General features: G+C 41.8%; 1 protein-coding gene across 2 annotated transcripts; it reads right to left on the bottom strand.

Moving 5' to 3' along the window:
• Positions 1-3,980: 3,980 nt before the first annotated feature.
• Positions 3,981-39,724, bottom strand: LOC125466153 (uncharacterized). 2 transcript variants are annotated; one of them, XR_009442735.1, is made up of 5 exons: positions 39,591-39,724; positions 31,235-31,327; positions 11,587-11,666; positions 9,796-10,326; positions 3,981-4,447 (listed from the first exon to the last, which is right to left on the bottom strand). XR_009442735.1 is itself a non-coding variant. In XM_059638049.1 (4 exons), exons 1-4 carry the CDS (start codon positions 39,613-39,615, stop codon positions 4,394-4,396), a joined length of 690 nt encoding a protein of 229 aa, XP_059494032.1. In that variant the 5' UTR covers positions 39,616-39,720; the 3' UTR covers positions 3,981-4,393. The 2 variants fall into 2 exon arrangements, 1 of the variants encoding a protein (XP_059494032.1); XM_059638049.1 differs by lacking the exon at positions 31,235-31,327 and having other exon boundaries at positions 39,591-39,720.
• Between the last annotated feature and the right edge of the window lie 32,365 nt (positions 39,725-72,089).

Here is a 72,089-nt window from a genome sequence, read left to right on the forward strand (position 1 = left end):
GTTGAACTCAAGAAACCGGGACTGTTCGTAAATATATCCTTTCCAAATAAACAAAACATGTTGTGGTCAAACAAAGGAAGGACAAAGAGTGGACCTATTCAACCCTTGATCAGAACAAGGACATAGTCTGGGATGGTGATGGTGAAGACTAGAACATTGGCTGAGTGATAACATTCTGTAAATATGAATAGGTCAGGCTGTTGTCTGACTCATTTGAGGCACCCCTCTCCCAATTTTAACACTAGCCCCCCACGAGGCCTTTGCATATTTGAAGCTGGCTGTGGCTTTGTCATAAGCAGTGCCCTGTTCAATGGCTGTGCCTGGGTTTCATTCTTATTTGTCTTTCCTAAATGTTTAATACAACTGAAGAACTGGCTAGCCATTTTGGAGGGCAATTAAAAGTCAATTACATTGAGTCTCAGCCAAAATTAACCAAAAGTTACGAGGTTCTTGACAGCTGTGTGGATGGGTATAGGGAGTACAGGGAGGATGAGCAAACTGACCATGGCACTTTGCTACAGGGAGCCATTCAAGTGGGCAGGTGGGGGAGGATATAGGCATGTAGTAGTGGTAGGGGACAAAATAACTGGGAAATAGATACTGATCTCTGCAGTTGTGATATGGAGATCCAAAGATGGTGTTGCCTACCGTATGCCAAGATTAAGGACTATCTCACTGGGGCTGGAGAAGAACTTGGAGAAGGAGGGGGCGCTAGGAGTCATCATCCACATTAGTTGCCCCAATGACATTGGCAGAATTATAAAAAAAGGTCCTGCTAAACACGTTTGAACAGTTGGGAGCCACATTATAAAGTAGAACCTCCAACGTAATCATATCTGGATTATGACCTGAGTCATAGGAAAATGACATAGGGTAAATAAAGTCAAAGAATTAAACGCATGACTCAAAGATTGCTGTGGGTGAAATGGCATTGTTGGTACAGGGTGGAATAAATACGATAGCAAGAAGTGATCTTGGATTGGAAAATGTAGAATCTATATGGGTGAAGGCAAGAAACAACAACAAAGTAGGAGACACTGGTGGGAATAATCTATAGGCCCCCAAACAGTAGCTGTGCAAAGGATACATCAGGAGATAAGAAGAGCATGTAATGAGGGTAGTGCATTAATGATGGGGGATTTTAATCTTCACATAGGTTGAGATAATCAGATCACAGAGGAAGAATTCATAGACTGTATTTGGGACACTTTCCTAAAAGAAACGTGAATCCAACTAGCTTAAATTGACTGAACATAATTTAAGAGATAATGGGAACTGCAGATGCTGGAGATTCCAAGATAATAAAATGTGAGGCTGGATGAACACAGCAGGCCAAGCAGCATCTCAGGAGCACAAAAGCTGACGTTTCGGGCCTAGACCCTTCATCAGAGAGGGGGATGGGGGGAGGGAACTGGAATAAATAGGGAGAGAGGGGGAGGCGGACCGAAGATGGAGAGTAAAGAAGATAGGTGGAGAGGGTGTAGGTGGGGAGGTAGGGAGGGGATAGGTCAGTCCAGGGAAGACGGACAGGTCAAGGAGGTGGGATGAGGTTAGTAGGTAGCTGGGGGTGCGGCTTGGGGTGGGAGGAAGGGATGGGTGAGAGGAAGAACCGGTTAGGGAGGCAGAGACAGGTTGGACTGGTTTTGGGATGCAGTGGGTGGGGGGGAAGAGCTGGGCTGGTTGTGTGGTGCAGTGGGGGGAGGGGATGAACTGGGCTGGTTGAGGGATGCAGTGGGGGAAGGGGAGATTTTGAAACTGGTGAAGTCCACATTGATACCATATGGCTGCAGGGTTCCCAGGCGGAATATGAGTTGCTGTTCCTGCAACCTTCGGGTGGCATCATTGTGGCAGTGCAGGAGGCCCATGATGGACATATCATCAAGAGAATGGGAGGGGGAGTGGAAATGGTTTGCGACTGGGAGGTGCAGTTGTTTGTTGCGAACTGAGCGGAGGTGTTCTGCAAAGCGGTCCCCAAGCCTCCGCTTGGTTTCCCCAATGTAGAGAAAGCCGCACCGGGTACAGTGGATGCAGTATACCACATTGGCAGATGTGCAGGTGAACCTCTGCTTAATGTGGAATGTCATCTTGGGGCCTGGGATGGGGGTGAGGGAGGAGGTGTGGGGACAAGTGTAGCATTTCCTGCGGTTGCAGGGGAAGGTGCCGGGTGTGGTGGGGTTGGAGGGCAGTGTGGAGCGAACAAGGGAGTCACGGAGAGAGTGGTCTCTCCGGAAAGCAGACAGGGGTGGGGATGGAAAAATGTCTTGGGTGGTGGGGTCGGATTGTAAATGGCGGAAGTGTCGGAGGATAATGCGTTGTATCCGGAGGTTGGTGGGGTGGTCCCCACTTGTCCCCACACCTCCTCCCTCACCCCCATCCCAGGCCCCAAGATGACATTCCACATTAAGCAGAGGTTCACCTGCACATCTGCCAATGTGGTATACTGCATCCACTGTACCCGGTGCGGCTTTCTCTACATTGGGGAAACCAAGCGGAGGCTTGGGGACCGCTTTGCAGAACACCTCCGCTCAGTTCGCAACAAACAACTGCACCTCCCAGTCGCAAACCATTTCCACTCCCCCTCCCATTCTCTTGATGACATGTCCATCATGGGCCTCCTGCACTGCCACAATGATGCCACCCGAAGGTTGCAGGAACAGCAACTCATATTCCGCCTGGGAACCCTGCAGCCATATGGTATCAATGTGGACTTCACCAGTTTCAAAATCTCCCCTTCCCCCACTGCATCCCTCAACCAGCCCAGTTCATCCCCTCCCCCCACTGCACCACACAACCAGCCCAGCTCTTCCCCCCCACCCACTGCATCCCAAAACCAGTCCAACCTGTCTCTGCCTCCCTAACCGGTTCTTCCTCTCACCCATCCCTTCCTCCCACCCCAAGCCGCACCCCCAGCTACCTACTAACCTCATCCCACCTCCTTGACCTGTCCGTCTTCCCTGGACTGACCTATCCCCTCCCTACCTCCCCACCTACACCCTCTCCACCTATCTTCTTTACTCTCCATCTTCGGTCCGCCTCCCCCTCTCTCCCTATTTATTCCAGTTCCCTCCCCCCATCCCCCTCTCTGATGAAGGGTCTAGGCCCGAAACGTCAGCTTTTGTGCTCCTGAGATGCTGCTTGGCCTGCTGTGTTCATCCAGCCTCACATTTTATGAACATAATTTAACATGTTTTTAATATAAAATGGGCTGACATTAGTTGAATGAAAGTTCCAAACAGTGCAGTAAAAGCACACTTTTCTAAAGTCTCAACAGCACTGTTGTATATCAATGAATGTGCATGTTAATGAATCCTAGGATAAGCACACAGCTTAATATACTGCTCCAAAATGCAAAGCAAAATTAGAATACAAATTGGCTATACTAATGTGTCTCCTCATTTTATTTGTCCAACCGCAGCCTACATCTTGACTTTGAATTAATGATTCTGTTTTTCTTCGTTTATTAGAAATTGCAATTATATTAACTGCGCTAAAACTTCTAAAAACTATGATTGTTCCCTTGAGTTCGGAGCAACATAATTCTTCTATTAAATGCCTGTACATGTTCAAATTCACCTTAATATTTTAAGCAATAATGTTAGGGCATTGCCTGGTTTGATGTGTCAACATGTTGGTTTTGTTGTTTGCAAATTTCCCTAACATTTGATTCAGTGTTTCTTTCTAGTTTTGGATTCAAAACAAGTAAGATGAATAATTTTTGGACAGAAATTAAATACACTAGATTTTTAAATTCAGTGAACAGAGGCAAATGCTCCATGAGTTGTTAAATTTGGCTACTCACCTGAGCATATAACAACACTTTAATTGCTCTTTGAAAAACAAAGTGCTGGAGAGATGGTGGATACTTAGAACATTGACTAGTGAATCATGTATTTTGTGCTATTTTCTACTTTAACCACTTTTATCTCAACATTTTGCTAAGTTGCAGTCTTAGCCACAGTAGGCAATTATGAATAGTTTAAGACAGGTTTCTTTATTTCTTCATAATAAAAACAATTCAATATTTTTATTGAAGATTTTGGATTTTAAGCTGCTTTATGATATTGATGCCCATATGTATTTTTAAAAACTTTATGATCTTTCAAATTATCTGTACAGTATAGTTCCTCAGATAACTTGTCGCAAAAATAGTTCTACAATTTGCATCTATTGATCGAAGTTACATAGTACTACAAAAGTAATCTCAAAAATTTTACATAAGCTTTTCATATTTCATGCTTTAGATTAAATTGAAGAAAGTCTTCCATTTTAAGCTATGAATTTGTTGACTAATGCAACTACAGGAGTTTACAATTATGCATGTCGTATATGGTACAAAACAGGCAATATTCTTTGAAGACCTGTCTGCACACACTGCAGTTAATTCCATTTTCATCTACTTGTATATGATCGTGTGACTTCCTCCAGTCATAACAGTTACTTGCTTCCCCTGAAATAGGGCAGAGATAGTGTTAACATGATAAAGTTGTCCATTCAGGAAATCACAAGGCAACGGCAACCCATCCCCCACTTCCTTCATCATACATCTTTTACCAATCAACAGAACGAGTTATTAACTTCTCTCTACTCTCAGCTAGTCATTAACTGATAGCGAGTAACCCAAGGTGGCCAATTTGTTTTCCATTGCTACAGAGATGTGCTTAATTTCAAGTCTTCTGTACACCTGCACCTCCAAACACGTATACCTCACCCATTTACCCCCCAAAAAAAATCCCCATGCCACCTGCAAGATTAGGGTGAGAGATTTAAACCACAGACAAATTCGTATTCTACTGTTTGCAGTACTAAATGTTAGTAATGTGCAAGAGAATCAATGTTCAGTCTTATGCAGGAATGCTGCTTATTGAGCATTCAGCCTATGCGCACACATTTGTATGGATGTTCAGCTAATATTAACATTTAGGTCCAATTAAACATTTGGGACGTCTGCAGGAAATGACTGCTCATACAGTAAAACAGAGTGACATCATTCCTGCCACAACAGTAACACACTATCAGCGCATGGAGGCAGTCTGAAAGCAATCCTGGTTAGAGAGGAGTGAGAAAGCCTATGGAAGAGGATGCCCAAGGTTCATGAGTGATCTCAAAGGAATACTCCTTCTCTGAAGTAGAGCTTGAAACCACAACCATGTGTCTGAGACATGCATCATTATCACTGCATCAAACCAGTCATCCTAGATTTGGACTTTCAAATGGGTTTGGGAAATCCAATAGTCTTAAAATGTTGTTAATGCCCTCAGTGGACTGGAGGTGAGCTTGGAGCTCAATTAATAACTTCTAGTTTTGCAAGAAGGTGGAAACTACCTGTTGGAACAGCAGTATCAAAAGGTCGATGGCTGTATGAAGGGGCTTGCATCTACCTTCCACAAAAGAGGCAGGTGGATTTCTACAGACCAGAATGATCAGTGTCCAGAAAACTGAGCTAAGCCATTAGTTGGCAAAAACCAACTCTGCAGCTCCAAGCATTAAACCCAATAGCTATTCTTTAGTGTGCACAAATTATTCTAATTTGGCTAATGAAATTCACCTTCTGGCTCTCCCCTGCCCAATTACAAGCTACTCAAGGAGCTTAATGGAACTGTTACCTCTCTGCTTTGAAAACTTGCAATTCTGAAGGCAACAAGTTCCAATGATGCCCATCAGAAATGAAATTTTCCATGTGCACCCACACCCTAATACATATGAAATATCTCAAGGACTTTTATTTAGCTCCTCACCTTCCTATTCACATGGTGCTTCTTGGCGATATCACCTGCACACATAAGGTTAGCTTTTACATGCATATTTAAATCCTGAAACCACAATATTGATTTGCAGCTGTTTAAGGTTCAGATTGTTTCTAACTAAATGTCCTTTGAGGACGTGACAAAGTTGAGTGATGAGGGAAAGGATGTAGATGTCATATACATTGACTTTAGTAAGGCGTTTGATAAGGTTCCCCATGGCAGGCTGATGGAGAAAGTGAAGTCACATGGGGTCCAGGATGTGCTAGCTAGATGGATAAAAAAACTGGCTAGGCAACAGGAGACAGGGTAGTAGTGGAAGGGGGTTTCTCAAATTGGAGACCTGTGACCAGTGGTGTTCCACAGGGATCTGTGCTGGGAGCACTGTTGTTTGTGATATATGTAAATGATCTGGAGGAAGGTGTAGGTAGTCTGATCAGCAAGTTTGCTGATGACACTAAGATTGGTGGAGTAGCTGATAGTGAAGGGGACTGTCAGAGATTACAGCAGAATATAGATAGACTGGAGAGTTTGGCAGATAAATGGCAGATGGAGTTCAATCTGGGCAAATGCGAGGTGATGCATTTTGGAAGATCAAATTCAAGGGCGAACTATACAGTAAATGGAAAAGTCCTAGGGAAAATTGATGTACAGAGAGATCTGGGTGTTCAGGTCCATTGTTCCCTGAAGGTGGCAACACAGGTCAGTAGGGTGGTCAAAAAGGCATATGGCATGCTTTCCTTCATTGGGCGGGGTACTGAGTACAAGAGTTGGCAGGTCATGTTGCAGTTGTGTAGGACTTTGGTTCGGCCACATTTGGAGTGCTGTGTACAGTTCTGGTCGCCACATTACCAAAAGGATGTGGATGCTTTGAGGGTGCAGAGGAGGTTCACCAGGATGTTGCCTGGTATGGAGGGTGCTAGCTATGAAGAGAGGTTGAATAGATTAGGATTATTTTCATCAGAAAGATGGAGATTGAGGGGGTCCTGATTGAGGTCTACAAAATCATGAGGGGTATAGACAGGGTGGATAGCAAAAAGCGTTTTCCCAGAGTGGGGGACTCAATTACTACGGGTCATGAGTTCAAAGTGAGAGGAGGAAAGTTTTTAAGGGAGATATGCGTGGAAAGTTCTTTACACAGAGGGTGGTGGGTGCCTGGAACGCGTTGCCAGCGAGGTGGTCGATGCAGACACGTTAGTGTCTTTTAAGATATATTTGGCCAGGTACATGGATGGGCAGGGAGCAAATGGACACAGACCGTTAGAAAATAGATGACAGGTTAGACAGAGGATCTTGATCGACGCAGGCTTGGAGGGCTGAAGGGCCTGTTCCTGTGCTGTAGGTTTCCTTGTTCTTTTGTCCTGTGCATACCATGCTTTTGAATCCAACTTCTCTTTACCACCAATAATTCTGACTTGATATCATTACCCATCTCTGTTCCTACATCAGCCAATTATTGTTACTTCTAACTTGCCCATGCCAGTAAGAGGTCAACTAGAGGATGGCCATGTGCTGTGAACATCAGCTCAGCCAAAATTAAGGGGTGGATTTTTGCAGAGCTTCAAAAATGACATACAGTACCCAGTTATGGAAACCTATCCCATTTACAACAGATTCAATTTTTGCCAGTGAGAGGAGATTAGGCATGATTTGAGAAAGCTAAACTCAGCAAAGCCTTTGAGCTCAGTGCTGTATTCAAACAGGCCTCATTTTGACTGTGGCAGCAGCCTTAATCAGTAATGTTTCAGTCACACATTACATGGAGAAGACGCAAATACTCCTGAGGGTGCTGGCTAGAGTGCATAAGGTCTGTATAACAGTCACAATCTGAAGTTTTGTTTAAAATGCTTTGCACTTTAAACAAAACAGGCTGCAACAGTCAGTAAGAGGGAAAAAAAACTTTGCTGGTCTTTTGATTGGCACGGGCTAGAAAAGAAAGGAACATCAAATCATGCGGTTACAATAGAGTTTTTTGTTGACATTTCCCTGAAAGCTGCAATAATAATGTCATTATCAAAGGATTTGCAGTTCTTAAAATGTGTGGCCTGAACAGAAGGGATGAGATTAGGTTTAAAATGATTAAACATTTGAGACTGAAACATTTTGAATGGGTTCTATGCATTTATGGTTTCTTTCTACTGTTACGTTTGTATGAGTTACAATTATTATTAGGTTGTATTTTTCTTTCAACATGTCTCCTGGTGTCTTTCCATGCTGGATACTGGATTAGTATCTATGGAAGATCCTCCCCCATCTGTGCAATCTCCTTTAGCTTCCACTTCTACTCTGACTTTGGCATCTTCTCCACATTTCCTTTGTCCACGCATTTGTTGTTAATTGTGCATAAAACAGTTAAAATCCATGCACTGGAATACCCTCCCATGAACACGGCTGTCATCATTATCTCTTCCTTCATCAAGGCCCTCTTTAAAGTCATCCCTTTGATCCAATATTTTTATATACCTCAATATCTGCTTCTTTGACTCAATTTCTATTGTCTCTGTAAAGAAACTTAAGACTTTAAGTTGATGACATTGTTCTGCCAGAGGAAGTGATGAATGCTGTTAGAATTTCATAGAACTGTACTGCACAGTGTAGGCCCTTTGGCCCACAAAGTTGTGTTGAACTTTTACCCAAATACTGAAGTCTATCTAACCTCCACCTCTACGTTATACAATCATCCATATGCCTATCTAATAGCTGCGTAAATGCCCCTAAGGAGGCCGACTCCACTACCCTCTTCGGCAATGCCTTCCATGCCCCACTCTGAGTACAGAACCTACCTCTGACGTCTCCCCTATATATACCTCCACTCAATTTAAAACTATGCCCCCTTGGAATAGCTACCTCCACCCCAGGTAAGTGTGTCTGGCTGTCTACTCTATTTATACCTCTGATCATTTTGTACACCTCTATCAAGTCACCTCTCATTCTTCATCATTCGCAAGAAAAAAGCCCTAGCGCTCTCAACCTTTCCTCGTAAGACCTTCCCTCCATTCCAGGCAACATCACGGATAATCTTCTCTGCACCTTTTCCAACACTTCCACATCTTTCCTGTAATGAGGCAACCAGAACTGGACACAATACTTCAGATGTGGCCGAACCAAGCTTTTGTATAGCTGGAGCATAATTCCATGGCTCTTGAATTCAATCCCTCTGTTAATGAAAGCTAACACATCATATGCCTTCTTAACAACTCTATCCGCCTGGGTGGCAGTTTCAGGGAACTGTAAACATGAACCCCAAGATTCCTCTGTTCCTCCACACTGCCAAGAATCTTTCCATTAACCCTGTATTCTGCTTTCAAGTTTGTCCTTCCAAAATGAATCACCTCACACTTTTCAGGGTTAAACTCCATCTGCAGCTTCTCAGCCCTGTTCTGCATCCTATCAATGTCCCTTTGTAACCTAGAACAGCCCTTCGCACTGTCCACAACATGACCCACCTTTGTATTGTCCGTGAACTTACGAATCCACCCTTTCACTACTTCATCCAAATCATTTACAAAAATCACAAATAGAAGAGGACCAAGAACAGATCCTTGTGGTAGACCACTCGTGACTGAGCACCGTGCTGAATAACTTCCATACACCACAGTTTGTCTTCTAAGGGTCAGTCAATTCTGAATCCAATATGCCACATTTCCCCCTATCCTATGCCTCCTTACCTTCTGCATGAGCTTACTATGGGGAGCCTTATCAAACGCCTTACTTAAATTACGACATTTAAGAGGCAACCTGGATGACTATATGAATAGTAAGGGTTTAAGAGGGATATGGGCCAAATGCTGGCAAATGGGACTAGATTAATTTAGCATATCTGGTCAGCATGGACAAGTTGGGCTGAAGGATCTGTTTCCATGCTGTACAGCTCTATGACTGTAAATAAGACTGGATCTTCAACAACAACAATAAAGCAATATCAACAAGGTTAAAAAAAACCTTCCTTTTAAAATGCCAATAAATTTGAACTTAAATTGTGTTTCTGAAACATAAGATTGAAATCAAGAAATGTCTGATGAGTAAATAATAAACGCAATAGAACGTTTTGTACCTTATTTCTTGATTGAGAGTCAATTGCACATTCTACATTAGACAAGACAATATTTGTTAAATCTTTGGAGAGATTTTTTGCAGATTGGTGGAGGGTCATTGCTGTTGGATAACCATTGGTTATATGATTTCCTGTTGCAACCTTGCTAGACTGAATCAGAACCACGGGCGGTGCAGGATGTTGCTGGTTAACAACAAATGCTGGTGCAATTTGCTGCTGGTTTACAACGTATGTTGATGCAGGACTTTGTGTGTTGAAAACATAAACGGAATTAGGATGCTGCTGGATGACAGAGTAGGGCAAAATTGGAGGAGGCCTTGCAGCACCAGTATTCTGTGCAGCAAAAGCCACTGATGATGCAGCAACTGACTTCTGGTAGCCGGCATTTTGTGGAAGAGCATTTGAGGGTTGTGATGCTGCTGGGTATGTTGGATATGCTGGATATGGCGGAAATGCAGGGTAGTTGGATTGATATCCAGGAGAAGCATTTATTTCATTTCTCTGAAGTACAGTGCCAATGGGTGATGAAATCTAGAAGAAATCAAAAAATGTAATAAACAATCTTCTGTAACTGGAAACCACATGCTTTGTCATGTAAAATTATTTTGCTGTTCGTCATGCATGGAAATAATTAACATTATTGACATCAGAGTGAGAGTCATACAAATACAAAACAGGACCTTTAGCCCATTGAGTCTGTGCCTACGTATCTACATCAACCTCACTTTCCAATAATTGCCTCATAGCCTTGAATGTAATAACATTTCAAGTGGTCGTCCATGTACTTTGTAAACATTTGAGATGTTTCCCACCAGTACTATGCTCCCGGGCAGTGAAATCTAGAACGCTACAAACGTTAGGTGAAAATTGTTTTTCTCAAATCCCCTTCAAACTCCTGCCCTTCACCTTAAAAATGATGACCCCTTGTAACTGACCATTCTAAGGGGAACAATTACTGCATAATCACTTTGTCCATGCCTCTCAATCTTATACAACTCAAATCAGTTCGTGTTTCAGGCTTGTCAGCTCTAAAGAAAACAACAAGTTTATCTATCCTCTCTTCACAGCTGAGGTATACCAACCCAGAAAACATCCGGTGAATCTCATGTGCACCCCCTCCAGTGCAATCACATTCTTCTTACAGTGTGGCAAACAGACCTGCACACTCCAACTGTGGCCAAACCAAAGTTTTGTACAGTTCCAACATAACCTCCCTAACCTTATAATCTACGTTACAACTGTTGAAGGCAAGTGTCCCACATGCCTTCTTAATCATTAATTCTGTTAAGCTATCCTGCCACCTTCAGGTCTACGGACAAGCATGCCAATACTGCTCTGCTTCTGTTAATCAGGTGAGTCTTTACTTTGTAAAATTGGTTATCAATATAGTTGCAGTTGTAGCTATGTCTTTACACCTGTATCTAAGATTAGAAGAATGCATGGAGCACGTTAGAGATTATTCTATTATCTCTACATAATTTCACTTTTTAAAAAAAAATTCTGGAAGGTCACGTATGTAAAAATGAGAGGAAAAAAGAATTTACTGTACAATTATACATCTTAAACATTAGATTGAAATTGAATGGGAATCCCCAAGAGAGCTCCTTCTTAAATTATTTAATAGAATAAGTGGTATCTGAAAAATTGTATCCTTATTTTAATGACAGCAAATTTTTGATCTATTTTAATTGCTATCAATGGTTCTGCAAAAAAAAAAGCTGGATTTCATTTCTATTCCTTCAAAGTATAACAATAAAATTGATACCGTAGAAATAGATTTTTGATGCATACCGCAGAGTAGCGTGGTGCGTGCAAATCATACAGGGGTGGTTGAGGAGTCCCTTGAAAAGCATCTGCTCTTGTTCTCACACCTAAGTAGTAAGATCAATTAGAAACATTCAGTCGAACATAAAAATAACATTCCATTTAAAATACACATGTTACAAGTCTAAAAATCATAGGAGTGTAGTCATTTTGTAGGAGGTATCCTATAACTATCATGAAGTGGCAGATTGAAGGTTGAACCCACAATTCCAATATAGAGTATTGCCAGTTTCAGAACAAAACAAAAGTGATAATTAGAAACAAATTAATATACACAAAGAAAGGCTAAATAAGTGAAAATAATTAAAGCTCAAGTTTGCCAGTGACGTTTTTTGCAACTCCAAAGCTGACTTGTTTCACTGTAGAAAGAGCGGAATTTAGGAGTAGTTGCATGCCTTCCTAGTTAGAAATTAATAACTGACCTTCCTTGACACTGAATACAGAAGCCAAGATCAAGTTCAATAAAGTAATGCATCATGAGATAATGATTCCTTCCGAGTAGTCAGTTGAATTTGACCATTTGCTCAGTACATTCTGGAGACATACACAGAAACAATCTGCTGTGTCCAAAAGCTAATACAATGTACACAGCGATAAGTTATTTAAAGAGTCATGGTTATTCATGTTATTTACATTCAAGTCACTTAGAGATGCCAATAATCACTTGCAGGAACACATTTTTAAAAACAAAAAGCATTAACTAAAGAAATCATGTCATTCATAGTTTTGCACAATTGAAGTATACAACTATGTTAATTTTTGTGCTCCATTATGGCCAGAAAGGAGCCCTCGTAAATCAGAAAGACACAACACAGTTAAAAGCAGGATAATGCTCTTTCACAAAAGCAATCCACATTCCACAGCACAATTTGTTTTATAAAGTTTTGGCAAAGATCTGTAGCTCAAGTTGTGGATGAGGTTGTTGACTTGCTCACTGATCTGGCTTGTTTTTGTTCAGACGTTTCCTCACTATGTGGGGTGAAATCATCAGTGGAGCCTCTAATGAAGCGATGTTATTCTACTCCGCTTGGAATTTATACTGTCTGGTCTGTTATGGTGGGTACTGTCATTTCCAGTTTTGATCTGTATGGGTTTGTATATTGGGTCCAATTCTACATGTTTATTGATTGAAGTATGGGTGGAGAACCAGGCCTCTAGGAATTCCCATGTGTATCTATGCTTGGCTTGGGCTACTATGGTTACTTTGTCCCAGTTAAACTGTTGGCCTTCATTGTCTGAATGTACTGACATTAAGGAGAACTCATCATGCCGTTTTGCTGCTAGTTGATGTTCATGTATTCTGATGGCTTATCTCCTTCCTGTCTGTCCGATGTAATGTTTGTGGCAGTTGTTGCATGGCATTTTGTAAACTGTATGTTGTGGGAATGGGGTCTTTAATCCTTGAGAGTGTTTGTCATAGAGTGACTCTGAGCTTGAGGGCAACCATGATTCCTAGTGGTCTTAGGAGTCTTGTTGTCAGTTCCAATATGTTCTTGATGTAGGGCATTGTGGTCAGTGTGTTAGGGAGTACTGTGTCTTCCTGTTGTCTGTTTTTTTTTAGGCATCTGTGGATGAAGTTGTGGGGATATCTGTTTAAAGTGGAGAACTTGTACAAGCGTTCTTCCTCTTTCCTATGTAGTTCTGGAGTATTACAGTGTGTCCTAGCCTGAATTCCTACAGGCATGGTTCTCCACCCATACTTCAATCAACAAACATATAGAATTGTATCCCATATACAAACCCAAACAGAACAAAACCAGAAGTGACAGTATTCACATAAGGGACTGGACAGCATAAATTCCAAGTAGAGTAGAATAACTTCGCATCATCGGAAGCTCCACTGATGATGTCACCTAGCATGGTGACAAAATGTCTGAACAAAAACGAGCCAGTTTGGCAAGCAAGTCAACAACTCCACAATTTGCTATGGTTTCTATGCTGGTATCCGATACCCTTAATGTGATGTTCCTATTTTAGAGCCAGTCAGCAATAAATGAAGGAATTTTCTACAATGGATTGTAACTGAAACATGTTTCACACTGGATGCTTTCTGCATTAAATATCAAACTCCAATTTCAGCTTAGTATTTACTCTCACCCCAGTGCCAATTTGTGTTGGATCCACATCCTTAGTGCTTTATATTTAAAATAGACAATTATATAAGTCTAACTATTATCTATTTGCAGTAACACCAATTTAATTATAGCATTTTAAAATGCTCAGCTTATTACAGGCAGAAATAATAATGCTTACTTCTTTAAGGAGCAATGAATGAAAGAACAAACATATGCATTCATTTAACACCTTATTAATGTTCCACTACCTTTGGTACTTTTAAGAACTTTCAACCAACTCTAATTGGCATCGGGTTACAATTTGTGCTTTAAATAAAAACAACTCTGATCAGCAGCTTTAATTAAAGCATTGTTTGGGTTGGATACTAGGCCTGTGATAATTGTGCATCCATTGATCACAAATAAACTGATACTCTTTGAATAGCTTGTTCGTTACATTAAAACTGGGATTTTCCTTACTGTTCTGAACCCCTGGGTGACTTAACAGCAGCAGAAACACACACAAGGTTAAGATTAATCCAGCTGAAGAAGTATAACAAAAAAAAACCTGAAAGAACTGTGGATGCTGGAAATCAGAAGTAAAAAGAGAAATTTCTGGAAAATCTCAGCAGGTCTGGCAGCATCTGTGAAGTGAAAGCACAGTTAATGTTTCAGGTCCAGTGACCTTTCTTCAGAACTCTGCTCTCTCTCCACAGATGCTGCCAAACCCCCTGAGTTTTTTTCAGCAATTTCTTGTTTTGTTTCTGAAAATGCCTAAGCCTAGGGAACAATTACATCTGGGGGGAGAAATAAAAGTCATTTGGCTTGAAATGTTAACTCTGTTCTTCTTTCCACAGATGTTGCCAAACTTTGTCTCTGAGTGTACAGTAAGGACTGTTTCTAATTTGCATGTGTCAGTGCGGCTAGTAACTTTTACATGTTTACGAAACATCCTTATCTAAAAAGTCATAGTAGAATTAGTAAGAATCCTTGAATTAGAGGGGGCACACTAACAAGCATGTGAGCTGGACAGCAGAAAACAAACATGCAACTAACCCAGAGTGAGCTGAAAAATGCACTGCAAGCTACTCAATGAATTAAATTTTCCTCCTCCTTGCAGATAGTAGTAATCACAGTTCCTAATGGTTGTCCAATTACTTCTTGACCAAGTTACCTACTGGCTGTGTATGTTTCCTGCAGTACCAGTTTTGTAAGTTGGGCAGGACTGTACCCTGAGATAGAGATCACTGTTAGCAATCACGCTGCCTAATTCTGCCACCCTCTATTGCTGCTTAGTTTCTCTCCAAAGTTTATTTAAACAGCCCTACAATAACAATCCCATAGAAAAAAAATGAGCGTTGGACTCTTATCACTCAATTCCCAAGGATTATTTTTAATTAGCTGTTAAGTTATCTGATCTCTGTGCAATATTACAGATGCATTTTGTTTCCAAGCAAAGGACAAGGAAAGCAAAACCACGTTATTGTTGTCATAGAGATAGTAGGAACTGCAGATGCTGGAGAATTTGAGATAACAAAGTGTGGAGCTGGGTGAACACAGCAGGCCAAGCAGCATCAGAGGAGCAGGAAGGTTGACATTTCGGGCCTAGAACCACCTTCAGGAAATCATTTTCTGAAGGGTCTAGGCCTGAAATGTCAGCCTTCCTGCTCCTCTGATGCTCCTTGGCCTGTTGTGTTCATGAAGCTCCACACTTTGTTATTGCTGTCATAGCCAGAGTTGGTTCAGCATCATGCAATCCCTTGCCTTAATATTAAATTGATCATAATGTACAAGAACATGCCTCCTGTTGGTCCATATACATATCATCAATAGGCATTTTTTTTAAAAAAAGAACAAGTTTGTCAAGTATGATCTTTCTCTTATTTGATGAATTTGGGAAAGGTAAGAACTGTAGTGTTTTGAAATAAAAACAAAGTACTTGAGAAACTCAGCAGATCTGGCAGCATCTTTGGAGGGAGAAACAGTTAGCATGGAGTTGTATTGATTCAAAACATTAATTCTGTCTCTCTTCAAATGTGCCAGACTGGCAGAGTTTCTCCAAGAACTTTTTTTATTTTATAAACTCTTGCTGGTTGGTTATGATGAGCTGAAAATCTAAGGTATTCAGAAATTCTATATTTAATGATATACAATAATAATTTTCTGACAACAAATATTTGGCCAAAATTGTTTCCTGACAACAGATATCAAGTTGACTGATTTATAAAATTTACTGGCTTCCACCTTTTCGCCTTTCTTAAAAAGCGGTGAGATGTCCACTATTTTCCAATCTGAAAAAGGTACTGTTCTGGAATTGACTGAACTTTGGAGGATCATAGTTAGTACCTCACCTGGGATGGAACGCATCTGATCCTGGGGAGCTATGATTTGTTAGCATTGTTATCATCTTCATTGTTACTTTTCTCATGTTAATGTTCTCCCTGATTCAATTAGAATTTTTTAAAATGTCCTGCATTCTAAATTTTTACTCTGCTGCACATGCTGATGCAAAGTAATTCTTCCTTACTTATTGACAATAATAACATTAGTAGTTTAAGGGATTCACGTGACCATCCTCTTTCCACAGAATAAAAAAAATGATTTTTGATGTCCCTTGCATGTTTTCCCCATAAGCTTATTGGTAACTTTTGCCTATTTTATCATCCTTTCCACCTTTTCACTCACTGCCAGCTTTTACATTTTAGTAAATTTTTAATCTTTTCATTGTTGTCTCTTATTACTTTACATAACTCTCCATTGCTGTTCTTTGACCAATCAAGCTCTTATCTCACACTTTATTCTGCCTCATATTAAGTATTTTTAAAATGCCACTCATCGATATACTGTGACTCCAATCAGAAAGTACTGAGACATTGCTTGTTTGCATTCTGGGAGCAGACTACACAGTCAGCGTGGGTGTGAAGGGTATAGTGGAAGATTCTGTTACTGAGGAATGGTAAGTCCCGCACATTACACTATTATAGTGTTTTAATCCTTCCTTCTTCCTCAATGAGAGGCAAGATCCATAGAAGACAGAATATTGTGTGAAGAAGGTTGGTGGTGAGAGTCCCTGTAGGTAAAGGAGTATGAATCTAAACAGTTTCTGGAAACTGTTGTTGGTGAGTGACATGTCAGTTTTCAGAAATTGTTTTTGGAGCAGAGAGCATCAGAAGTGGAGGAAGTAAGTATTTGATGTTGTATGGATTAATTAAGTTAAATGGGTAAGACATGGCAAGACAGCTCCAAATCGTAGTCTGCTCAAATAGCTTGATGTGGGAAGCTGGACACACTGCCAGTGCCTGGGACCTGCATGTGTGCAAGCAAAGTCTCCAGTTGCAGCTACTGGAAGCCCAAGTTTCGGAGTCGGAGCAGCATCTGGGGACACTGTCGAGCATTTGTGAGGTGGTGAGTATCGTGGATAGTATGTATAAAGAGATAGTCACACTGCAGGTTCAAACTCCACAGGCAGGAAGGTGACCATCAGGCAGAATTATTCCCCTGCAAACGAGATATACTGTTTTGGACATTGTTGAGGGGAATGGCCTCTCAGGAGATAACAGCAACAGCCAAATTCATGGCCCCATCATTGGCTCTGCTGTAGAGGAAGGGAGAAATAGGCATGGAAATACTAATGGTTATACGGATTCCATTATAAGAGGAATAGATAGGCATTTCTGTGGATGCAAGCCAGAATCCAAGGATGGTGTGCTGTCTCCCTGGTGCCAGGGTCCTGGATGTCTTGGAGCAGTTGCAGGACGTTCTGGAGGGGAAGAGTGAACAGCTAGTGGTCGGGGACACATCAGTACTAATGACATTGTTGAAAGAAAAGGATGAGGTCCTAAAAGCAGAATATAGTGAATTAGGATGAAAGGTGGAAAGTGGGACTTCAAAGGCAGTTATCTCAGGATTACTACCAATGCCACAAGCTAGTCAGCATCTATTAGATGAACACATGGCTGAAAAGATGGTGTGACAGAGAGGGTTTCAGATTTGTGGGGCATTGGGACCGGTTCAGACCTGGGCAGGACCAAGACTGATGTCCTTAGGGAGGGCACTTAGTAGAGTGGTTGGGTAGTAGGGGGATGGGAACCAGAAGTGTAGAGCAGTAAATGCAGAAATTGAGGGAGAGGTAGAAACCAGGGCAAACCTGACTAAGAACAGGTAGGGAAATGCTGTTGAAAAGTGAAGGGGAGGTGGTCTGAAATGCATGTGTTTCAAAGCAAGAAGTATAATTAGCAAGTTAGATGAACTCAGTGCACTGGTTAGTATTTGGAACAAAGACATTATTGTGGTTATGGAGACTTGACTGAAAAAGGGACAGGACTGGCATGTTTCAGGTGTGATAGAAAGGGTTGTAAAGGGTGAGAGGGGAGGGGTTGTACTACCAATAAAGGAGTATCTCATAGTTATACTGAGGGAGGATACATTAGAGGACCTGAGCAGTGGGGCAATATGGGTGGAACTCATGAATAGGAAAGATGAAATCACAGTGCTGGGCATATTCTACAGGCCTCCTAACAGCTAGGGGGAGATAAAGGAGAGAGTATGTAAACAGATTTTGGAAACACGTAAAAACAGCATGGTCGTTGTGTTGGGTAATTTTAACTTGTTGTGTAGTGACAGAGACTCACTTTGTGCAAGGGGCTTGGATGAGACAGAATTTGTAAGGACCATTCAGGAGGGGTTTCTTGAAAAATATGTAAACAACCCAACCAGGGAAGGGGCTATACTGGATCTAGTTAAGGGAAATGGCCAGGTGAGTGAAGTTTGAGTGGAGGAGCATTTTGGGAATAATGACCATAGTACTGTGAGTTTTAAATTACTCATAGGTTGGGATAACAGCCGTTCTCCGGTGAAAGTGTTAAATTGGGGGATGAAGAACTACAACAATATTAAGCAGGAATTCGAGAATTTTGATTGCAGGCAACTGTTTGAGGGTAAATCCACATTAGGTATGTGGGAGTATTTCAAATGGCAGTTGATAAGAGTTCAGGAGTGGCATGTTCCTTTTGAGGGTGAAGGTTAGGTATAACAAGTTATGTGAACCTTGGATGACCAGACATGTTATGACCTTGGTCAAAAAGCTGAAGGAAGCATCTGTAAGGTCTAGAAGGATGGGAACTGACAAAGCCCGTGAAGTGTAAGGAAAATAGGAAATAACTTACAAGGAATTAGAAGGGCTAAAAAGGGTCATGAAAATGATTAAGGAGAATCCCACATGTATAAAAAGCAAGAAGATAGCTAGGAAAGGGTTGGCTCACTCAAAGACAAAGGATGGAATGTTCATGTGGAGCCATAAGAAGTACGTGAGGTCTTAAACAAATAATTTGTATTGTATTGGTATTTGCCAAACAGAAGGAATTAGTGGAGGATGATCTCTGGGAAGGTAGTGTCAAATTTCTCAGCCAAGTTGCTATTAAAAAGGAAGAAGTGTTTTGTGTCTTATAAAGTATTAAGATAATTTAATCCTGAGGTCCTGATGGGATCTATCCCAGAAGGAGGCAAATGGACAAATTACTGCAGCGTTGATGGACATCTTTGTATCCTCTTTGGCCACAGGTGAGGCCCCAGAGGGCATAGTTAATGTTGTCCCATTGTTTAAAAAGGGTAGCAAGGATAATCCAGGAAATTACAGGCCTGTGAGCCATAATGTATGTGGTAGACAAATTATTGGAAAAGACTCTCGTGGACAAGATTGATAAGTATTTGGAAGAAAGTGGACTGACTAGCAATAAACAGTATGATTTTGTGCGAGGGAGTTCATGCCTCACTAACTTGATTGAGTTTTTTGAGGAGGTGAAGAAGAGAATTGATGAGGGAATAGCAGTTGATGTTGTCTACATGGACTTCAGTACAGCCTCTGACAAGGTCCCTCATGGCAGACTGGTATGAAATGTGAAGTCACAGCATATCAGGTGTGAGCTCCCAAGACGGATGCTGAACTGGCTTACCACACGACAGAGGGTAGCGGTGGAAGGATGCTTTTTTGAATGGAGGACTGTGACTAGTGGTGTTCCACAGGGATCAGTCCTGGGACCTCTGCTGTTAGTGATCTACATAAATGATTTGGAGGAAAATGTAGCTGGTCTAATTTGTAAGTTTGCAGATGATACAAAGATTGGTGTGTTGCAGATAGTGAGGAGGATTGTCAGAGGATACAACAGGATATAGATCAGTTGCAGGCATGGGCAGAAAAATGGCTGATGGAGGTTAACCTAGATAAATGTAAGGTGATGCATTTTGGAAGGTCAAGTACAGCTCGAAATTATACACAATGGCAGAACCCTTAGGAGTGCTGATATGCGGAGGAGTCTGAGGGTGCAGGTCCATGGATCACTGAAGATGGCAGCACAGGTAAATAAGGTAGTAAAAAAGGCCTATGGCACATTTGCTGTCATTAGAAGGGACATTGAGTACAATGACTGACAAGTTGTGCTGCAGCTTTACAGAACTTTAGTCAGGCAACCCTTGGAATAATGTGTACAGTTCTGGTCATCACACAATGGATGCTTTGGAGAGGGTACAGAAAAGCTTTACCAGGATGTTGCCTGGTATGGGGGATTTTAGCCATGAAGAAAGGTTGGATAGACGGGGCTTGTTTTCATTGGAATGCAGGAGGTTGACTGATGACCTAGTGGAAGTTTCCAAGATTGTGAATGGCATGGATAGAGTGGAAACTATGCGTTTTTTTTTCCCCAGGGTGGAGGGGTCAATACTAGGGGACACATGTTCAAGGTGCAGGGCAGGGGACGGGGGAGTGGATTTAAAAGAGACGTGCATGGCAGACTTTTCACACAAAGGGTGATGTGTGTCTGGAATGCACTGCCCGAGGTGGTAGTGGAAGCATACAGAATAGCAGCATTCACACCTGGATGAATGCATGAATAGGAAGGGAAGAGAGGGATATGGATGCTGTAAGTGAAGACAGTTTTAATATGGAAGGACAAAATGTGTCAGCACAGGCTTGGAGGGCCAAAGGGCCTATTCCTGTGCTGTATTGTTCTTCATAATTTTAACCATTACAAATTGTCCAGTTTCCTGTGGACATACAAAATGGAGGAGGAATTTCTTGTTTCAAAGGGTGGTGTTTTGGGGGATTCTTTACTGAAGATGGCTGTTGAGGCTGCGTCATTAAGTATATTCAAGGCAGACACCAAGGGCACAGGAAAAAGGCAGGAAAATGGAGTTGAGGATCATCAGATCAGCTTTGAATTCATTTTGTTCCCAGTCCTGAGTGTCTTGCAATCATGCCTCTGCAATGGCTACCATTATCATGCCTTCTCGGTTGACTTTATGCCAACAATTCAGTCAGTTTGTTCTTCATATATATTTCTGTCTAGAACACAATAAACATTTTGATCTGAGGAAGGGTTACCGGACCTGTAACTGATTTCTCTCCACAGGTTTGGTAACACCTGTGGAGCTTTTCAGGCAATTTCTGTTTTTGTTTAACATTCTAACCTGTCCTTCTGTTGTCTGGGCGATGGATCAGAGCCTCAAAAATAATTATAGACGTTCTCACTTAAAATTCCAAAGTGTGATGTTTTTAGCAGGGAGGTCTACTCCAGAAAACAAATATGCTGTAGATTTAAGTATAGTGACTGACGAAGTCCTGTGTGAAACCCATGGAATACTGCATACATAAATTATGAAGGAAACATCAAACAGGGAGAGATTTGACAAGAACAGATAACAAGGGGGCTAACTATTTCTCCCCCCTCGGCAGAAAACCATTTCTTCCAAACATGTCCGTGTTAGCCTCCAGGAATGTAGAAGAAAGGAAGCTTAATTTTTACAAAAGTTATAATCTACTCGAGCAGAGTAATGAGGCTGGATGTGCTTCCCTGGATTCGAGTGTGAAGGTCTCAGTCAAAGAACTTCCATTATCAACATGTTGTGGGTAAAGACCCTCTCTAACTCAAGCATTACAAACCAGTTAAAATGGAAACAATACATCAATGGACACTCTCTCACCCTGAATGCTGGAATTCAATGATGGGCAAAACGCATCAGAACTATAGAACCTTAACTGATCTGCAAAACTAAGGATTAGCAAGCTGATTGCAGTTGTTTCTGAGCATTGTTCACCTACTAATGTCAATGTTCAAGTATTTGCTCTTTATGAACTATTCAGAGATTGATCTGTGTATGTTTTCTTTTGTTAAAACTTGGCTAATTATTCCTTATCTATGTTCATAGAATGACAGAGGGAGAGAGTCTGTGTTTTAAAAATTTGTTTGTGGGATATAGGTGGCACTAGCTAGGTCAACATTTATTGCCCATTCCTAATTGTCCAGAGGGCAGGTAAGAGTCAACAACAGTTATGGGTCTGGAGTCACATATAGGCCAGATAAGGAAAAGATGGCAGTTATCCTTCTCGGAAAAACATTAGTGAACCAGATGGATTTTTACAAAAGTGGCCTGTCGATATGTGATCACCATCTGGGGGTCATGAATTCTAAACCCACCATAAAAATTGCTGAAACTCTGAAATTAAAAATACAGTTGGTCTAATAGTGATCTAGTAATGATTGTTATAAAAACCTATAATTTGGAGCACAAATTGCACCATCTACTGTTGTGGGATTCAAACCCTTATCCCCAAAACATTAGCCTGTGGTTCTGGATCACTAGTCCAGTAGACATGACCACCCAATCCCCAGAGTTTGAATGAACATGCAAGTGGGAAAAATGGTGCCGGAGGGAGATTCTATCAATTTTTTTGTGGATTTGGAAATCATTCCAGGGCAGGTTGGATCTGCACAAGCAGGATAGGCTAGCAGGATCCGGATGAACATTCTCATGGGTAGAAACCAAAACATAAATAGCTAGAGAAACTCAGAAGGTCTGGCAGCATCCATGGACCGAAAGCAGAGTTAAATTTCAGGTTCATTAACCCTTCTTGACAGATTATGTCAGATCTGCTGAGTTTCACCAGCAATTTGTTTTTGTTTCAGACTTCCAGCATCCACAGATCTCTTTTATCCTCATGGACAGAATTGCTTGTGCTGCTGGGAATGTTTAAACTAATTTGTCAGGAGGATCGGAATCTGATAGGGAGTTCTGAAAGAAGAAGAATGCTTGTTATGGGTGGTAGAAAAGCTGTAAGTGAAGATGGAAAGCTACAGAAACACATGCTAGAATAGAATCAGGATAATGTTAAAAAAGGCACAATTAAAAGCATTATCAGAATGCACATAACATTCACAATAAAATAAGTGATTTAATTCTATAAGAAGAACTAAAGAAAGGATATTTTAATTGCTATGATGGAGACATGGCTGCAGGATGAAGAAGACTGGAAACTGAATATTAAAAGGATATTTGACATTCTGGAAAAATATGCAAAAAGATAAAAGGAGGTGGGGTGGTGCTAATAGTAAGGAGATTTTCAATGCATCGACTGGAGAGGATTTCTGACTGGAAGAACAGAATGCAGAATCCATTGAACGAAGCTAAGAAACAGCAAAGAATAGCAATCAAAGGTAGAGGTGGTTTATAGGCTGCCAAACAGTACGGCTAATATAAGGCACAGTTCAAATCAGGAAGTTGAGGTGCATGTAGCAAGGGATATGTGGTAATCAATGGTGACTTCAATCTACACGTAGGCTGTGTGGGCCTAGGGGTCTATCCATGGCAGCAACTCTGATTGCAGCATTGGCTTCTAGTTTCAATGTGCTGACATCAATCACTAAGCGGGTGGTTAGGGGAAACCACTTAGAACATTGCATGTAGACTGGGTAAATCTAATGAGCACTGGGGCTCTGAAAGAAGAATTTCTGGAATTTGTTTGAGAGTTTTCTGCAGCAATACGTTGAGGAACCAATTAGGACATAGACAATTTTTGATCTGACATTGTGCAATGTGAAAGAGTTAATTAATAATCTTGCTTTTTTAAAAAAAAAGTCATTTGGGCAACAAGAGCCATAGTATGGCTGAACTATATCTTTTTCAAACAGGATGGAAAATTCTACTTGAAACCTAAAGTTCAAATAAGGGAAATTGTGAAGGTATGAGGAGAAAGTTGGCTGTAGTGGATTGGAAAAATACATTAAAATGTTTAGTAGATTGACCATGACTAGCATTTAAATAATTTGATGCTTACGTTTCAAAAACATACATTCTCATAAAAGGCAAAAATATCCGAGAGAAAATGCAAATGAGCCATGGCTAACAAGGTAAGTTCAACATTATATTACAGCAAAAGAGGAGGTTGCTTATAAATGTTGCCAAAAAGAGTTGTAAGCTTGATGGCTGGGAGAATTGCAGAATTGTAGGCCAGTGACCAGCAGCGTTCCACAGGCATCGGTGCTGGGTCCACTTTTGTTTGTCAATTATATAAATGATTTTAGATGAATATATCAAAAGCACAGTGAATTAGTCTGTAGATAAAACAAAGATTGGTGGTACATTGGATAGTTAACAAGGTTACCCAAGATTACAAAAAGTGATCTTAATCAAATGGGTCAATGGGCTGAAGAGCGGCAGATGGAGTTTAATTTGGATAAATGTGAGGTATTACTTGTTTTACCAAAATGCAAAGGCAAGATGACTACAATTAAAAGTAGGGCCTTGAGTTGTGTTTGTAGAACAGAGAGACCTGGGGGTTTGGGTACATAATTCTTTGAAGTTTGTTAAGAAGGGGATTTAGTATGCTTACTTTCATTGCTAGACCTTTGACTTTGGGTGTTGGGAAGTTATGCTGACGTTGTATAGGATGTTGGTGCGGCCTCTTCTGGAGCACTCTGTCGAGTTCTGGCCACCCTGTTATAGGAAGAATATTATTAAGATGGAAATGGTTAAGAACAGATTTATCAGGATGTTGCTAGGAATGAAAGGGTTGGGTTATAAGAAGAAGCTGATTAGGCTGGGACTTTTTTCACTGGAGTATAGAGGATTGAGTTGACATAATAGAGGTTTATAAAATAATGAGGGGTATAGAAAAGGTGAATGGCAGGTATCTTTTCTCTAGGGTGGGGGTATCAAGACTTTGGGTATATTTTTAAAGGTGAGAGGAGAAAGATTTAAAAAATCAATTTTCTTCAAAACAGAGTGATTTGTGTGTGGAATGCACTTCCGAAGGAAGTGGTGGATAAGGGTATAGTTACAATGTTTAAAAGATATTTAGATAAATATATGAATTAAAAAATGTTTGGAGGGATATAGGCCAAGGGCAGGCAGATGTGACTAGTTTAGTTTGTGATTATGGCCGACATGGACTGGTTGATTCAAAAGGTCTGTTTCCATGACTCTAATTCAGCAAAGGAGGACAAAGAAACTGATAAGGAAAATTAATAGGCAAGAAACATAAAAACTGATTTTAGAACTTTCTACACATAGTTATGTTGAAAAGGAAAGGATTAGCAAAGACAATATGGGTCCATTATAAATTGAGATAGGTTAATAAGAAGAAATACAGAAATGGCAAAGGAGCTGAATAAATAAACAGACACAAGAGCTCTCCCTGAAAAAAAGTTAAGATCCAAGAGTGTGGAATTGAAAGAAATTAGTGAAATTAGTATCAGCAAAATTTGAAGAGTGAATGGGACTGAATGTTGACAAAACTCCAGAAACATGACAATGTTCACCCTAGACTGTTAGAAGAGATGGCTGGAGGGAGAAGAGAATTAACATATTATCTTTCAAAATTTTATTAATTCTGCAATCGATGATACCTGGAGATTGAAAGGTAAAGTAACCTCACTGTTTAATAAAAGGAGGAGGAGAAAGAAAGCAAGGAATGAGAGACCTATTATCATGACATTAGTGGTTGGGAAAAATACTAGAACTTACTGTAAAGAATGTAATTACCCAATACTTAGAAAATAATTGCCTGTTTGGAACAGAGACTACATGTACCTGTGAAGAGGAAAGTCATGTTTTCATAAACTTGATAGGGCTTTTTTAACATTGTTACTAGAACAGTCCATTACAATCCGTTTGTGGATGTGGTGCATCTAGATTTTTTGACATACGAGGTTCGTAAACACCATTAGCACACTTGAGATCAGGGACATTTTAGTGTGGATTGAGATGTCCTAATGACAGAAAACAGAATAGGCATAAAATAAGTCATTCTCACATTAGCAGGCAGTGAGCAGTGAGATAGCATAAGGATCAGTGCTTGAACCTCAGCTATTCACAATCAAATCAATGATTGGGATTTTGGATCTATTGTTATACTTTCAAGTTTGCAGATGATACAGTTTTCAACCCAATGTTTGTAAGGAACATGTAAAGAGGTTTAAGGACGATTTTAGGCAGACAAAGTGAATGGGCAAGTGTATCATAAAATATATATGAAGAGGTGCGAGGCTATCCACTTTGGTAGGAGGAATGGAGGTACAAAGTATTTAATGGCAAGAGTTTGGACAATGTTGATATCGAAAGAGAACTGGGCTGTTCTTCTCCATTAGTCACTGAAAGCTAGCATGCAGGCAGGCAGCCATAAGTATGACACCAGTTGCAGAGGCTGGCTCAGCCTCAGGTCATCAAGATGAGGGTGGGGCCAAAGAGATTGGTTAAATTGAAATTAATAGTATCTGGAATCACGCCAGAGAGCAATACAGTGAATACAACCAGGAATCAGTGAAACCAGCAGGGAGTTAGATTGTTTCAGAGATAGTTAGATTGGGAGGAGATGTCAGATGGCCTCAGTAACTGCTTGCCACAAATAAGATACAGCAATGAGCAGGAACAGTAGGAGGAAGATGCCACATTGTACATATTACACTTGATTATAGATAGAAAACATCCTTGAAAATATGCATGCTTCTCAGCTGGAGCTTGAAGCAGACAAACAACATTAAGCTCTGAATCATCTGAAGCGCCATGTAAAATTAGACTGGTTTTAAAGTGATACTAATCTACGTTTGCAATTAAATATGATTGGCCTTGCATCATATTACACTCCTGGATCTGATGACACCGAATATCACATGACTTACCAGAAGCAACAGGTGTATATTAAACTGTCTTGTGCAAAGGTACTCTGTTGATGGGCTCAAAGGAAAGCAACAGAAAATATACGAATCAAAGGTAAGCAGCAAGTTGAACTTCCAAAGGGATACTCCTACAAGTCCACTGCAAACTTGGCTGAAGAGCTGCAGAGCCTTTGATAAGTAGCTTATATTTTGGAAATATTGTTTTCTGCTACTTTTCTACTGAATTTCATGAACAGGTGGGAGAAATGCTGCAGAAATTCATTCCCCACTAATCCTGAGTGGCCACCAGAAAATGCATCTCCAAAACTACTGAAAATTTTATCTGAAAATACTTTATGAATAATGTCCAGTTTGTGTTTTCCACATTTCTACTTCATTTCCCCTCCACCCTAGATTAGATGACCATCTGTGATTCAAATTTGGACCTAGAAAATTGGTCGAATTCTTCACCAGTGATAATTAAGTGGAAGCCAAACTGGGCCCGTAGTTGCTGAAACTTAATCTCAAACTCGCCTGTTGCCTTGTGGAACATATCAAAGTTGTATCATGTAACAAGCTTTTCTATTGGTCAGCAAAAATCAAAATGCAGCGTTCACTCAAGTCGTTTTATAGAATGAAATTGGCCATTGTAACTAATCTGGCCTATCTACAATGCAGACCCATGATGATGTGTGGTTGGCTCTCAAATGTCCTCTGGGCTATTAGATATGGGCAATAAATGCCAGACGGCAACACCCATATTCCAAAAACAACTTCGGTTAAAAAAAAAATGCTCTCCCTTCAACATTCTCTTGAATGCGATTATCCTGGTTGCTCTGGAGTTTATTCCCATCACACTCCACAATGTTACTGGTGCCTGCACTGAAAGATATGGAAATTGGATGGGAAGCAGCCCCACAACTCCATCCTCAGACACAGCTAGGTGATTGTACCACAGGCAAGGGCGGAGGGAAATCCACAGTGCTGATGGGGATGTGGTCAACTTAATTTACTTTCATTACGACAATACTTGATGTAGGTGAAATATAACAGATGAAACTGCATCCTAATGTCTCTTGCATTTATGTAAAATGACATGGTCCTGCATATCAACTGACCGCCATCTACCGCAGCATCATGAATATCCCATGTTTTGTAAACCTCAAACACACACAGAAGACCAGAACAATATGTGGAGATTTTGTATTAGCAAAGATATGCAAGTTGAACATTCAGCACAGACAAAATGTACATTTTGTCACAGTGCAAAATAATTAAATAATCTAAACTCTCAGATTTTTGATGGTGCATTGATACTTCTGTTTATATGTAGTGCCTTTCACAACATCAGGATGTACTGAATCATTTTGATAGGCAACAAAGTACTTTAAGTGTAGTCACTGAGATAACAAAGTGTGGGGCTGGATGAGCACAGCAGGCCAAGCAGCATCTGAGGAACACAAAAGCTGACGTTTCGGGCCTAGACCCTTCATCAGAGAGGGGGATGGGGAGAGGGTTCTGAAATAAATAGGGAGAGAGGGGGGAGGTGGACCGAAGACAGGTGGAGAGGAGCGTATAGGTGGGGAGGGGATAGGTCAGTCCGGGGACGACGGATAGGTCAACGAGGCAGGATGAGGTTAGTAGGTAGGAAATGGAGGTGTGGGTTGAGGTGGGAGGAAGGCATAGGTGAGAGGAAGAACAGGTTAGGGAGGCGGGGATGAGCTGAGCTGGTTTTGGGATGCAGTGGGGGAAGGAGAGATATTGAAGCTTGTGAAGTCCACATTGATACCACTGGGCTGCAGGGTTCCCAAGCAGAATAGGAGTTGCTGTTCCTGCAACCTTCGGGTGGCATAATTGTGGCACTGCAGGAGGCCAAGGAATGGGAAGGGAGTTGAAATGGCTCGCAACTGGGAGGTGCAGCTGTTTGGGGAAACCAAGTAGAGGCTCGGTTCGCAATAACGTAGAGGAAGCCACAACAGGTACAGTGGATGCAGTATACCACATTGGCAGATGTGCAGGTGAAAATCTGCTTGATATGGAAAGTCATCTTGGGGCCTGGGATGGGGGTGAGGGAGGTGGTGTGGGGGCAAGTGTAGCACTTCCTGCGGTTGCAGGGGAAGGTGCCGGGTGTGGTGGGGTTGGAGAGCAGTGTGGAGCGGACAAGGGAGTCCCAGAGACAGTGGTCTCTCCAGAAGGCTGACAAGGGTGGGGATGGAAAAATATCTTGGGTGGTGGGGTCAGACTGTAGATGGCAGAAGTGTCGGAGGATGATCTCTGATCACAATTTTAACTGTAGTCACTGTTGGAATGAAAGGAAACATGGCACCCAAGTTCTTCAGCAAATTCGCACAGATACCATGAGACAAAACAAGATCATCAGATTTTTCTGAGCAACGTTAATCGAGGGGTAATTGCTTGGGACACGAAACTCCCATAATTCTTTTTCAAATACTGAGGAGGGATCTTTTGTTTCCACAAGAGAAGTAATTTAATATTCTTGCATTTCATGATTTAAAAAAGGTCACATACATAATGTTAGAAGCCATTCTTATGGCTATTGCGGCTTGCTAAGTGATGTGGACAATTATATTAAGATGTTAAATGGCTTTAGGATTATGTTTCTGTTGCATGTAAGACGAGGTACTTATTTCAGAAAAATGCTTGACACCATTAAATAGCTCACCTCAAATGTACACTTAGGGCAGACATTGTGGAAAGTTAAATGAATCTTCAAAGGCACAATTCCAGGAAAGTCATTCTGCAAAAATCTGCCTCCGCATATTATGCGGTCATTGAGCAACTTAGCTTCCAAGTTTGAGCACATTGTAATGAACCCAAGAGAACTTATTGGTTCAGGCTTGTTTGAGAATCAGGTGTAACTGACAAATCACTGTCAGGAGGTGATTTGTAGAGGTACTTTCGACAAGAGTAGTGTGCAAATCAGTTCTCGTGCCTCTCCTCGAATTTTCACTGTCACAACTACCTCGTGTGAAGTGGAAGTTGACTAATCACATATGACAGAATCTGAGAATTTTTACAGCGCAAAAGGATTCCATTCAGTCCATCATATGTCAGCTCTCAGAATGAGCAATTCACATAGCATATTTTTGCACAATCCCAGGTGAGGTTCCCCAATTTTTAACGGTTTCAGATGGCACGGTGGCTCAGTGGTTAGCACCGCAGCCTCACAGCACCAGGGACCTGGGTTCGATTACAGCCTCGGATGACTGTCAGTGTGGAGTTTGCACATTCTCCCCGTGTCTGCGTGGGTTTCCTCCGGGTGCTCCGGTTTCCTCCCACAGTCCAAAGATGTGCAGGTTAGGTGGATTGGCCATGCTAAATTGCCCGTAGTGTTCAGGGGTGTGTAGAATGCTTCAAGGGGCGGTGTGGACTTGTTGGGCCGAAGGGCCTGTTTCCACACTGTAGGTAATCTAATCCAGGATACCCCAAATTGTTAAGCTCCAAGGTGAAGATGGATGAACTGGCTCCTTTCTTTATTCACCTACCCCCTAGTGATGCCCTTTAATTGAAACGATCATTTTCTAATATTGGAGTCAAACTTAATCTGTCACAGGTTCGCTTCAGGAATTTTTCTGCTTGATGTGCAAAGGAAAAAAAGCAATATCATGTCCTGCTGGTAGCTGCAAGCTGTATGCAGTCCAAACAAAAAAGAAAAATACCAAATCATCTCCCGGTTGCTACTTTTTGGCTTTGCCGTACGCAGTCATTTGACCTTAATGTAAAACAATCACAAATCAGCTATTACTATTTATATGATTGGCTGGAGAAAAATAAGGTAGCAGGCCAGCAAACTGTATTTTCTCATCTTTTACATATTGTAAAACCACTATCAATAGAACTGGCATAAGAACAGTAACATCATACATAAGAACATCAGATTAATAGAACTGAATGCAGAATATAGCATGTTAGCTACAGAGAAGGTGCAGAGAAAGATCAACTCTAATGTATGAGAGGACCGTTCGTAAGTCTGATAATAGTGTGAGAGAAGCTGTTCTTAAATCTCATGGGAGAGAGTATTTGCTATCTTTAATCACCAGTAACACCACAACCCCACTCGCCCTTCAGAAATTCCAGACTTGGTACTCATGGCACATCATGACCCACATGCAGCAAACTATTCAAATCGACTAACCTTGTCTTATCAAGTCTGAGACAATTCTTCCTGCATCAGCATGATTTTTGTCTGAATGACACCAATTCGGCTGATTTGCTGCCCTGGGGCTATGTTATTACCTGTCCCGTCCACACTGCACAAACACTTCCACTTACCCTATTACCAGGCACGTGATATTGGACTCAAGAACATTGATGACCCACTGTAGAGCTATTTGTGCCTAGAGGTTGGAGGAGAATGGATACAATATTGGCAATTTTCAGGTAGTGCCTGATCGACGCGAGTTGAAAGGTCCAAGCAACTTTCAAATATGATCCTTTAACCTTTTATTTTAAAATGGGGTGCAAACATCATATGGTGATCGTACTGCAGTTCACAGTTCAAAAGCAACAGCACACAGAAGTTAATAATTAACAACTGATGCGAGAAGGGTGGATTGGGGGTAGAAGGAGCAGGGGTGGGTGTCAGTGAATTTGATTCTGACAACTGAAGGCACTTACCTATGTTTTTGCCTCTTAGTGCCAAATCAGTCAAATCTGGATGTTAACATTTCTGTCCAATAATTTTGGCCTATTTCCACCACGGATTGTCCCCTGGACAAAACATCAAGCATACCATGAATCTTCAGCTACAGCACACATGGAATGGAAATGTTTAACTACAGGTTAATGGCAAATTCCTGCAATATTTTTATTTAATTGAAAATTGATTCACTTACAAAACCAACAACAGCTCCATTTAGCTATTCTGCGATTTTTTTTCTGGAAAATTAAGTGGGTTGTAAATAGGGTTATGCAACTACTTGGATAAAACCTGTCATAAAGATACCAAATTCCATATTTCAGTACGACTGGTGATGATGCAATGGCATTAAGTGGTGTATTTTGTCTTTTTTTGATGAAGAAAGGTTGAGAGAGAAGATACTGAGGAATCTGCGCAAGGTCAATAAACAGTTTGTGAGGCCTTGAGGTTTTTTTAGAAGTTGGAACAATACAAGCAGCCTGAAGAGGTGGAGTCAAGTTCCCGCAGAACCAGGATTTTTAGTTTTAGCCTTCAGTGGCAGTTGGTGGGATCTTGAAGCTGGATGTTGAAGCTCTTATTCCACGTTCTGTTCCATTTAAAAGCTGGGATTGTCTTCCTGCTACTAGAATTGCATGTGAGGCAATCTATTTTACTGAATTTGCCTTGTCCATAGGATGTTACTATATTGGAACATCATTTGTTAAGCATTTCAATAGTTACAATTCGGCCAATGTTTTTTTATTTTCTGTATTTAAACTGTACTGTAAAATAAAGTGTGTTTTGCTTAAAGTTGAATAGTTTGACCAAACAAATTGCATCTGGAATGCAATACCTTACATTTATTTTAAAAATAAGAAAAAGTTAGCGTCTACGCTATCTTAACATATTTTGAGGGGATTTGATCTGATCCATAACAAACTGGGGGCTGTTGTTGGGATGAAAATCTCTAATTCCGGGCTAAGTTTAAGATTATTGAACTCAATAATTCAGTGAGTAGTGAGCGTTGATGTTCTTTTTTTAGGTGTTGAATTCGGCTGGTTTAAATACAGTGGAACTTACATACTAATAGCTCTTTCAGTCACTAAGAGTTTCCTGCGGTTGGAAGAAGTCACTTCGGGAGCTTTATAGAAAGCGAATAAGGCAAAGCTTTTGGACTTGCCAGACAAGCTGGAGTTGGGTTGCCTTTGTCCATGCAAAAAGGGGAGGTAATTGCAGTAATACCTTGTCATTTATGACTGCCATATTGCTATGAGAATCTTTGGAAATAGCTAAAATTCAACTGCAAATGAAGCAGCTTGAACACGAAAAGGAAATGAAACCATGTGAATTACAAGTAAAAGCAACAGAAAGTGAAAATAGCTCCAGCAGAACAAAAAGAATAGCTCTGGAGGAACAAAAAGAAAAGGATAGCCCTAGCAGAAGAAATGGAGAAAGAGAGAGAGAAGGAAGGAAGAAAGAGAGTTTTTGAACTTTGAAGGTTGGAACTGAAAACTTAAAGTCGACTTAATAGAGGACATAGAGGTGAAAAGAAGGAGGAGTGATAAGAACAATGATGGAGACCAATCCCACATATAAGCTGCCAGGGATCTGTTTAAATATGTCCAAGCATTGCCAAAGTTTGATGAGAAGGATGTAAAAACATTTTCATTTCATCTGAGGGAGTAGCTAAACAAATGAAATGGCCAGTGACCACGTGGATACTCTTTATCCAAACAAAGTTGGTAGATAGAACTAGTGAAGTATTTGCATCACTATCAGGTGAGGTGTCTGGAGCGTATGATGAGATGAAAATAGCCATAAGTACATATGAGTTAGTGCCAGAGCCTACAGGCAACATTTTAGGAATCTCAGGAGGGAACCTGTTGAAATGTACATCAAGTTTGAAAGGATCAAAGTAATTTTGATAGACAAGTAAGGACAATGAAAATCAAACATACAAAGCTCTTTGAGAGGCAATTATTTTGAGGGAGTTTAAAAAAATCACATGGGCAGGGGAAGAGAAATAAAAAAGCTCAGGTATTTTCACTGTAATAAAGTAGGCCACATGAAGTTGCAGTATTAGTAGTTTAGAAAAAGTACAGGAAAGACAGATGTGGGAGAACAGGATAAGCCAGTGAGTTTTCTTGAGATGGTGAAGGAAAGCACAACAGAAGCTAAAAGCTGCAAACAACTGTACAGTCTGGTCAGGGGTTGTTTGAGAAGAAAGTGCCAGGTCTCTTTAAAGAATTTATTGTAGGGGTAAGGTTTACTCACGTATGCCAGGAGAAGCAGGGAAAGAAATTAAGAGATATGGGACCAAGTCAATCTTTGGTGAGAGATGAGGAGATATGTAGTTCAGAAGGAGTACTGGCAGGAAAAGTGGTGAGCAGAGCAGTGTTCCATTATGTAATGGGAGGATGGAGAGTCTGGTGAAAAGTGGTGAAGTGGTGGTAGGAGTAACGGAGAAATTCTCGGTTCCAGAAATACAGTTTATCCTTGGTAATAATATAGCTGGGTCACAAGTGATAGTAATGCCTACTGTGATTAAGAAGTTACTTCCTGTATTACTTCCAGTAATAACTCAGTTACCTGATTTTCCATTAAGTGTATCCTGGGATTTTGAGAGACTGTGTGGCAACAAGGTCCCAAAGCCACAGCTTCAAACAGGAGGAGAAATCAAGGAATAAAGATGAGGATGTTGAAGTTCAATTATCACAAATATGTTTGATCGAATAGTTGAGGAAAATAACGTGAACAAGTGGGGGAAAAGTGGATTTTTTAGTTTGGAGAAATTAGTTGAATTACAAAAGAAAGAGAAGAAAACTAGAGTAGCTGTATCAAAAAGAAGAAGAACCTGAATATATCCAAGAATGTTACTATCTTAGAAATGAAGTCTTGATGAGGAAATGGAGTCCATCACATATTCAGGTGGATGAGATTAAATAGAGCAGGTGAGTTGGCTACACAGCATTAGAAGTAGCACAGTGATGAAACAGGAAGCAGACGAGAGACCAAAAATTCCTAGTTGTGCTAGTGGAGATAAAGTGTTGGTGTTACTCCCAGTGGGAGGTGAAACATTAAAGGCAAGGTTTAGTTAGCCTTGTCAAATCGAAAGGAAATTGAGGGAGGTGAATTATTTGATAAGAACACCAGATAGAAAGAAGTCTCATAAAGTGTGTCATGCAAATATGCTCAAAAGGTATTTTGATTGGGCAGGAAAGCAAAAGGAAAATGAGCTTCTAGTTACAACACAGACTGAAGAACCACATTCAGAGGATTCTGGTTTGGACATTCCTCAAATTGAACTGGACAATGAGGAAGTTCTCAAAAATTGGGATACAATGAGTAGAGAGAAATCAGAGTTAACATTTCGGGTCCAGTGACCCTTCCTCCGAATTGATGGTAGCTAGGAGAACGTTGTTTTTTATCCAAAAGATAGATTGGGGAGAGGGCATAAGGAGTGAATGATAGGTGGAGCCACAGCCCAAAAGAGAGACGACAGACAAAGGAGTGGATAACGATCAGCCTGGGAGAATGATTAGCCACTAATTGTCCCCATTAGTAGCTAACAATGTGTTTTAGAATCCCTACAGTGAGGAAGCAGGCCCTTCAGCCCAACAAGTCCACACCACCCCTCAGAACATCCCATCCAGACCCATCCCTCATAACCCACCTAATCAAGACATCCCTGAACACTATCGGCAATTTAGAATAGTCAATCTACCTAGCTTGAAGATCTTTGCACTGTGGAAGGAAACCGGAGCACCCGGAGGAATCCTATGTAGATGCGGGGAGAATGTGCAAACTCCACACAGACAGTCAGCCAAGGACGAAATTGAACACGGGTCCCGGCACTGTGAGGCAGCAGTGCTAACCACTGATCCACTGTGCCACGCTACGTTTTGTGTAAATAGTAGACCATGTTATAACAAGGCCTGGTGTGTGGGAGTTGAGGTAAGGACATGGGAGAAGTTTCCTCAAGCCCTAAAATTGTTGAACTCAATGGTGAGTCCAGAAGGCTGTAGAGTTCCCAAACATAAAATCAAGTACTGTTCTTTCAGCTTGTGCTAAACTGCACTGGAGCAGCAAGCCTGAGACAGAGATGCTGGCCAGGGAACAAGGTGGTGTGTTCAAGTGGCAGACAACTGGAAGCTGAGGGTCTACATTGGAGAAATGAAGCATAGACTGGGTGACGGCCTCACAGAACACCTACATTTTGTCTGCCAAAAAGAATTGCATCTGGAATACAACACCTTAGAGAAAGTTAGGGCCTAGGCTATTTTCTTAATATATTTTGAGGGGGTTTGTCTGGTCCATAGCAATGCTTTTACTGAATAATTCAATCCCACAGAGTAAATATTTCTACCAATATTTTCTTCAGTTTCAGTAAATTCATACAGGTTTACAAACATCACATTTATGACATGATTAAACCTACTGCATAGAGGAAAGTATTGTTGTTGTGTACTATGAACTAAAAATGTTAACGATTTGCATCTTTTACTTCAGGCACAAATTTCATGGTATCAATACTATTCTAAAAGATGAAGTTCGTCCATATAAGAAGCAAAAGGACTGTTGGTATTAGCCATTCAACAATGATAGATTCTAACCTTTTATAAATCAAATATATAAAGCAGTGATTCCCCATTGAGGTCATAAAAGCTACACTTCCCCAAAATCAGTTACCTACTGCCTGCTGCTGACATTCCTATTTTCATCAATTTCAAAAATATTACACTTCCCCTATGAATATAGATAATTTCAATTCCCTTTGTTTCCTAACCACCTTGCTTTATTATTTTCATCCCATCAGTTACTTGTACCCTTACTCCCTACAATTGTCTCTGCTATTTGTGTTTTTTTTTCAGTTCTTATGTTTATGTTGTCCAATACTTGTTCTATTTTTGCTTCAATTAAATTTGTTTGCTGTATTACTTCAGGGATCTCACATAATTGTATTATCTTTTTCCAGCTGCTGTTTGTCACGTCATCTTTCTTGAACTCCTGTTAAGGACACATATGGGTGAATTTTCAAAGACTATACATGTTGTGAGGAAAACATTGAAAGACCATATGCTTAATAATGAAAACCACTGGTCCAAACAGGATGATATCCAGACCTGAATGCATGGATACAATTGTTCAAGTGAGAATCATGATCGCATATTATGTAGTTGCATGATTAAAACAATAAATTAGAGCTGTTGAAGGCTTATGAACATCAGTATAAAATAGTTATCATATCCATCCAGGGCCATAGACATCACAAGTTTTTTTTTTAAATATATATTAGCTGGTTCAGAGAAAGTTTCCTTAGGCTCATATCTGTAATGCAGCGTGAAGATGTGCAGAGACAGTACATTTGAACATCCGAAGGAGGGCAAGAGGTGACATTTAGATCAAACAAGCTAATCCCACTTAACTGGCAATGGAACCTTGCACACAGTTCCACCCCCTGTCCAAAATATGACAGCAATTAGATTTTAAGTACACTTTGAAATGCCATTCATTTACTCTTCTCCAATACGTGGGGTTAGGGGAGAGTGACTGCCCTTATCATCAAGACTGAGTACTGAATCAAGGAGCCCCTGCAAAACTGGAGTAATCAGAATAAGGGATATAACTCTTATCATTGGACTCCTATCTAGCACAAACTAGGATAGTAGCTGTTGGAGGTCAATCATCTCATCGTCCCCAAAAAAAATCACTGCAGACATTCCTCAGGTTTTTTTTCCCTTCAAGTCAACCTGTTCAGAAAAGCTATTCCACACATCTGGAGCAGGTGGGATGTGAACCCGGGTACTACGAACATTATCACTGCGCCACAAGGACCATTGTCCCTCAGGACAGTGTCCTAGGGCTAACCATTTTTAGCTGCTTCGTCAATGACATTCCTCTGTCATAAGCTTAGAAATGGAAATGTTCACTGATGATTTTATCACGTTCAACACTAAGATACTGAAGCAGTCCACTTACATATGCAGCAAGATCTGGACAGTAGCCAGGCTTAGAGTAGGAAGGGATTGGTAGTATTTGCACTACACTATGTTTCAAGCAATGACGATCTCCAAGAGAGAATTTAACTGTCATCTTTTAATGTCGAATGGTATTATCACCATTGAGTCTCCCACTCTCAAATTGCTGAGGATTATCATTGACGGAAACTGTACTTGGAGCAGCTATATAAATACTGTGGCTACAAGAACAGGTAAAAAGTTAGGAATTCTGCATTGAGTAACCTACCTCCTGTCTTCTGAGTGCATGTCTACCATCTACCATCTACAAGGCATAAGTCAGGAGTGTGATGTAGCACTCTCCATGCCTGCGTAGGTATATTTCCAACAACACTCAGAAGCTTGATTTCATGGAGAAGAAAGCAACACGTTTAACTGGTACTCCATCCATCCATAATCTTCAACATTCAATATTCAGTCATTTCACAGTGGCATCTACTATCTACAGGATATACAATAAAAACTCACAAAGGCACTTTCAACAGAACAATTCAAATTTGTGACTTCTGCCACTTAAAGAACAACAGCAGGAGATGTAAAGGGACATCAGCACCTGCTGGTTCCCCTCTAAGTCACACACCAACATAACTTGGAACTGTATCACTGTTCTTTCTTGCAAAATCAAAATCAGCATTGTGGGTGTCCTTACACCTCAAGGACTGCAGTGGTTCAAGGCAGTACATATGGCTTCTTCATCTCCACATTCTCCAGGGAAAAGCATTCTCTAAAGCATTAAACGCAGGCCTAGCTAGTGACACTGACTGGAATTAGATTCCCTACAGTGTGGAAACAGGCCCTTTGGCCCAATAAGTCCACGCTGACCCTTGGCACATCCCACCCAGACCCACCCCATCTATAGACCCCTGAACGCTATGGGCAATTTAGCTTAGCCAATCCACCTAACCTGCATGTCTTTGGACTGTGGGAGGAAACCGGAGCACCTGGATGAAACCCACGCAGGCATGGAGAGAATGTGCAAACACCGCACAGACAGTCGCCCGAGGGTGGAATTGAACCTGGGTCCCTGGCGCTGTGAGGCTGCAGTGATAACCACTGAGCCACCGTGCCACTCATTGCCAGAATAAAAAACATGTTTCTGTTATATCACTTCATATGAAGAAATAAAAATGACCTAAGTCACACTGTCTCCCCTCTTGTGAGCTGTAATAATGGCAAAGTTCCATACCCAGAATTAACACTCGAGCAAGATTCACTCGAGCAGATTTTCGATGCGTTTGATATTATTTACCTATTTAAGTACACTGAAGCACACTGTAATATCCACCATGTCAACAATTATTTAGGCTTATCAATGCCCTTAACATCCCGAGGTAATAACTTGAACATTATAAAATAAAACATGTCGCCACACGAGAGGTTCAGGAAATCAGTCAAAAGCTTTGTTGAAGTCAAACTTTAAGAAATGTCTTGGCTGCACTAAGAAAGATGCAAAAGCAGTCAGGCTTGGGTAGAGAGTTGAAGACCTCAGATCGAGGTACCAAAGGCATGCTCACAGTTGGTGGGATCAATTCAATTATGGAAGCTTAAAGAGGCCGGAATTACAGAAGCACATATCTCAGTATAGTAGTTCTAAAACAGATTACAGCGGCAGGGAGATGTTTTGAAAATAAGGAAGTGAATTTTAAAAATGGAGGCACAGGTTTTTTTAAAAAGCTAAGATCACTGAATGCCAATGAAACTGTGATCGTAAGTGAATGGGACCAAGAACAGCAGAAACAAAAACAAAGATGCTGGAAAAGCTCAGACAACACGGTGTGAAGCTGGATGAACACAGCAGGCCAAGCAGCATCAGAGGAGCAGAAAGGCTGTTTCGGGTTGAGACCCTTCTTCTAGGCCCGAAACGTCAGCCTTCCGGCTCCTAAGATGCTGCTTGGCCTGCTGTGTTCATCCAGCTCGACATCCTGGTATCTCAGATTCTCCAGCATCTGCAGTTCCTATTATCTCTGCTGGAAAAGCTCAGCAGGTCTGGCAGCATCCGTGGAGGAGAAAACAGAGTTAACGTTTCAATTGGGAAAACCTCAAGTTTGGTACGAAGTTTTTCTACATTCAGATTATCCATAAGCGACAGAAGTACAGATTTTCTAAACAATCTAACAACGAAATTATTCCTTTAAAAATCGTAATGTTAAACATGCAGTGACAACACTGAGATTTCAGAACTCATAAGCCACGTTCCCCACAACAAGCATTTCATACCACCAACTTAATTAGAAGCCTACGTCTTACAAGGAAGTTCAAGTCTATTTCGTTTCGGAAATAAGTAATTTCCAGGAAATGGCAGCAAAAAGACCAAGACGCTCCCCTCTTGTTCCCATACCTGTCGTTTTCCCGAATTCTGCCATTGCGGACGAACTGATCGCTCGCTGGAAACTGCAGGCAAAACTTGATCAGCACAACACAGCCCCAGTTTCCGGATTAGAATGGACGGAAACAGGACAACAACAGTTCGTCATGTAAAAGTGGGAGGGATAGAAAATTGTCCGAAATAAATTTGTAAAACGCCCAATTAGAATTCAGTGTGTCTCTTGGTGTTTTTAATTATTATTATAACTAAGATAAATAATATTTAATGGACCATATTGTTTCTCATTTTCGTGACGTAGCTGTGCAATCTTAGATTTATTTTGTTCACGGCAAACAAGTTTTATGCTTGCGCTTTTTTTAAAAACAAATCGTTGCGGTCACGTGTATTTTATGCATTTTCGGACTGCAGAAATGCAATACACCTGCGATGGGTCTTGGAATTGAAAATAAATTTATTTCGAAGATTCAAACGCCTGATAAGTAACTGTATTAGAAAGATTCATTACTCTAAGTCGTTATCAACATCCTTTCTTTCTAATGGATTCCTCTCATTTACCAGCTGTCGTGAACAACTACATGTCTTAAATAATGGTCAGGAAGTTGAGACCCCACTCTTCAGAGGAAGGCATGGGTGGGCAATTGTCCCGCTGAAGCAAGCGTTTCAGTAATGAAACTTACCTGTATGGCTCTGTTCATGGCAGTGAAAATGACCTGCTTGTTTTTTTGCCATTGCCTTCCTTTCTGGAAACGTGTGCAATATTACTTCAGGGAGAAGTTAATACACTGATATTGTCACTAAGTCAGCAATGCAGGGGCTGACGCTAATGGTTTGGGTTATGGATTGGCATTCCACCTTGGCAAATGATAAAACATGAAATCAGTAAAAGCTTGATTTAAAAGTCTAGCCTCGTAGAGAATGAGTTGACCGAGTAAAAACTCTCCTGTTTCACTGAAGGCTATTAGGGAAGGAAATCTGCTGCCTGTACCTGATCTGCCCTATATTCACTTCAGGTCCCCAGCATTCTCTACACTCTTAAATGCCATCTGAAATTATCTGGAGTCAATCAGTGCAAGGAGATCTGGGGATGTGTAACAAATAGCAGCCTTCCCAATGATGCCCACATCTCATGGATTCCAATGATTAAAATAACTCACTTTGTTCTTGCCAGGTCATAGATGATAGAACATAGAACATAGAACAGTAGAGCACAGTATCGGCCCTTCAGCCCGTGACGTTGTGCTGAACTTCTACCCGAAACCTAAGGTCTATCTAACCTCCGCTGCTACCTTATACTATCATCTATATGTCTATTTAATAGCTGCTTAAATGCCCCTAATGAGGCCAACTCCATCACCCTCTCCAACAATGCATTCCACGCCCCTACCACTCTCTGAGTGAAGAACTTACATCTGACATCTCCCCAATATCTACGTCCTTTCACTTTAAAACTGTGTCCCCTCATAAAAGCTACCTCCACCCTAGAAAAAAATCTCTGGCTGTCTACTCTACCTATACTACTGGTCATTTGTATACGTCTATCAAGTTACATCATGTTTCGTCGTTCTAAAGAGAAAAGCCCTAGCTCTCTCAACCTTAACTCATAAGACCTTCCCTCCATTCCAAGCAACATCCTGGTAAATCTCCTCTGCATCTTTTCCAACGCTTCCACATCTTTCCTGTAATGAGGTGACCAGAACTGGACACATACTCCAGATGTGGACGAACCAGGCTTTTGTATAGCTGCAGCTATCAGGCCCGGGGGACTTATCTATCTTCAACTACCTCAAAATTCCTAGCACATCTTCTTTATTAACATCAACCTCCTGTAGCCTACCAGCTTGTTTCTCAACGTCCTCCTCTACAACTAAGTCCCTCTCAGTTGTGAATACTAAAGAAAAGTATTCATTAAGGACCTCTCCTATCTCTTTAGGCTCTGTGCTCAAATTCCCTTTACAATCCTTGATCGGCTCTACCCTTTCTCTGGTCATTCTCTTGTTCTGCACATATGTGTAAAAAGCCTTGGAGTTTTCCTTGATCCTATCTGCCAAGGTTTTCTCATGCCCTCTTATAGCCTCTCCTATGACCTTTCTTCAGCTCCTTCCTGGCTAACTTGTATCTCTCGAGAGCCCTTTCCATCCCGCTTTTCCTAAACCTTACATAAGCCTCCTTCTTCCTCTTGACCAGTTGTTCGACCTCTCTCGAGAACCATGGCTCCCTCACTCGACTGCATCTTCTCAGCCTGCTCGGGACAAACATATCGAGCACACACAGTATGCATTCCTTAAACATTCTCCACATTTCTGTGGTGCTCATCCTTGACAGCATCTGTTCCCAATTTATGTTACCCAGTGCTTGCCTTATTGAACTGTAATTACCCTTCACCCAATTATAAACCTTACCCTGCCTTATGTACCTAATCCATGACTAGTGAAAGAAACAGAGTTATGATCACTACCACCAAAATGCTGTCCTGCCAACAGGTCTAACACTTTGTCCGGTTCATTGCCAAGCACCAATCCAAAGTGGTCTCTCCTCGTGTTGGTCTGTCTACACACTGTGTCAGGAATCGTTCCTGAACACATTGGACAAAATCTGCTCCATCTAAACTATTACAATTAAAATGTTTCCAATCTATGGAAAGTTAAAGTCACCCATGACTACAACCCTGTGACTTCTGCACCTTTCCAGCACTTGCCTCCCAATCCGCTCCACCATGTCACTGCAACTATTAGGGGGTCTGTAAAAAAAAACCCCAACAAAGTGACTGCGCAATAAACTGAATACCTTTTCCATATCTACACTCCAGCAACATGAAAGATTGATAAAGCAGAACTGAATAGAATCAGGGAGTTGAAGCTGGGAATGCATTGCCTCATGGTCATCATATATAAAATCCATGAACAATTTTGGTGAAGCAATTCTTGTTCATCAGTGTCCTGTTAGATGTAATCGGCAACGATGGAGCTTTCATGCCAACTTGCTATTTGCTGTTATCATGCCTTTGATATGCCGCAGCCCTGACTGGTGACAAATTTTATGTTCAGCTGATTGGGCCAGCACTTACTGTCCATCCATAGTTGCCCATGAGAAGGTGACGGTGAGCCGTCCTCTTGACTCACTGCTGCCCATGTACAATAGGTAGACCCACAATACTGTTAGGGAGTGATTTGTCCCAAAGACACTGAAGGCAAAGTGATATTTCTAAGTCAGGATGGTGACCGGCCCGCAGGGAACTTGAAAGTGGTGGTGTTCCTATGTATCTGCTGCCCTTGTCCTTCTAAATGGGCATGGTTGTGGGTTTGGAAGGTGCTGTCTAAGGATTTTTGGTGAATTTCTATGGTGCATCTTGCAGATGGTACACACTGCTGCTTCTGACCGTTAATGGCAGAGGAAATGGATGCTTGTGAATATGGTGCAATTAAGCAGGCTGTTTTGTCCTAGATGATGTCAATCTTCCTTTGATTTGCTGGAGTGACAATCACCCCGGCAAGTGGGATCTGCTCCATCACAGTCATGACTTGTGCCTTGTAGAGAGTGGTCAGGTACTGGGGAGTCAGGAGGTGGGTGATTTGCTGCAGGATTTCTAGCCTCTGAACTGCTCATGTAGCCACTGTAATAATCTGGCATGTCCAGTTTAGTCTTGGTTGAATGGTAGTCCCATGGTTGTTGCTAGTGGGGAAATTCAGTGATGGTGACATCCTTGAATGTTAAAGGGCACTGGTTAGATTAACTCCAATTGAAGATGGTCTTTGAATGGTCTGTGTGTGATATGAATGTTACTTGACACTTGCGGCCCAAGCCTGGATATTGTCCAGGTTTTACTGCGTTTGGAGATGGACTAGAATCAGAGTACCAGAGCAATTGTGAATTGTGCTGAACATTGTGTAATTATCACTGAACATCGCCACTTCTGACCTTATGATAGGGGAAAGTTCTTTAATGAAGCTGCCTAGGACAGTACCCTGAGCAAATCCTGCAAGGTACCCTGGAACCGAGATGACTGGCCTTCAACAAACACAAGGATTTTCCTAAGTGCCAGGAAGTCTTTCAACCAGTAAAGAATTTGCCTCCTGGCTCCCATTAATTCCAGTTTTGCTAGGATTCCTTGATGTCACACTCAGTAAAATATGGCCGTGATGTCAAGGGCTGTCACTCTCGTCTCGCCTCTGGAATTCAGCTCTTTTGTCAATGTTTAAACCAAGGCTTTAATGAGGTCAGCAGCTGAGTGGCCTTGGCAGAACCCCATCTGTGCATCACTGAGCAGGTTATTGCTAAGCAGGTGCTGCTTGATAATGCTGCTGATGACACCTTCCATTAGTTTACTGATGATTGAGAGTGACACCGCATTTTTAGGTATGCCTGGTGCTGCTTCTGGCATGCCATTTTGCACTCTTCAGTGAACCAGAGTGCATCCCTGATTGTAGTAATGGTACTGCAGGGAATGTGCCAGGCAATGAGACTGTAGATTCTTTTGGAATATGATTCTGTTACTGCTGACGGCTCACAGCACTTCACGAATGCCCAGTCTTTGTTAGACCTGTTTGAAGTCTGCCCCATTTAGCATGGTGAGTTTGCCACACAGTACAGTGTAATGTATGATCGATGTGAATGTGGGACTTCACCTCCACAATGATTGGGCAGTGGCCACTTTTCTCTATATTGTGATGGACAGGTGCATCTGTGGCAGGCAAGTTGGTGAAGATGAGATCAAGTGAGTTTTTCCCTCTTGTTGGTTACCTCACCATCTACTGCAGACCCAGTCCAGCAGCTGTGTCCTTTAGGACTAGTCCAGCCCCATCAGTCGAGCTGCTGTTGAGCTAGTCTTGGTGCTGGGCATTGAAATGCTCCACTCAGAGTACATTCTGTGCCCTTGCCAATGTTGGTGCTCCCTTCAAGTGTTGTTGAACATGTGTGTTCTTGAAGCTCACCAGTGAAATTCAGATGAGAATACAACTGTAAAATTCAAACTGTAGGAAATAGTCAGTACTCAATCCTTTACCTTGTGTTTAAGCCAGTACAGCTGCCTGCATATTGAGATGCTACCTGAGAGTATTTCAGACTGTGGGTGTCTGCACAGGCACTGTCCCTGAGGCTTTTTGCCCCCATCGCTAAATAAGGCTTTCCCACTTTGGCTGCACTATTGTACTCCTTTGTACACAGCATTTATTACAACTCTCTTGTGTAGTGTCTAAGACTGTCTCTCTGCATGCTTCTTCTATGACGGGAATCGGTTAGCTAAGTTGGCTGGTGTGTGATGCAGAGTGATGACAATGGTGCAGGTTCAATTCCTGTACTGACTGACATCATGAAGGACGGGCCTTTTCCTTGCCTGAGGCATGGTGACCCTCAGGTTAAACCACTGCAGTTGTCTCCCTCTCTCCAATGAGAGAGAGCCACTCCATAGTGATTTCAGTTTGATGTCTTCATTCCTATTGATTGCAGTCATGTGGTCAACATCTGTTGTTTCATATCTCAGTACAGTGCACTCACAACTGATTTCTAAAAGTTGGAAAGGATTTATTCGGAAATATGTTGCTGTGAGATTTTTATAATTCATTCATTACATATGGGTGTTACTGGCTTATGCCCATCCCTAATTGCCTTGAAGAAGGTAGTGCTCAGCTACATTCTTGAATTGTTGCAGTCCTTGGGTAGAGGGACACAGTGCTGTTATAGAAAGAGTTCTAGTATCTTGACCCAGTGACTGTAAAGGAATGACAATATAGTTCCTAGTCAAAATGGTGTGTGACATAAAGGAAACCTGCAGGATACGCTTTGCCATTCTTGGTGGTAGAGATAGCAGGTTTGGATGGTGCTGTTGAGGGAGATTTGGTGAGTAAATTTTTACACTTGAGGTTTTCTGAATACAGTTAAAGATAGGTGTCTGGCTGGCATCATTTGGACCTCAAGGAGAAGCAAAATGGCAAGACACAGCAGCAGTGGTGACCTGGTGTTGTGAGACCTCTGGCTGGGAAACAGTATGACCAGCATCTGCGACGAACACAACAGAGTGGGCTTAGCTTAAAATGGAACAGCAAAGGGTGTAGGAGCAAAGAAAAAGCTCTCAGGAGGCAGTGTACACAGCACAGGGTGCACAGAGACAGGCCAAAATTCCTTGACATGTCCTCACATCAATGTTTCAGGATGGTTAGGTCATAACAAGCAGAGGCAAATATTTGTGGCCATCTACAAGATCTGTTGCCTGTTGGATCTTGTTTCTATGTATTGCTGCTAACTCAATATTACCGCTTCCCAATACTCAATGCGATGCTCTTAACCATAATCTCTAGATCTTGGAGTGTGTAAAGGCCCTCTTGAAGATTCCCCCCTGCCCACCTGTGGTGGTGCAAACTTAATCTTTAGGAGACAAGGAGGCTTGTGAAACACTGACTGAGGAGAGGAGCAGTGGGTGAGAAATGATTGGAATTCCATCATCATCATTCATTACCCAACACACCTCACTGCCAGCAATGTGTTGGAGCAAAGTTGGCATAGATTTGCTTAGCACTTTAAAGCTAAATCTTAAGTTGCTCTGATAGAGATTTAATATGATTCTTGTTTCAATATACTTTACGTTAACACTGTTGCTTACCTGCTATCTCTATTATCTCTGAACACTGAGATCTACACTTACATTCTTTGAGGAGGCTCCCTTTTTACTTAAGATGTCATTCTTCTTGGTTTCTAGCATCTCTAAATTATTCTTATCTTAGACAAAGATTCCCTCATTCCCTTCAGGACTGTAGGATTCTTTATTGAAACTTTCATGTGACTGAATAGAACTCTCTAGAGCAGTACTTAATCCTAATCTTTACAAGCTTCGTTTTCATCTGTTCTGTTTGCTCTGCTCTGCTCTGCCACAGTTATCTTGTTATTCTTTGAATTGTCTGTCACACTATATCCGTCAGCTTATTTCAAGTGGCAGATACGTTGTTATCCTGAGTCAGCATGGCTGTGCTCAAATCATGCATTGTCTTATTTGGTGTGTTTGATTATCATAGACCTTGTCATTCTATCCATGAAAGAACATATCTTTGCAATACACTGTTGTTCAACTTGCTCATGTCTGAGTTGGAATCATCCGTTCTCTTTGTAATCAGGGTTCGTGTGCCTGGAAGAGCTGTCAGTGCATCACCCGGTGTCTGCTGATACTCGGTGATTCTCCTCTCTGTTGTCTGAGCCGAGGGTAATAAGTGCATACAGCTGAACAAAGGTTGGAGAAGGTTTTGCCATCAGCATGGATTCTCCATGCCTATGCTTACTACTGCAATCTGCTCTGGCTTATCTATTTATGACAAATAAGTCCCCAGCTGAAAACATAACTATCCACTTTACTGGTCCAACCAAAGTGCAAGCATCTGAGCTGTTGCACGGTCTGTGTAAACCATGTGATGCTGCAACTTCTGAAGCACTCAGTTCATCTGTGGAATCATTATCATTGAAAACCATCAAAAAATCGCAGCAAAACTCTTCTGAATAAATCCTTTCCAATTATCATGCAAGAAATCCATTCTGAGTGCACTGTACTGAGATATGTAACAAAAGATGCATGTAAAGGGAGTAAGGGAGATACAACATTTGGCATAGCACCAGCAAGTTAAGAATGTTGAAAGTTATCATTATGAAGATGCCTGAGTGTCATATGATATGTTGGTTACAAGGCTTTAAATGTGTCACCAGGTAGCTGGGAGATCCTGGGAGTTAATTTAATGATGGAGACTATAATGTGTTTATCTGATGGCTAGAGTGATATTAATGTAGATAATTGTCAGGGAGAGACATAAAAATGTGCTGAGATGATGGAGAATGGAGAAGTGTGTCTGGAAGAATACAAACTTGAGCAAGTACAAAGAAGGAGAAGGATGGGCAGACATGTAAGGCAAGAGGGTGTGGAATAATGTGACGGTGTAAATTTACGAAGGCAAAATGCGAGAACAGTGTGATAGGCGGATAAATGTGCCAATGTACTAATCTTTCCCAGTCTGGCTGTCAGGTGATTTAAGTATAGAATTCCTGCAGCGTGGAAACAGGCCATTCAGTCCACACTGACCCTCCAAAAAGCATCACAACTGGATCCACACTTTACCCCATCCTGTAACCCTAGGTTTCCCAAGGCTAATCCACCTAACCTACATATGCCTGAACACTATGGGCTATTTAGCATGGCTAATCCACCTAACCCCCACATCTTTGGAGTATGGGAGGAAACCAGCGCACCCAGGGGAAACCCACAAAGACACAGGGAGAGTGTGTAAACTCCACACAGACAGTTACCTAATGGTGGAATTGAAATTGTGTCCCTGGCTCTGTGAGGTGCCTGTGCTAGCCACCATGCCATTCCAGATCATGCTAATGAGAGCTTTCAAACAAGAAATGTTGGAGCATGTTCAGAATGAGATGTGAACATTGAATAACAAAATGAATAAATGTACTGGAGTTGAGAATTAACATTGAAGGTAGAAAAATGACACCCATCTTTTATTTTGCAGGGGAGGTTCATCTTTCTCTGACTGAGTTGGACAGAATATGATTGACAAGGCTATCCAGGTTTATTAGGAGTTAGTGGGGAGAGACAACAAATTAGAGTGAAAGCCATAATCAGATCAGCCACGATAGTGTTGAATGGTGTAGCAGACTCAATGGACTGACTAACCTACTCCTGCTTGTATTTTTTGTTTCCTCACCAACTTGGGAGCACGCTTAGGGAGGAATCAATGAACCATGTGAGTCTTCTTTCGAACTCCATGACCTCCTCCAAATTCCAACTTTCAATACTATAATTCAAATCAGACCTTGCAAGTTCTTATCTACTGCTGTGCACAGAATGACATTACTGGAAATAAAATGTTTCGACTGCATTAAAGTGTCACCAGTCCTGAAATTTCTGCTGGGTTTCCCATCTAATTTCAGATCACCCCCATTTCCCATTGCTCCATCTATAGGGCAGAAGAAGTTCATTTAACTCACTGTATTTTTGGATTTTTGAAAGTGCTGTTCTATTTCCATGTTGCTGCAATTTCCTCCCCTTCATGTACTATATTTATGCAATTTCCTTTCGAAAGAAACAAACTTATTTTTAGCAACATTGCAGGTAGTGCAAAGCTTAGTGTACTTTAACTCACTGCATGAAAATTACCTCTAGCTGTTCGCTATTTACTCTAAATCTATACCCCCTGGCCACGGATTCCTGCCAGTGGGATCAATTTCTTGTAATTTACTCTCTCAAAACGCTTAATTGTTTAAACAGTTCAATTAACTTTCTTGCTTTAAGGAAAACAATCACAGCTTCTCCAGACTTTCCATGTACCTGAAGTCTCTCATATCTGATGCCATTATGGCAAATTTCTGTACTGCCTCCATGGTTTATGCATCTTTCCTGGTGCCCTGATCTGAACACAATAGCTTGCATTTTATGTGCCCCTACTGTATGTTTATTTCAAAGGGGCAGGTCTCATCAACCTCATCATACTCTGAATGGGGGAGTGCCTCAAATCTGCAGCCCACTTGTTCCAGGATCAAATCTTCTCCATTCCCCCCACTCTCTCAACTGTTTCCCTCCCCTTCCCCTCTTCCTCTCTCCTTTCCCATCCTCCAGTTTCTCACTTCCTCTATCCTCTCCTATCTCTACCCCTTTCTAAGCCTCCATCTCTCCCCATTTTACAGACCCCTCCTTTAGCCCCTTCACAGCACCCAGCCATCCCCTTTTGCAGCATCTATCACCTCTGCCTGCAGCTCCCATTTGTTACACCCCCCCCCAACTATTCATTTAAATGTGCAGGTATGAGTTTAAGTACATTGTGGGTATTGATGTGGTGTCAATTGAAATGGCTGTACCTTTATGGGAAAAAGAGAGCACCTGATTAGGGAGTGCCTTGTGTGCATCAGGGGATCCCCACAAGTTAGATATTGTTGGCGGGGGGGTGGGGGTGGGGGGGTGGGTGGGTGGGTGGTGGGATGGCCTTTCCAGGGCTAGCTGCAGCAATTGTGTCATTGGCTCTGTGAGAGGCTCTGAGGGTCAGGAGGGAAAGGGTACAGTCAGACAGAGTGATACTGAAAGGAGACACGTTGTGAGGGGGACAGACAGGAGATTCTGTGGCTGCAGAAGAGACACCAGGTGGTGTGTTCTGTCCCGGGTCCCAGTGTCAAAGATGTCTCTGAGCAGTTGCAGAGCATTCTGAAGGGGGAGGGAGAACAGCCGGATGTCATTCTGTACTTCGGTACAAATGACGTTGGTAGATAGGGTGAATACATATTGCATATGTTTAAAGTGAGAGGGGTTAGATTTAAGAAGGATCTGAGGAGCAACTTCTTCACACAGGCAATCGGGCGTATATGGAATGGGCTGCCAGAGAAAGTAGTTAAGGCAGGTACAATAGTAACATTTATAAAACATTTGGATAGACACATGGATGAGAAGGGTTTAGAGGGAAACGGACCAAATGCAGGCAACTGGAATTAGCTGAGTGGGCACCATGGACCACTTTGGACCAAGGGACGTGTTACCATGCTGTACGGCTGTGTGGCTCTATATCATTTCCCTTTCAACTTATGCAACCCACCCTAAGAACGTGACCTCTCCAGCTGCTTCTCTCTTCTCCCTTGATTAAGATTCTTCCCTGTTCGAAACGCTGGAATTTATCTTTCTGGGGCAGCTATGATCCTCTTTAATCTCCTTCCTGGGAGCACCCACTGCTGATTTCCCATGCAGCCTGGATCCCTACTTGACTACTGAAATGCAAGTCCCACCATTAAAGCATTCCGCATGTCAGGAGACTGTTATAGCTGTGAACAGACTTCCAGATTTCAGAGGGGAGTTGCCTCTTCTTGGGGAAGGGAGCTATCTGACTTCCCCAAATAAAATGCAGCACCATCTTGTCAAGTGAGGCCTAACCAAATATTTGGAAAGATTTAGCATAATTTACTTTCTTCTCTATTCTTACTAACATGCCCTGCCATCTTCACATAACTTTATGCACAAAATCCCATATTTCCTTGTTTCTGCATTCCCTATAATTTGTATCATTTAGTTTAAACTACCTCTTCTCATTTTTCCTTTGAAACCTAATCCCTACATACTTCTCTGCATTATTATTCCACCTGGCAGTGTCTACCTATTTCATCAGTTTATGGTCTCCTGAATATGCTGCCACTTTCCTTACTGCCTATTACTTTTCCACATGCCTCTACTGTCGGTGCTGTAATTAATTTCAAATCTATGTTGCATTGGTCCTTTAATCTCATGGGCTATAGTTTTGCATACAAGCAGATTTAATGTGCTTCTTGTCCCGCTGCGGGTAAAATATCCATGTGGACAGTTTGGGACAAGTAGATGACAAATGCAGGCATCATGGCCATCAATTTTGCAAGCACTGCCTGTCATCCTGGCTCCCAAGGCCATGAAATTCAGCTCCAAATGCAGTAATTCAGAATTTATAACAGAATGTATGTTCCCTTCATTAGCTAGAAGCATCAATTCAGTTTAGAACCTGAAAATATTCAACTTGTATCAAGGATTGCAACAAATTTTAAAGAATTTATTGCATTTATCTGTAATATTAGCACTCACATTAGAACATAAGACCATATGTTATCTGATCCAGTGATGGAAATGTAAAGATCAGAACATTCATACTTGCCAAATTGAAAATGATCACCATGTTAGATCTATTGCTTGTCCATGTGACTTTTTCACAAAATTAGCAACTCTTTCCAATGCACCTTTTACATACTGATGCTCTTATCTCAGGAAGGGAACATTTGATCTGCTTTAGATTCCAACTGACTGCATTTGGAGCAGAAAATAGCAGGGCAAAAATTCAAACTGCTAGCTTAAAATGCAACATCAACATACCGCAGATGCTGAAAATCTGAAATGCTATAAAAACAGAAATACTGGAAATATTCAGCACCTGCGGAGAGGTAAACAGAGCTAATAGACTGCATTTCATCTGTGGAAAACCATTTCAAATGACAAGCTCAGATGTCACTCTATACCAGGTTGCAGTCCAACATGTTTAATTGAAATCACAAGCTTTCAGAGCGCTGCTGCTTCATCAGGTGGAGTGAAGAGAAGCACATAGGTATAGAATTTATAGGCAGAGAGATCAAAAGATTGTACAAATGGTGTGAGAGGAGTGAGACAGGCTGAGTAACAAGTGATCAGGTGATCAAAAGTGTCAGGCTGTTTGAGTAAAATGTCAACACCTGAATAGCAAGTGAAGGGGTGACCTATGATTCAATTCATTGAGAGAAAGAGATAATTACAAAAAATTAAAAATAAAGTGGTGCTGGAAACAAACTAAATGGCTGGGATAATATGATGGTATAAGAGTCGCATGCTGAGGATCTAACAAGTAATCCAAAACTGTTCAAACTAATTAAGGTAGAGAGATCATAACAAGTTATCAAGATGATGGTGTCAAAACAGGACAGAAAGGAAGATTATGCAGATACAGAACAGTGTGATGTGGTAACATTCAGCCTGACATGAACCCATGAGGCCATCTTCATGGGTATGGAGCTTGGCTATCAGTTTCTGCTGACTGATTTTATGTGATTATCTCGAAGGCCATCTTGGAGGATGCTTACCCAAAGATCAAAGGCTGAATGTCCTTGACTTCTGAAGCGTTCCTTGACTGGGAACATCCCTGTCTGGCAATTATTATGTGGTGCCCATTCATCTGTTGCCATAGCATCTGCATGGTCTTACCAATACACCACGCCTCGGGGCATCTTTGCCTGCAGCATATGTGATAGACAACATTGGGTGAGTCACATGAATATCTGCTGTGTACATGATGGGTGGCGTTCCCACGTGTGATGGTAGTGTCCATGTTGATGATCTGACATGTCTTGCCGAAGTTGCCATGACAAGGTTGTATGGTGTTGTGGTTGATGTTGTCCTGAAGGCTGGGTAGTTTGCTGCAAACAATGGTCTGTTTAAGGTTTGGTGGTTGTTTGAAGGCAAGAAGTGAAGGCACAGGGATGATCTTGATGAGATGCTCATCATAGGGGATGGGCTTAGATTAGTTCACAGGTTGGTGCAACATCGAGGGCCGAAGGGCCTGTTCTGCACTGTATTGTTCTATATTCTCTGTTCTATGTTCACTGTCAATGACATGTTGAATACTGTGAAGAACATGGCATAGTTTCTCCGCTCCAACCAAGTATTAGACATTAAAGGGTGCTCTAACGGTCATGTCTTGTGTCTAAATTCTGAGGAGGTTATTGTCGTTTTTGCTGTGGCACATTAGAATTGGCGATCGATGAGTTGAGCATTGTATCCCATTTTTATGGGGGCATCTTTCCGCATCTTTAGTGTCCATTGTGTTCCTCTTCATGTGAGCAGATCCTGAGTATATGCACGGCTTGTCTGTAGGAATGGCTTCTTTAACACATTTAGGGTGGAAGCTAGAGAAGTGCAGCATCCTGAGGGTATCCACAGGCTTGCAGTACAATGAAGTACTGAGATGTCCGTTGTTGATAGAGATGTGTGTGTCCAAGAATGAGAATGATTCTAAAGAGTAGCCTATGGTAAGTCTGATGGTGGGATGAAACTTGTTGTTATTGTGGTGTAGTCGTTTCAGTGATTCCTCGCCACAAAGGATGTTTTGGCACTCTACACCAGCTTCCTGGCACAACAATGGCATTGCTGCAACAGCCTCAGTACTCAATGCCGACAACTGCCAATTTCCAGATGTTGTCTTACAACTCATCTGCTTCATCTTCGACCACAATGTCTTCACCTTCGACAACCAACTCTTCATCCAAACAGACGGAACAGCCATGGAGACCAAATTTGGTTCCCCATACGCCAACATTTTCACACACAAGTTCAAGCAAGACTTCTTCACTGCACAAGACCTCCACTCAATGCTATTCACCAGATACTTTGACGACATTTTCTACCTTAGGACTCATGGTGAGGAATTATTGAAACATTTGCTCTCTCTGCTTGTAAATTATGTGCCTGTGTGCTTCTCTTCAATCCACCTGATGAAGGAGTAGCACTCCAAAAGCTTGTGATTTCAAATGCACCTGTTGGACTAGAACCTGGTGTCGTGTGATTTCTGACTGTATCCAACCCAGTCCAACATTGGCACCTTCAGATCATTTCTAATGACAGAACTGGAAGTTGGTGACACTTGAATTATTTTGGTAGCTCCCAGGCAATTCCAGTAAAAATTTGAAGAGCCATCAATTACATAACTGACACATAGGGGAAATGTTGCAGGATAGGTTTTCATTGGTGAAAGCCACTGTCTGCTGAATTACACTAAGTATGGAAAAGCCTATTGGACAAACACAGAGATTCTAAATCAGGATCACAATGTTGTTGCCAAGCACCAAGGTTTGACTTCTACTATCAAACTGGCTGTCTCTGGATCATCCTGACCATCATTCACCTTCATTGCTGGTGTTGCAGCCTCCATTGCTGACCAGAAAAAGCTCTCCTTTGTTTCGTCCTCTCTGCCTGCTCTCCTGCTGCTCGACACTCAAAGGCACTGCAGCAGTTGATCTGCGTTAAGAAGGCCGACAGTGAGATGAGAGTCATGAATATCACCCATGAACAGTAAGGTTTTCAATTCCTTCTTATTGTCCGCAACCAAAAATTCGTCCACCAGTCATGGGTCTCTCCTACATAGACCTCCTATCCTGGCAGCACATGCACTTTAGAGGCATTGCAAAAAATGGTCATTGCCAGTTTTATGCCAGAACCAGTTACCCTCCACCTTCATATTTGTACCCATCACCCTTCACTCTTCACACCTTCACACATTCCCTTTATAAACCTTCAGTTTCTTCCCACTATCCTGAACACTGTCACCATCTGTTTAGAAATTTGATGTCTCTTTACTGAACCTAAACTCCACCCGCTTACTACACATTCCGCCATCGTCCCACGCTCTTCCCGACATCATCAGCCGAGTTTTTGTTCGATCTTGTGGCTTAGTCTATGAGGCATTTGATTATGCTAATCTCAGACTGGGCCTACTTCTCCAACTATTCTACACCAGCACAGTGAATAAGTATGTTCTTTGTTTGGTAGCAAGGTTGCATCCCCATCAGGGATGATGTGAAAGCAGGATGCTCACAAGAGGTTTATATGATCATTTATGGATGTAGGCATTGCTGGCTGGGCTAGCATGTATTGTCTATCCTTAGTTGCCCTTGAGAAGTTGGTAGTGAGCTGTCGTTGGAGCTGCTGCAGGCCATGTGCCATAGGTAGATCCACCATGCTGTTAGAAAGGGAGTTCCAGGATTTTGGCACATGACAGTGAAGGAATAGAGTGATTATGCATCAAAGTGGGGCACGATGCCTGGCTTTTAATCCTGGTACTCTGGTCAGCAGGGTGCTACTTCTATGTCTTAAGAAGTTGGAGGAGAAGCTGCCTTCTGTACTTGGGAGCTTCTTGGCCCCTTTTCCAGTGAGTCCAGCACCTCAACAAAGGAGACTACTACATCTGTGCAGATGCCCTTGGCCGAATGGCCTTACTTCCACTCCTATGCCTTATGGTCTTATTAAGGGCTGCAGGGAGAGTGCAGGAAAGTGGAGTTGAAATGCCCATCAGCCATGATTTAAATGGCGGAGTGGACTTGATGGGCCGAATGGCATTACTTCCACTCCTATGTCTTATGGTCTAATGCCAGGATATGACAGACCTCAGGTAGCCAGAAAATTATACCAAACTCATTGCAAGCCATAGGGCAGAAAGGTTAGCAGCCTGCCTTTTTTCTAGCTTCTGACATTAGGCCCAGCTTCTGACATTAGTCTGTCATTGTAGGCTACTTTCTTATGTGCCAGGAGACAGTTCTCAATCTGAAACCCTATCTTCCTCATCCCACCTTCTTCCTAGTCCTGATGTTACTGTTGTGCTGCTGTCTTTGGCTACATAACTTTCCCACTCAACTACTTACCCCCATCAGAGGTCCAACCTCTCAAAGGCAAGATGCTGTCTTTGCCTTGCTAAGCCTCCGTGTACCCATGCAATGCTTTCCCCTCTTCCTAACTGTTTATCTTCAAAAGTGCCAGCTCCCATAAGGTACACTGACAACATGCCTTGCGCTATTGGAAGATAAACCCACAAATATCTGACAGCCCAAGCAGCTCCACACTCTGTGACAAATAGCGATGGCTTACTATATGGATAGCCATTGAGAGCTTGCTTGAAGCCTTTGTATACTTACCAAGGCCTTGAAATGCACTTTTTGGATAATTCAAATGTCCCATTAAAATGATCTTTAATTGGTAATTGACTTATGCTAATTACACTCTCACTGTATTTAGTACGCTGGCCCCACATCATAACATCATGTCTTTGAAAAAATCTAGCTCTGAAGTAAAAACATTAGAAGCAGAAACAGAATAATTTCAGTGCAGAAGGAGGCCATTCAGCCCATCTGATTTCTGTTCTGCCATTTTCTGTTCCAGTATAACTACCCCACAGTGTCCCATCCACTTCCTCCCAAAACCCCAGAACCTTCAAATGACGCAGAAAATTTCACCCTGGGGGAATAGACAAGCAGCTCTGTTTTGGTCAGAATAGACAGAACTGAATGATTTCCAACTGCAATAAAAATTACTGGGAATCTATGATTCAAAACTATAAGCAAATATTGTAGTCACCGTAAAAGTAAAGGAATGTAAGAGTGAGCTTGTGAATGTAGCCATATTGGTATATTAGGCTCAGCAGCAGAACAATAGTTGCAGGCATTCATTGCTACTAAGCTGATAATTTCGAAGTTCGGCAGGTATCATCCAGCTGGAAGCCAAACATAAAGAGCCATACTGAAAATGAAAATGGAAGATGAGAAACAGGAAAATTGGTCTCACTGAATTAAAGAGAACCACAATAAATGGATGTGAAGAAAAAATGCGCTGTTATTTCTCCACTCTGTAGTTCTTAGCAGAAGAAGTCAATGCACGTAACTATACCTCAACAAACTATTCAGAACGTCAGTAGACCCATGTTGTTGCCGGGATTTGAGAAATAGGATTTGATGTAAAAATAAAGTTAGATTTAAGAATAACTATGTCGGCATCAACATAAAAATTGTTTGATACAAATAAAAATCAGAAAACAAATGTATATGTGACAACTACAGAATTTGTCCCTAGGTAAAAACCGCCAGTAAGACGGCAATAGAGCTTCTGAGCCCGGGGCTGATCCGGTCCATCCACTTTTCATTTCTTTCCTTTTTGTCTTTCTTTTCGTATTTTGTTTTTTTAAATCTTATTTTACTTGCCTCTTGTCGAAGAACACAATTACGGCAACAGCATAGGGTGGCAGAGAGAAGGCCCAGCTCTCACACGAGTCAGTCGGCAAGTAGGCCCAGAGCAGACTCGTGATGGCTGGTGAGTAGGCCCAGCGCAGACCTGTGATGGCTGGTGAGGAGGCCCAGCGCAGATCCGTGATGGCCGGTGAGTAGGCCCAGCGCAGACTCGTGATGGCCAGTGGGTAGCCCAGCACAGACCCGTGATGGCCAGTGGATAGGCCCAGTGCAGACTCGTGATGGCCGGTGAATAGGCCCAGTGCAGACTCGTCATGGCCAGTGAGTAGGCCCATTGCAGACTCATAATGGTTGGTGAATAGGCCCAGTGCAGACCTGTGATGGCCAGTGAGTAAGCCCAGCGCAGACCTGTGATGTCCAGTGAGGAGGCCCAACGCAGACCCGTGATGGCCGGTGAATAGGCCCAGCGCAGATTCGTCACGGCCGGTAAGTAGGCCCAGCGCAGACCCGTGATGGCCAGTGAGTAGGCCCAGTGCAGACTCTTCACGGCCAGTGAGGAGGCCCAGCGCAGACCTGTGATGGCCGGTGAATAGGCCCAGCGCAGACTCGTCACGGCCAGTGAGTAGGCCCAGCGCAGACCTGTGATGGCCAGTGAGTAGGCCCAGCGCAGACCTGTGATGGCCAGTGAGGAGGCCCAGCGCAGACCTGTGATGGCCAGTGAGGAGGCCCAGCGCAGACCTGTGATGGCCAGTGAGGAGGCCCAGCGCAGATCCGTGATGGCCGGTGAATAGGCCTAGCGCAGACTCGTCACGGCCGGTGAGTAGGCCCAGTACAGACCTGTGACAGCCAGTGAGTAGGCCCAGTGCAGACTTGTAGAATTTGGTGGAGTAGCCCAGCACAGACTTGTTGAAGTCGGTGAGTAGGCCCAGCACAGACTTGTAGAGGTCGGTGAATAGGCCCAGCACAGACTTGTTGAAGTCGGTATGTAGGCCCAGCACAGACTTGTTGAAGTCAGTGAGTAGGCCCAGTGCAGACTTGTAGAGGTTGGTGAGTAGGCCCAGAGCAGGCTTGTTGAAGTCGGTGAGTAGGCCCAGCACAGACTTGTAGAGGTCGCTGAATAGGCCCAGCACAGACTTGTAGAGGTTGCTGAATAGGCCCAGCACAGACTTGTAAGAGGTCAGTGAGTAGGCCCAGTGCAGACTTGTAGAGGCAGTGAGTAGGCCCACTGCAGACTTGAGTAGGTCGGTGAAGAGGCCCAGTGCAGACTTGTAGAGGCCGGTGAATAGGCCCAGCACAGACTTGTTGAAGTCGGTGAGTAGGCCCAGTGCAGACTTGTAGAGGCCGGTGAGTGTGCCAAGTGTGGACTTGAGTCGGTTGGATCTCAGCAAGAAGGCAGCAGAGTAGACTCCACCACTTCATCCGCGCTTGTTCTTCCCTTTCTTTTTTCTTCATTCCTTGTTTGTTTTCCTTTTTTTTCAATTTCAGTAATTTTAAAAGTTCTTTTCTATGAACTTAACTTCTGCAGAGTGGCAGTGGAGGTATCAAGCTCATTGAATTTGGCAATCGGCTAGATATTCGGTGCAAGGCAGCGACTGGGGGCCTGACCCAGGACTTTCAGTCACTTCCTGATGCTTGGTGCATGGACCAAAGGTGAAGCCGAGCCTCGGCACACATAGCGTCTGAATTGGCGCTTTTGGTGGTTTCGTATGTGGTATCGTCTGAAAGTCTGATTGTCTGAGATCCCAGGAGTGAGCTCAACAGAGCGACAGAAGTTCCCCCTTCATCTGCAATGACCACAAGAGCCGAGGAGATTGAACCAGGGTGGCAAAAGTGTGCCAAAGTTGAGGAGATTGAGTCCCTGTAGGACTTGCAGTCCTGGCATGGCTTTGCACATCAGACTTAATATTGAGGAGAACCGCAATGTTTAACTTTTAACTTTTTTTTACCCTATATCAAGAGTGATTGTAATGTTTAACTTCTAACTTTGTTCCTTATTTCTTTCTATGTTTAACTTCTAACTTTGTTCCTTATTTCTTTCTACCTTGTTCTTAATTTTTTGTACCAGGCACTTGCACCTATGATGGTGCTGTATATGGCGATATTGAAAAAGTTTCACTGCACTCCTGCACTTTTGTACTTGAGAACACGTGACAATAAAGTCTAAATCTAAATCTGAACTTCACTTACACGTAGTTGTCCTATAACTCAATAATTGTGTTCTTATGTGACCTTGTACTATAGAAAAGCGTCATATAAAATTGCATTATAGGGAAATTACCAAGTAAATCATTATACCTGTCCACCACAAAGCTGGTGTTATCCAAACAGCGGCCACAATTCGTCAACTGCATTACAGCCAATTTGTGTTAACGAAACATGTGTTATTACAGAACTACCTGTACAGAAAGGAAATCTTGAGTAGAGCCTTCCCAGCCCCTGATTGATATGAGGTTTAGTGATCAGTTTGCAAAGTAGGGCTAGATAAACAGAGATGTGCTTCTTGACATTAAGAAGAAAAGTTTAATTCTGCAACCACTTTGCATACGGCAAGTTGAGAATCTCATTGATGAGGGTCAAGATGACATCTATTTGCCTGCATTGCATGTCATTATTACCTAATCTCACTTTATTGAAATGCAGTTTTCCATTCTCCCACCGGCTGGATAGAAAATTGACAGCAGTAATTCGCAATATAAAAATCAGAGTTAAACCTGGAGACTCTAGCTCTCTGACTGCTCCTCAAAGCTACTGCTGTGGACATCCAGCACCCCACTGGACCCCAAAACCAGCCCAGCTCATCCCCACCTCCCTAACTCCCTAACTCGCTAACTCGTTCTTCCTCCCACCTCAAGCCGCACCTCCATTTCCTACCTACCACCTCATCCCGCCTCCTTGACCTGTCCATCCTCCCTGGACTGACCTATACCCTCCCCACCTACACTCACCTCTACAGGCTCCATCCCCAACCCTCTAACTTGTCTGTCTCCTCTCCACCTATCTTCTCCTCTATCCACCTCCCCCTATTTATTTCAGAACCCACTCCTCATCCCCCATTTCTGATGAAAGATCAAGGCCTGAAACATCAGCTTTTGTGCTCCTAAGATGCTGCTTGGCCTGCTGTGTTCATCCAGCTCCACACTTTGTTATCACCAATATCTCACAGCTTGCTCAACAGACCACAGTTGCACACACCCTACATCCATAGCCACTAGCAATCAACAAGTGCAACCTCCCTGCACCATTATAGCATATCTCTGACCCAAATTAGAACATAGTTTTGCACTTCAGTGCTTCACTTTAAAGTACACTGGCTCATATCATTGTAATGCTGCTGTGAGGACACTTTACACACAGAGACAAGGACACATCTCATGGATTTGACCAGGATGCATTTCAGAGCTTGTTTGCTCACTTAGCATTCACTTACTCTACACTTATTTAAATGCTCAGCTCTGATTGGTCAAAGTGGCAAACATATTTCTATCTGGCACCTGCTATGTCAATTTCACACATGCCATAACACCATAAGACCATGAGATATAGAAGCAGAGTTTGACCATTTGGCCCATCGATTCTGATCAGCTATTCGATTGTGGTTGAACTGTTTCTTAATCCCATTTGCCTGCCTGCTCTCTGTAACCCTTGATCCCTTTACTGATCAGAATCTATCTAACTCTGTTATAAATACTGTCAATGACTTGGCCACTACAGCCTCTGCAACAATGTCATTGACAAATTAACCTGTTGAGCAACAGTAACAGGAAAGCGATAGTCTTAATTTTTGTTTGGCTAGTGTGTCAGCACTGGGGAGGCAATGACCTAGCAGTATTATTGCTGGACTGTTAATCCAGTGACCAAGATAACGATCTGGGTTCGAATCAGATGGTGGAATTTGAATTCAATAAAAAATATCTGGAATTAAGCGTCTAGTGATAGCCATGAATCTGTTGCCAATTGTCAAAATAAACCCATCTGGCTCATTAATGTCCTTTAGGGAAGGAAGCTGCCATCCTTACCTGGTCTGGCCTGCATGTGACTCCAGATCCACAGCAATGTGGTTGACTCTGGACTGTCCTCAGGGAACTCGGACGGGCAATAAATAAAAACAACACCGTCATCCTGTGAATGAATAAAGGAAAAAAATTGTCATATTCAGCACCAGTGGGTGGGGTGAGAACATTTGAACACACCTGACCTATTCTCCTCTTTAATTGTAAATGTTTAGAGCAAGACTCAAATTTTTGCCTTTTAGTCTTCTTGTCTCTCCACAGAGGCTATAAACACACAATATGCCAGAAAGAATGGAGAGATCAAGTGTTTTGTGGCCCCACACAAAGATTGCCATACAGTTTGTTGATGACTCCTTTGTTGTATGTCTTCTTGCTTCTTGACAAGCAGAAGCCATCATGTGGCTTCTGACAAGGCATCAAGCCATCAAGATCAAAGCAGCCTAACCTTAGCCCTAAAGAGGTCACTGATCAGTGAACAGTCATGGGATCATCCATAAGACATGACCTCTTGTGATCTTCCAGGGTGTATATATAAATGTTCTGTAGATGCACCTATACGTAAGGTTGTAAGGATGAGATGCGTATCTTGTGTGGGATTGCCTCATGTCTTGGCCTAGATAGCATGAAGCTGATATAATAAACTTCAGGACACTGAGGATTCGTTAGTGTCAAATGTAACCGCAAGGTCATTGAGAAGTGTTGACTGTTGACAAAAGGGCATTTGAAAGCTTGATTTTTCCACATTGCGTGCATTAAAATGTCCCTTTTTATTGGCAAGAGAAAAGACTACATAATGCTGAAGACAGGGCCAGGGCAAGAATGGCTAACCGATATTTACACAACCATAGAAGAGGAGCTGCTTGAGAATCAATGAAGTCACACTACTGTGTGAGGCAAAGTTGGAGGACGGCTCTGGGTTGGTAAGATTCCAAGGGTGCATGGTCATGATGGTGATTTAATTGTCACGTGTGTGCTATTACCACTTTGCACCTTTGGAAATCACTAACTTTATCAAAGATTCTGGATTTGTCTGTGGGACTGGCATTGTCATTACTAATTGAAATGAACACGTGGACATGCTAGCCAATTCTGTATCTTATTGGCTAGTTTCTCAATAACATCTATCGCTCTGCCTTCAACAATCTTCCTTGTTACTCCTTCAAAAAGCTCAAAAAAGTTAGTGAGACACGATAGCCATGCTGGCTATCCCTAATTAGTCCTTGCCTTTCGAAATGCCTGTAAAGCCTGGGAGAAACTCCAATTTCATTTATGCTTTAGCATCTTACTAGCTCCAGTTGATTGTTCACAGATCCATATGCCAAGGGTGACTTGCACAGCCTTTGAAAACACAACTGTTCTGCCAAAAATTTCAGAAACTTTGAAATGCCCACATCTGGAATGGTGCTTGTAATATCTAAAGAATAGCATTTGGGTTTTGCAAATCACTCTTTTACCTGCATTACTGAAATCTGCCAGAGATGGAAACATAGGACATCTGGATTCATGCTCAAGCCACCATTTTGTTCCCCTATATAATAAAGTGTGAGGCTGGATGAACACAGCAGGCCAAGCAGCATCTCAGGAGCACAAAAGCTGACGTTTCGGGCCTAGACACTTCACCAGAGAGGGGGATGGGGTGAGGGTTCTGGAATAAATAGGGAGAGAGGGGGAGGCGGACCGAAGATGGAGAGAAAAGAAGATAGGTGGAGAGCAGTGGGAGAGAGATTTCCTGAGTTTGGTCCGGAGGGTAACTTCTTCAGGTTAGGCATCCCTGGAAGAGGCTTCGCAGTGAGGTTAAAATTGTATCAGAGATAATGGGAACTGCAGATGCTGGAGAATCCAAGATAATAAAGTGTGAAGCTGGATGAACACAGCAGGCCAAGCAGCATCTCAGCAGTTCCCCTGCTTGGCTCCATGCAGATTTGAATCAGGACCACAAAATTGACCCAAGTTGTCTACTTTCAGCCATTGATGATATTTATCCATGGGTATTGAATAATTCTTTGTATATTATTACCATTTACTTTATTGGAGCTATTTAAAAGATTGTTAAAATAGTTTCCAATGGTCAGTTCCTGACCGGACCAAAATTCAACTCTCTCTAGTACTGCAGCACCACCAAGTGTTGAGAACTGTATTTGCTAATGTAAAACATCAGCCAAAGCTAAATATCAGTCCTTGCTATAAACACAAATTAAGGGCTCTAGCAGCCAAGTTATGTCCTTCATTCTGAGGTGGTTCACCTGGATTCAAGTCCTGGGCATGTGTCATAGCATTTCTGAACAGGTTGAATAATGTAACTCTAAACCCAGATGAAAAGAGCTATATAGGCTAGCTTTATAAATTATGAAGTAGATAGACAAAAATCCTTCGTTGAAATTAGATGGGGAAATAATGTAATACATCCTTGAGCCAAATTTAAAAGAAAGGATAAAACAAAACCCTGATCAGAAATGTGCAAAGCCAAATTTATTGGAAGCAAAAGGCATTCTTGACAAACAGGACATTTAACTCAGAGGCAACAGGTAAAATTAATAGATGCAAAAGTCACCCACAAGAAAAAACACATTTTGAGAAGAAGAAACAATAACAGAAATTGCTGCAAAGGTTCAGCAGGTATGGCAGCATCTGTGAGGTGAAATCAGATTTAATGTTAAACGTCCAGTGACCCTCCCTTAGACTCTGCCTCTTCGAAAGGAAGTTGTTGCTTAGTAATAAGAATAGCTATTTCAGCTAAGCCAGGAGTGATGACCATAAAGTACTGTATAAGGTGGGGCAGATTCAAACTGACCCAAGTTTTGGTTGCAGTGCTAAGTGATTCTCTGACACCAGTCTGTGTTTCTGTAGCTGACACTGATGTTCCAGATAGAGGGGAAATGAAAGGTGCTTAATGTTGCATAGCCACTATCCATGCAAAGATATATAACAATATTATTCAAAAAGCAAAAATATTGCTGATATTGGAATTTTGAAATAAAATCCTCGAAGTATTCTGCCGGTTAGCGCAGAGAACAGAGTTATCTTTTAAAGTCAATGACCTTTCCTCTGAACTGGGAAAGGTTAGAGTTGTAGCAGGTTTTGAACCATTAATGAGTAGGACAAGTACAAATGCAAGGTCTGTGCTGGGGTGGAAGAGAGGAGAGATTTTCTGACAGAGGGGTTTGTCTTAAAAGGACAAAAGGAATGGAATGGGGCAAAAAAGGAAACAAAGTCAAAATATGTGCCTGGAGCAGTTCTTTTAATTCACTCAAGGGCTATGGGAATTGTTAGCTGTACCAGCATTTATTGCCCATCCCTAGTTGCCCTTGAGTAGGGAATGAGAAGCTGCCTTCTTGAATCACTGCAATCCATTTGGATTTGGTACATCCAGTATTTCATTAGGGATGGACTTCCAGGATTTTGATCCAGCAACACTGAAGGGGTAGTGATGTATTGTCAAATCAAGATGGAGTGGAAATTGCATCTGGTGTTGTTCCTATATACCTGTTCCCTTTGTACTTCTAGATAGTGGTGGTTGTGAGTTTGGAATGACCTCTCTGGGTAGCCTTAGTGAATACCTGCTGTGTACCTTGTAAATGGTGCACACTGCAGCTGCTGAGCATTGTTAATGGTGGGAGTGGATGTGGTGCCAATCTAGTGAACTGCTTTGACCTGAATAGCATTGAATTTCTTCAGCTGCACTCATCCAGGCAAATTGGGTATATTCCTGAGCTGAATACTCCTGACATGACTTGTAAATGGAGGACATACTTTGGCGAGTCAGGAGATGTGTTAACTGCTGCAAAGTTCCTAATCTTTGACCTGTTCCTGTAGCCACAGTAATTATATGAATAGCCCAGTTCAGCCTCGGCCCAATGGTAACCACAAAATTGTTGAAAGAGGTGTTTTCAGTCACGGTGATACCATTATATGTCAAGGGGTGACAGTTAGAGTCGCTCATGTTGAGATTGGTCATTGTACGACATTTGGGTAGCACAAATATCACTTGCCACTTCTCAGCCCAAGCCTGGATATTGTTCAGATCTTATTACATTAGGGCACGGACTTTCTCAGGATCTGAGAAATCTGAGGAACTTTTGCAGAGATGTCCTGGGGCCAAGATCATGACTTCTGATAATGGCAACTAACTTCCTTTGTGCCAGATATGATTCCAACAAGCCGAGGATTTTCCTTCTGATTCCCATTGAAATCAGTTAATGTTAGAGCTCCTTGATGCCACACTTGGTCAAACATTCCCTCAATGTTCCTGACAAAAAGTAAAAATAAGAAAAACTGAAACATGCAAATGAAGGGAAACAAAATAGATGGGAGCATGGGAAGGTCAGTGACTTTGGTCAGAAATATTTGGTCTCAGTGTTGTGTCTGCAAAGTTGTAAAATGATGAGATGCTGTTGCTCAAGCTCATATTGAGCCCCCACAGGACAGTGCAGCAAGACAAGGACAGGGATGTCAGCGAGAGACAAAAGTGGAGAGTTAAAATCACAGGTCACAGGAAGCTGGGAAACATTGCACACAGACAATCAAGGTATTCTGCAAAGCGATCACCCAATCTGCCCAAGGTGGAGGGATGAACACATCAGCTCTAGGCCTAAGTTTTGTTTCTTTGTTTCATTTCTTACCAAATCAACGTTTCTTTTGGCCCTGTAGGACTAACTCTTCTATTGCTCAATCCCTCTTCTCTTCCTCCTCCTTAGAGATCTACCTTTTGCCCTTGTCTCACCTATCCCCTGCTCAAAGCGTATTACATCTCTAACTTCTTCCAGTTCTATTTGCAGGTTGTCAACCTGAAACCTTGAATGGAATCTTAAAGAGGTCTGAGTGATGTGGGCCGTTCCCATACTTCTGCAGAAGCTGACCTGATGTACTGCAAGGTCTAGTTCAATGTCAGGAGGTCTTGCTCCACCTTTCATGACATTGAAAAGTGGCATGGTGAACTTCTCACTAAGCAGCTGGAATTTGCCATGTTAGATATAGTATTGTTTGTTAAACGCCTAGTTCATGGCTCAATTTGCCTCGTCAATATTCAGCTTCCTATCTTACCAGACACATCAAGCATGCTAGAATTCAAGAAAACACAGTGTGAAAATCAGACTGAGCACCCGGCAGCTTCTGCTCACCGATTGCTGTGGAGGATCATCTTATTGCTTAGGACCAAAGAGCATTTCAGGGCATGATCCACATACAGTACTACATGTACCCCTATTCCACAGGCATTGGCATCCAGCATTTGCTATCTCTGGTCTACTATGATTCGTGGATGGTTGCTGGATATTAAACCCTCTATTCCCAAAGAAGGTCAGATGCACAACAGCCTTTTAAAGGTGTGATGGATGCAACGGTTGCTGGTCTTTTGGCAGATAATCACTGAGTGGCAAGTTGTTCTGTAAACAGTGCATGGCAAGGTGGTGGTGGAATCACAGTCAGTTGTCAGTATACCTTTAAGTGATGCAATATGTCACTATTCGTGTTTGAGGTTCTTTTAACTTGTATGGATGTGTGGGGAAGATGTTTTTGAGCACAATTTCCTAGTCATCAAAAAACACAAGTAGACTTGATTGAATAACAAGTCTTTTCCTGCCATTCGCTTTGCACGCGTTTATGTGTATACATTAAAGCACAAAGGGAAATCTAAATTTAGAGGGCATGTTATTTATGAAGTAGTGAAGGAATGTAGTGTCCATAGTCATTACTTTCAGTAAATTTACAGTACTAAAATTTTGCTTTCTAGTTAATCTGAAGTTATTCTACAGATAATTAAACACTGTTCTTGGAAAGAAATATTTAGACCATTAAGAAATCATGCAGAGTAACACTTTCCAAATGTTACTATTACAGTATTATCCAGCTTTGCCCAACTTTCTCAAATTGAGTTCACGCAACTTGTTTCAATTTCACACCCTTTCAGATTTACTGTCAAGGATTTTATAGACTGGCCTGACCTCATCCACAAACAGGAAATTTGGGGCAAACTCACTTCATCTATTTCTGGGAGCACTCACAGGATTTTATGTCCATCAGGCAGTTCATTGCATTTAAATTCACAGCATCTGCACAATTCCTAATTGTCACCCTAACTCTTTAAATAAACCAATTTTACATATATGTCCATAATAAAATATTCACTGATGCATTCATTGTAATATCCTCTCGATGTGGGATCAAGTGTAATACAAATTTGAAAAGATACACATACTTGATCAATATTTCTGAAAAAAAAAGTGATTGATGTTGTTAAGGGAGCAGAGTTCAGTGAATCAATTGAAACATTTAATAGATTTCAAAAGTGAAATGTTTTAGCAGCAAACATTCTCATCAGCCATTTTGTGCAAAAGTGAATTACTTTTGCATTGGCTAAATATATTGATGAGGTTCAAATAAAAAGTCAACATTGATGCCTCATAGTTCAATCTGGGCGTCTGTGTTGTTGCGACAACATAGACTTTTTCATGTATTTTGTATTCTGGGGCAATGAGTTGTGATTCTAAGAGACTCCAAAGTTCTCTCCATCACATAGCTGACCAGAAATCTCTCAAGTTCTTACCATGTGTCAGAGGGAGTTGTAGACTGATAATCAACCTGCTTTGGACCATGCTTGTCTTGGTCATTAAGTCCCAGAGTGAGACTGGAATCTAGAGCTTCTGCCCTAGAGATTAGGGACTGCCACACACAGTTTCTGATAGACATAATTAGAGACAAAATTAGACATTATTTTGTTGTGCATTTTAAGTTCTGTGAGCCAAATTATTCACCAAATGTGGTATTATTTGATAACAGCCATGTAATCGCAGGCAATTTTTCAAAAGCTTAAGAATCAATTCAACCAGTGTACATTTGGTAAAAGGTGGATTGTTATTGATTTTAATCATAGAGTCATAGAATCATACATATGGAAACAGATGCTTTGGTCCAACCAGTCCATGCCAAACATAATTTCGAATTAAACTGGGACCACTTGCCTTTTCCTGGCCCATATCCCTCTAAACCTTTCCTCTTCATGTACTTAATCAAATGTTTTTTAAACATTGTAACTGTACCCACTTTGTTCTATTGTCTCAACTTTTCTCTTTAATTGTCTGAATTGCCAGTCATCTAAACCTTCCCAACTCTTTTAGTTTAAATTCTATTCACCTCTAACTGTTATGGCATTTTAGAGTTAAATTTCTTGGTGTGAGTCTGGAGTCAGATAGAGGCCAGGCCAGGCAACAGATTTCTTTCTCTAAAAGACATTTGTGAACAAGAACCAGATACGTTCACACTATAATTAAGGATAGTTGTCATGGTCACCATTCCTGACGACTAGTTTTAAATCCCAGATTTAATTCTGGTGAAGTGAAATTCCACGGCTGACGCGTGATTCAAACCCAAGAATATTAGAGTGCAAGCATACAATTTTAGAGCAGTCATAGTCATTCAGACCTGATCTGATCTGCCATTTAATAAGATCATGACTGAACTGATGGTACCCTCAAGTTCAGATTATTTTCTTTCCCAGATAACCACTGACTCCCCTGTTAGTCAATAATCTATTTACCTCTGCTTTAAAAATGTTAAATGGCACCACTTTTACTACTCTCTGGGATATAATATGTCATCTACAATGAAAACTCAAACAAAATATTTGTCCAATTCATTTTTCATGTCTAATTCCAATATTCACTCTAAAGGACTAACACAGGAGGCTGGAAGAATGCAACATCTGGAGGAGCATTTCCAGCATCTGCAGTTTTTTTTGTCTCTCACCAAATTTATACCACCGTGAATTCTCTTCAAAGGATGCCCACACTTTGAAGAAGTTCTCCGCCTCCCTCAGACGCAAACTCAGCGAGTCCCTTTCTCACTGCCTCACTGCTGTGACCTTGTCAGCCCTTCAGCACTTTGACCGCACCGTGAAACAAACCAGCTACTAAAGTCACGTGACCTTTGCCACCATCTCACCCCTCAAGACCTGCAGGTACATTCCAGTATCTGCAGTTTTTTTTGTCTCTAAACAACTTTTAAAGTATTGCAGATGATTCTGGAATTCAGTGCTGGATTTAGAATAGTCCATTCCAGGAAATGGTAGGTGGTAGTCTGCAATTTTGATACATGTAAATTTGTGTGATCCTGTAATTTCCTGAAATGTTCACCTTATGAGAATTGCTTTCCACTAAGATTATGGAATCACTTCCAAAGAATAGTTAAGTGTGATTGACAAACACATGTTGCAAAAGATTTCTTTTTCAACTTTTGCATCATTATTTGAAAATCTTCCATATAGCTTATATATTTTACTATAATGCCAATTATCTTTAATAGAATGAAAACACAAGAATTTATACTCAGGCTGCTCAATCTTTCTGAACATTGGCTCAATGGCTTTTTTGCTAATGATGATGTGGACAATAATTTCCCTTCTATTCAGTTTTCTTCCTTTCATTGAAGTCATACTATTTGACTATAATTTAGAAGTGATGACATTGCAAGATTTTTGCACAGCATGCAACTTAATTATGCACTTTAGCTGTAAGCGTGCCTTTGGCTTTATTACTATTGTGACTTATATAAATGGCAAATTAGCAGAGAATGAGCAAATAGCTGAGTTCAGAGATCAGATCCTGTTTAAATTTGAATCAAAATTCAGTTATTAGTTTCCATCTGAACTGCACTACAAACTGATTACAGTGATGTAGGTCACACTACAAACCTTATCATTCATTCACAACCATTCACATTATGCTGATAATTGCAGCGCTGGAATAATAGTCTACCTGTAAATGAACTGTAAGATAGACTGATTACCCCAGAAATTAATTATGTAGCACGTAGAAGTCATGCTGAACCCCTCAATCATTCCAGCAAGATTTTTCTAAATAAAACATAGCTTTCAAATTTCTGTGAAGTGAATTCTATCACCCTTGCGTTGTTGAGAAATGATTTCTGATTGGAGAGATAAATATACAAGAACCTTTGGCTTGATTTTTGCAATTTTTATTCGTAATAGTGAAACTTTTGGTGTAGAATCTGTGTTAAGTGGCAGTAACTAGTAAAATATGAAATGTAGCATTTAAAATAGCTGTTCAGTCAACATTGATCTACATCAGATCATGTATAATTTGGCCACAAATGAGCAAATACTTAGCTTACTAATTGATAATATGTCTCCATACATTGTTTCAACATTTTTGTCCATAGCAAAAGCCTCTCCACTGAGAAAATAGCAAGTAAATATAATATTTCTTTGAGATTTAGTAGTGCTTATGCTGTTTATCTTCCACCTTCATTCTCTTCCAGGAATCTGAATCTAGTACATGCCTTAACTTCCCTCAATGGCTCTCATCCACCCAATTTCCAGACTAATAATTATTTGTGCCCTCTCTGCTTACTACTCAGTCGCTCAGGATGCCTCATCATCATTTCCCCTCCTCCCCCCCCCCCCCAACCTGCAATAGTACCATGAGTTGTGTCATTCACTTTCATATCACTTAACTCATCTCATTCTTGCAGAGAAGGCCAAGGTGGGTGGTGAAGTCTCCTTACCCCACATGAAGAGAGAATTTGCCTTCACGAGAGAGGACTCTACCACCTCATGATGTGATGCCAAGACCTCCACGACTCACCAACCAAGCAAGATTCATTGGCAGGTATGAGGCTGCTTTTCCATTATGACCATTGTGAAAGTATTCTAAACATGACCAAGATTTTACCTCTATTTCGCCATTCATTCCCTCCCTTGTGCTGTGCATACTTCAATGGCATCTGTACAGTATCCTCACCGAAGATTTGCCGCTCCAACCAATACCTCTTCCTCAACCTCTGAAGGAGAAGCACAGACCTCTTAGAGAAAGTAGAGTCATGCTATTTCCTGCAGCCTTCACCAGGTCACATACTGACACCTTGGTGATAACATTCTGGTGAGGACATCATTGAATATCTCCATTTCTGGCCAAGGAAGAATTGCCCAAAATGCTGTTACTTAGAGAACTGCTGTATATCAGGCATCTGCTCAGCTCCAGGAAACAATGGACCCCATGATGTTGGCCATCAATAACTTTATAAAGATGCACAAATTAACACAGGAGCAACAGGCAAGTTTGCTGGATACAGTTGGCAAACTAGACCAAATGGTTAGTTTTGCTTGGGTATTGTCCAACATTGTTGTGCACTGTCATCCCATTGAAGACAGGATGATTGTGACTGTCAGTACCCCATGCCCTTCTGAGCTCTCCCACCATTATATGTTGCATTGGCCCCTTTCACAATTATTATCCTTGCTGCCTCCCAGCTTGCTGTCTCCAATCCCCACAATTAACTTTTATATCACAGGCAAAGTTCCCCTGTATTTCAATGATAAAAATCCCCAGGATGGACTGTTATCCACCATCCTGATTGACTTAAAATAGCAGCCTCACCTATCAATGACTGGAGCCCTGATGGTGTATAGCTCCCTGACTGGCTTACTGCTAAACCCCAAACTGATTGCACTGAATCTGCAGGACTGAATCTCCACTCATCATCTGTAAGGATACAGAATTTATAACCCTGAACACGCCAAACAGGGCTGAATGACCCGTGCCCAAGCCCCAGGAATGAAATTATAGGCACGCAAAGGACAACTTTTTCATGCAGAGGATGGTGTCTGATTGGAATGAGCTTCCAGAGGAAGTAGTGGGGTCTGGTACAATTGCAACATTTAAATGGCACTTGGATGGGTACAAAATTGGTAAGGGTTGAGAGGGATATGGGCCAAATTCTGGCAAATGGGACTAGAATGATTCAGGATAGCTGGTTGGCATGGATGAATTGGACCAAAGGGTCTGTTTCCAAGCTGTACAACGCAATGACTCTTATACCCTTGATTTACTGTACTGGTACCCCTAACATGGTCACTTGTTTGAAGTACATGCAGTGTGTTTTTTGCATAAGCTGCTGGGACATGCTGCATGCGTGCTGCATACAGCAGCAATCTGTCCATGCCCTTGACTGATGATTGCTGGGAAACGTGACAAGCTATCTGGCTTTGTGTCTTCTCTAACAGGCAAGGCAAGACAAGACAGAACTATTGTAAAAGTCTAAGTTCTGATTGAGGCACAAGGTACAAAAAGTCAAGACAACGCAAAGCAGAGATGCCACAAGGATACAAGAAGAGGCAAAGTGAATGAGCCTTAAGACTGCAAACTAAAATGCAATATTCTGATACATGAGATGAGGGCCTATGCCTGCACCCAATGCAGCTTGGCAACAGAGCCGCAATGAAAGGTGTTGGCAAGCTCCAACGTGTAGTGGTGAAAGG

Source organism: Stegostoma tigrinum, chromosome 2, assembly GCF_030684315.1.
Source record: "Stegostoma tigrinum isolate sSteTig4 chromosome 2, sSteTig4.hap1, whole genome shotgun sequence".
Lineage (NCBI taxonomy): Eukaryota > Metazoa > Chordata > Chondrichthyes > Orectolobiformes > Stegostomatidae > Stegostoma > Stegostoma tigrinum.

What these genes read in the sequence shown, in the direction of transcription:
- LOC125466153 (XM_059638049.1), bottom strand. Translation starts at nt 39,615, where the DNA reads ATGGCAGAATTCGGGAAAACGACAG. An exon ending in AGAATTCGGGAAAACGACAG is followed by an intron (nt 11,667 to 39,590) that starts GTATGGGAACAA and finishes CTTACTACTTAG; the next exon opens with GTGTGAGAACAAGAGCAGAT. An exon ending in ACTCTCAATCAAGAAATAAG is followed by an intron (nt 4,448 to 9,795) that starts GTACAAAACGTT and finishes GCCCTATTTCAG; the next exon opens with GGGAAGCAAGTAACTGTTAT.